The sequence below is a fragment of the Heteronotia binoei genome, chromosome 15, assembly GCF_032191835.1.
Source record: "Heteronotia binoei isolate CCM8104 ecotype False Entrance Well chromosome 15, APGP_CSIRO_Hbin_v1, whole genome shotgun sequence".
Classification (NCBI taxonomy): Eukaryota; Metazoa; Chordata; class Lepidosauria; order Squamata; family Gekkonidae; genus Heteronotia; species Heteronotia binoei.
Window position 1 is genome coordinate 37788794 of NC_083237.1, and position 60948 is coordinate 37849741.

At 43.9% G+C, this 60948-nt stretch overlaps 4 protein-coding genes across 4 annotated transcripts; all 4 read right to left on the reverse strand.

Annotated features, from left to right (window-relative positions):
- Positions 1-5763: 5763 nt before the first annotated feature.
- Positions 5764-6729, reverse strand: LOC132583431 (olfactory receptor 14A16-like). Its single transcript, XM_060255067.1, has one exon. It carries the CDS (start codon positions 6727-6729, stop codon positions 5764-5766), a length of 966 nt encoding a protein of 321 aa, XP_060111050.1.
- Positions 6730-34461: 27732 nt separating this feature from the next.
- On the reverse strand, positions 34462-35427 carry LOC132583432 (olfactory receptor 14A16-like). Its single transcript, XM_060255069.1, has one exon. It carries the CDS (start codon positions 35425-35427, stop codon positions 34462-34464), a length of 966 nt encoding a protein of 321 aa, XP_060111052.1.
- Positions 35428-46009: 10582 nt separating this feature from the next.
- On the reverse strand, positions 46010-46975 carry LOC132583433 (olfactory receptor 14A16-like). The gene has a single exon (XM_060255070.1). The coding sequence runs from the start codon at positions 46973-46975 to the stop codon at positions 46010-46012; it is 966 nt and encodes a 321-aa protein (XP_060111053.1).
- An 11269-nt stretch (positions 46976-58244) lies between these two features.
- On the reverse strand, positions 58245-59189 carry LOC132584230 (olfactory receptor 14A16-like). Its single transcript, XM_060256046.1, has one exon. The coding sequence runs from the start codon at positions 59178-59180 to the stop codon at positions 58245-58247; it is 936 nt and encodes a 311-aa protein (XP_060112029.1). The 5' UTR covers positions 59181-59189.
- Between the last annotated feature and the right edge of the window lie 1759 nt (positions 59190-60948).

The following is a 60948-nucleotide window of genomic DNA, read 5'->3' on the forward strand; positions in this document are numbered from 1 at the left end:
GAAATTGGCAATGAATTGTGGACCGCGGTCGCTAATTACCTTGTCTGGGATTGAGTGCAGTTTGGCTACATGGCTGAAGAATAAGTAAGCCAGTTTCTTGGCGGTAGAGAGCTGAGCACAGGGAATGAAATGGGCTTGTTTAGAAAAAGTGTCCGCTACCACCAATATTGCTGTTTTACCATGAGAGGGCGGTAGTTCCACAATGAAATCCATGGAGACTATCGACCATGGTCTAGAGGCGGTCTCCAGTGGTTTGAGTAGCCTGGGGGGCTTTCCCCCCCTTCTTTTGGCCATTATACAAATGGGGCATGTAGACACGAACTCGAATATATCCTTTTTCATGGATGGCCACCAAAATTGCCTGTTGACAAGATGCAGGGTCTTGTCGTACCCAAAGTGCCCTGCCAGTTTGTTGGAGTGACAGAACTGTAACACCTCTGACTTCATGGTCTTGGGAACGTATAGCTTTTCTCTTTTGTACCATAACCCATCTTCCCGTTTTTTAATTTCTCCCGGCTGTTCTTCCCCCTCCTTTTCGATTTCCGCTGCCATTCTTTCTGTTCCCCACCCCTGCAATTGGCATTTCTTCTGTGACTGGGTGGTTACAACCGTGGCCACCTGGGAGGGTGGAATCAAAGAGTCCACTATTTCTTCCCTCTGGCTATTGTGCTGGGGCAGTCGGGATAGAGTGTCGGCCAAAATGTTTTTCGTGCCTGGGATGTGCTTAAGCACAAAGTCGAATATAGAGAAGAACCCCGCCCACCTGATCTGTTTTTCGCTCAATTTCCTCTTCCCTGTGAGGGCTTCGAGGTTTTTATGGTCGGTCCATATCTCAAATGGCACTTTTGCCCCCTCTAACCAAGACCACCATGTTTTTAGAGCAAACATTACTGCGAAAGTCTCCTTGTCCCACATCGACCAATTTCTTTGTTCTGCAGAGAATTTTTTTGAGATGTAAGCACAAGGCCTCAGTTTCCCTTTCTCATCTTTCTGCATGAGGATGGCTCCGATGGCTACATCGGAGGCATCGCATTGCACAACGAAGGGTTTGAACTTGTTAGGGTGACTCAGGACCAGCTCACTTGTGAACAGCTGCTTCAATTTATCAAACGCTGACTGGCAGTTGGGTGTCCAATTCAAACATGCTCTCGGCCATTTGGCATCCGGGCCTTTCCCCTTGGTTTTTAACAACTCAGTTAGAGGAAGCATGTTTTGGGCAAACCCCGGTATTAACGTCCTGTAAAAATTTGCGAACCCGAGGAATGATTGGAATTGTCTATGTGTCATCGGAGGAGCCCAATCTAATATGGCTTGCACTTTTGCCGGGTCCATTGCCAACCCGCTGGCGGTTACTCGGAAGCCCAAGTAATCCAACTCGGTTTTATGGAACTCGCATTTTGACAGTTTAGCATACAGCTTGTGACTTAACAGGGTACTTAACACCTCCTGCACCAATTTCACATATGACTTCTTGGCTTGCAAGTAAATAATGATGTCATCCAGGTAGACCACCAACCCCTTGAACAAAAACGTTCTTAACACACTGTTTATAACATTCATGAACACCCCGGGAGGCCCCTGTAGTCCAAATGGCATCACCAGGTATTCAAACTGTCCCAGTGGTGTGTTGAACGCCGTTTTCCACTCACCCCCTCCTTAATGCGCACTCTAAAGTATGCATCTCTCAAGTCCAGCTTTGTAAAGATTTTCCCCTCCGACACTGTACTTAACAAGTCTTTAATGAGGGGGATGGGGTAGGCGTTTGAAGTTGAAATTGCGTTTATCCCTTGAAAATTTGTGCAAAGTCTAAGCGAGCTGTCCTTCTTTTTCCAGAACAAGACTGGAGCAGCGTGGGGGGCTGTGGCCGGCCGAATGAACCCCTGCTTTAGGTTCTTGTCCAGAAATTTGCGCAGCTCTGCTTTTTCCGCCCATCCCATCAGGTATAGGTTGGCTTTTGGAAGTGATTGCCCTGGTATTAACTCAATGGCACAGTCAGTGTCCCTGTGGGGCAGCAGCTCATTGGCACCCTGCTCACTAAATGCCCCCATCAAATCCTGATATGCCCGGGGGATCCCCGGGACTTCTTCCACTGTTAAATACACCCTCTCGGTAGAGGGCATGGGGCAAGGACCCCACTCTAAGTTCCATAGGTGGTCTTTGCACAAATTTTATGGTCTGCTTTCCCCATCGAATGTCCGGCGCATGTCTGGCCAACCACCCTACCCCCAACACTACCAGTTAGGATCACGAAAGACTCTTGCTCCCAATGTTCCTCGATTCCCATGGGCAAAAATTGGGTCTCTAAAGTACAGGGTTCCCCCCACATTACTGTGTCAGTATATGCTAGCAGTTTCTATGCACATGCTGGGAAAGTGAAAGTAACAGAACTGCCAGGTAGATCATCTAAGTGACAGAAGGTGGCTGGTTGCCAGATTGCATCAGCCTGGGCAATGTCAGCATGACTCAGCAGCAAGCTGATTGGTTACCTGGGTGGACCTTATGTACAAAGACACTTTACTGTGTGTGGGATATGTATGGTGGAGGAGCAGCGGAGCATTCTGTCAGTTTGGAGAGTGAAGGTGTAAATAAATTGTATATAGTGGTTTTAACACTACTGTGTGCAAGCCTTCATTCTTAGCGTCACTAAAGGACCACCCTCACTAAGCACAGGCGCATCAACATACTGACCCGTCCATCTGTTCAATTTGTATGGGGCAGGGGAGGGCAGTGGTAGTCAGGCCCAAGGCCTCCATTATTTTGGGCATGATTAGCTCTTGATTGCACCCAGAGTCAATTAAGGCCCTCACTTGCATGAACCTCTTGAGCTTGGGGTTCAGCAGTCTCACTGGTACAAAGTATAGGGATCCAGTCACTCTCACCCTCACTAGTGCCGGCTCCTCCTCGACCTGCTGGTGGGCACCTCTCAGAGCAGGTCGTTCTCGTTTCCCGAAGGCTCCTCCATCCACACCAGCTCGCTCAGCTCGTCTGCCAGGATCGTGTCTTCTTCTGCCTCTTCAATGGCTGCCACATTGCCTTTTGCTGCTTCCTTAGGGTGGCCTGGTGCCTTCTTCGGGATAGGGGTGCTCTGCTTCGGGGCGCTCGGTGGTGCCCGTGGGGGCTTCGGGCAATTGCTCGCTAGGTGCCCCGGGTCCCCGCACCGAAAGCACTTGCGGGGTTTGGCGGGTTTCCCACCACTGGCCCTTCCTGTCGGCTTCTTCGTCTCTGTTTTCGGGGTTGTCTTTGGGTCCCGTCCCCCTTTCCCACTCTGCTGCTGGCGTTACATGGTGACACGCTTCATATTAGTCTCCACCTCACCCGCTAGCTGGATCCAACCTACCAACGTGGTAGGTCGGGCTTGGGTGAGGACCTGATCTAGTATGCTTGAATTCAGACCCCGGGTGAAGTGCTCGATTTTCATCAGCTCACTCAATCCCCGAACCTTAGCCGCGTTGGCCCGGAAGTCTTCTGCATATTCCCGGATCGACTTCTGGCCCTGCTGCATGTCTCGAAGGGCCACCAATGCTCAGGTCTCCTGGAGGGGGTCCTTGTACTGGGCCAACAGAGCCTCTAGAAACATTGCTACATAGTCCAGTTCTGGGCTCATGGCTTCATACAGGCTCACGTACCATCTTTTAGCCGCCCCCTTCAGCTTCGACCCCAGGTAGTCCACTCGACTGAACTCATCAGGGAATGTATTCCCCCAGTAATCCATGTACCTCTTCTCCTGGATCGTGAAGTACTCCACTTCATCCGGGTCCCCGTCAAAGGTAGCATCGAGCTCCCTTCCTCACCCTCCATCTTGAGGGGCTGGAGGGGGAACCGCTGGCTGGGGCGCTGCAGGTGCGGCTGGTGGCACTGCTGGTGTGGCTGGAGCTGGACCCACTGGCGCCGGCTGCTGCCGGATCAGGGCGGGGTTGAGGGACCCTTCTGGGCCCCGGCAACCCCAGAGAATGGGAGATTTCTCGAGTAATCTCCCCCGTCATGTGGTTGGTCATGGTCTGCATCTCATCCTTCAGTCCCTTGACCACGCTCTCTACTTCCTTGCGAACCATTGCTTGGAATTCCCTAGCCGTCTTGTCCTCCTCTTTTGGAGCCGCAGCCTCTGGATCTCTCTCATCTGACTCTGGACACCCCTCGTGCACCGGGATGACCATGATGGTGTCGATCTTCTCTGGCTCCATAGGCCCCAGATTGGGCCCCTTCGCATGTGCCGGGTCAGGATGGCTTCCCACCTGGCTGGGGCCTCATCCATCGTGCTGGTGGAGGTCCGGGGTTGCCACTGCCGAGGGGTGATGAGGAGTTGCTGGATCTGCGGAGGAGAGGCTGCTACTCTTCAGGCATCCAGGACGGAATAGATGGCCCTTCTTCAGCGTCGGGAAGCTCACCGCCTTCTGGTATCTTTTCAGCCATTAGGCTACAAAGTGGCCAGGGTGGTTAAGCTTCAAAAGGATCCTTAGCAAAATGTCAAGTCGATGGATTCAAGAATGAGTCAAAGTTGTTACTAAGACTACATTTATTGATAACCGGTACTCTGGCACAAGCCTCTAGCTTGCTAAGAATGAAACCAATACATTGATACATGGGTTTTAAGATACACTTCAAAAACATTCCTATGGGGGGGGGTTCCAAGAGGAAACATTCACACATAACTACAAGATACTTTCTCAGGTGGTTATCTAGCCACTTGTCCTTGCATTATCATGCAAGGCTTCCTCCCACCTCAAGCCCTGAGAAGGTGCCGACTATTTCTTTCACACCAGTTGCAAATCAAAATGAGAAAAGGGGGGAAGGGAATAACTAAGGGTAAAACATTAGCAGCAGTGGATCCATTTTTTAACCGAGCCTGATAAAACAGGCCAACATCCCCTCTCGTCTCTAGTCAGAATCAGTTGATCTTGACACTCTGTTCAACTGGCATGATAATTCCCTTCTTCTTCCTATGGCACTCTACTTCTGTTTGTAGATTTTGGTATTTCATGGTCTTCTTTCATTTCTATTCTGCTGCCTTCTGGGACTGTAGTCTCAATGATCCAAACCGTATTTCTCATTTTTTTTCTTTGTTCCAGCCCTAATGACCTCATTTCCCTATCATCAAAAGGCAAAGAATACCATGATCAGACTTTCAAAAACTAACAAAATTTGGGAAGGTTCTCAGCATAAACAACTAAGCCTTTCCTAGGTTGATGTGAAATATGGCAGTGGTGATTTTGTGGCCATTAAAACTTAAAGCTTTAAGGATCATGGTGAGCTAATTTCTGGAGTAATTACATTTTATCAGGGCTTTTTTTGAGTAGGAATGCATAGGAAGGCAGTTCCGGTTGGCTTGGTGTCAGGGGGCATGGCCTAATGTGTTAATAAAATCCTGCTGGGCTTTTTCTACAAAAAGCCCTATGTTGAACAATGGTGACATCAAGGGGTGTGGCCTAATATACAAATGAGTTCCTGCTGGGCTTTTTCTACCAAAAAAAAGCCCTGCATTTTGTTAACACCATTCATTCTTATGAAACAGATGAACAAAACAGCAATCAAGGTATATGCAATGAGCTTTTTTGTTGTACTTGGTTTTTATCAAGCCTACATAAGGTCAAGTGTTTTAACTTTTACACTAGTTAATTTGTTTAAAAAGTATGTTTATTATAGGCATAAGGTTCCAAGCTTACAAGCAGTAGATTTCATAGTATTCTTGGCTGACTCTACATAGACACAAAAATACATATGGAGAGCTGGGGTTAATGGTAGGTGGTTCTGCTAGATAGGAAGGCATCAATGTTTCCAATCCATTTCTTTAAAGCCCACCTTGGAAGTGCAAGAAAAAATAGTCATGGCTCTGCCCAGAGCCAACTGGATATCTTTGTTTCTCAAGCTATAGATGATAGGATTCATGACTGGGGGCAAAGCTGTATACAGAACAGCAGCCAACAAATCCACAGTTGGAGATGACAAGGCTTTGGGCCTCACATATGAAAAAGAACCAGTGAAGAAAAACAAACAAAAGACTGTCAAGTGGGGAGTGCAGGTAGAGAAAGCTTTTTGTCTGCCTTGGGCTGACTGAATCTTGAACACAGCAGAGAAGATGTAAACATAGGAAACAAATATGATTGTAAAGCAAAATGAACCTATGCTAAGGATACCGGCAAAAATTAGGCTTTGAAAAGGCACTGTATCTGTACAAGATATCTTTAATAACTGAGGGATATCACAGAAATATTGTTCAATGACGTTGGACTGACAGAAATCTAATGAAAATGTGTCCACTGTATAAACTACTGCAATGGTGACAGAGGTGATCCAAGAAGCAGCTGCCATTTGGAAGCAAACATTCCAGTTCATGATCAGCTGGTATCGTAGAGGGTGGCAGATGGCTGCATAGCGGTCATAAGCCATGACAGTGAGAAGAAACAGCTCAGCACTAGAGAACATAATCACCAGGAAAACCTGAGTGATGCATCCGGAGAATGAAATCTGCTTGCTGTCCATCAAAGAATTGACCATGGATTTGGGAATTGTAGTTGAAATGTAGCAGGCATCAACCATGGAAAGGTTGACCAAGAAGAAATGCATGGGGCTGTGAAGGTGGTGACTATGGGCTACGGCTGCAATTAGGAGGACGTTTCCCATCAAAGCCACTAAATAAATTGAAAGAAAGAGAACAAAATGTAGAATCTGTAGTTCTCGAAGATTGGCAAATCCCAGAAGGACAAATTCTGCCATGATTGTTTTGTTTATCATTTGTTTACTTAGGCAAACTCTGTGAAGATGAAAGAAAATGTACTATCAAAATGATGATTTCAGTAGAGATACCATTTGAGGATATATATCTAGGCCCTTTCAGAAACCAAGGGTGTTTTTACATTTACAGTTTGTGACTATCACTGCATCCGAAATTCACCTTTTACATTATCTAACATTCTCACTACTGTTTTGCATCATTGCTGCCCGAAGCATCTACATTTGTTTTGGTGAGATGGGTTCTAGAGCTGCTGCTGCAATGTTTTTCTTGAAACTAGTTTTGATCTGGTCATTCTCAATAGGCATTTCAAACTTGTATTGTAGAAGTTTTCATGTGTTTTAAAAGACTCCTCCAAAAGCCACAAGGTGCGGTGAGAACTGCATGAGAACTGACAGCACTTGAAATTTTTATATATCATTGCTTGTCTCATCCTGTAATTTAAATTTGTATTGTTTTTGCAATGTTAACACAATTTCCAAGCAATCGTATACATTTAACTAAGCACTGGTATTCTGGCTGCCCTCTGATCAGAGACCGCCCCCCCTCCATTGAAATGCTTTCAGCAGGCAATATAAAAAATTGGCTATGCAAAATGAACAGCTTAAGTCCACAAATGTAAAAGGAAAATAATTAAAGTGGAACAGTGGCAGGCGATTTGAAGACTCTAAAACTTTGTATCAAACTGAATGTAAAAACACCCCAAGACAAATAATATGTCTCCTGTTTCAACCTCCCCCCCCCCAAGTCACAGTTGGTATATGTGAACGCAACGAGGTTTTCAGATAAAGAGACATTCAGAGATAGTTTGCCATTGCCTGCCTCTACATCACAACTCTCGTATTCCTTGGTGTTCTCCCATCCAAACACTAACCAAGGCCAATCGTACTTAGCTTGGTGACCCAAGAAGCAGCTGCCATTTGGAAGCAAACATTTGACTTCATGATCAGCTGGTTTCATAGAGGGTGCTGCTTGAAGGGCACTTGATGTAATTAGTAGACTGATCAAAGCCACCAAGTAGTACACCATCTTTTAGTATGCAAAAATATATTACAAGGATTGTGTATAACACATAATAAACAATACCATAATAGTGGCCGGCAGTGATAGGGCCTTTTACAGTAACAGAAATCCCAAGGGTGCCAAAAAAACCCCATCCCCAAATGAATACATATAAATCCAAACTTGGAAATAGTCCAACTGAAATTCACAAGGTGGGTGCTCCTGAGGAATGTAGCTTCAATGCAGCCACTTTCTTAAAAGATGTCTCTCTAGTTTTTGATGACGTTTCAATGCCTTCTTCAGTTTAACAGCATAATTATTCAGGAACCCCGTCCTTCATTCTCTAATCACAGCATTAAGCTTCTCATTTCTGTGTGAACATCATATTCTTTCCTGTCATAGAGGGAGGTTGATGGCTGCATAGCAGTCATAAGCTTTGGCAGTGAGAAAGAACAGTTCAGCACATGCTTAACTTGGCATCAGGCAAACCTTGACTATCCCAATTTTTTTTTAAAAAACATGACATTTTGATTTACCTGACTTTCCTAACACTTTATCTACTTTCTTACATTGCTTTTTATTTCTTGAAACGTGCAGTACTTTGCTGAAGAAAGTTACACACTTCTACATCCACTGATTTTAAGGTACATAAAATCCCTCTGCTTGGGATTCCACTGTAAATTTTTAATTTTCATTTCCTATTAAAAACATATATGTACAATCATCTTTCACAAAAGAGAATATTACTTGGTGTCAGGAATGGATTAGTACCATGAACTGTAGAAGAATTATAATTTCATGAATCACTAATGAAATTATTTTCTAACCAACTGATCCTTGGCATATTGTTTTGCGATTTCCACAGGGATCAATTGAGTTTATTTTCAGTAAGTAGGATTTCCAGATGTATCATGTGCCATGTAGGACAAATTCACATGAACTTTTCTTCTCTCTTTAGAAGATCTATCCCCTTTCCTTGGGCTGAATAGGAGTCTTTGCCTACTTCCCAAAATTCCTTGACAACTTTTCCCCAGTTCTCCTTTTGTTTGAAACTGCTCTTAGCTAAGGCTGAAATCAGACTGAATTCGCATCAGCATTTAGTTCAGAAGTCTTTCTCTGTTCAGGTGCTAACCAATCAGATCTCTTGGAACAACCTGTCATTCAAGGATCTCTGACTGGGTGAAGAATTAACCCTTCATTGTCCTTTATTTGTTTATACAACACTTCAAACTGTGTGTGTTTATACAACACTTCTAAAACTGTGGTCCGTGACAGTGCCATTGTTGTTAATAACTGTGCAGTCCTCTGCATGTTCACAACGAAAATAATCTTATGTTGATTATGTCTTACATTGAGATAAGGGTACATAAGATTGCAACCTCACGAATAACTATTTTTGTTATATTGGGGTCAATTGTAACTTCCTCTCAGTTATAATTGTGACACGGTTCTAATAATGGATTGGTTGTACATACTGACAAAGTAATAGCTGGTAAAAAAAAAGACTGAAGATTAATTCTTACTCCATTTTCCATCCTTCTTTCACCTGACTTTAACCCCTCTAAAGTTCTAACTTTTAGTTGCAGAAGAGATGTTAAATACATTTTAAAGCAAAAACCAGTAACCACAAAAACCTCACAAAGCCTCTCTCAGCACCTGTCAATATTTGGGGAACTTACAGGGGAAATGTCTTAAGAAATAAAAGTAACTTTCCTAGATATTTTTTTAAAAAAACCCTCAAGAGTGACTTGTCATTTGGTAAATATTGAAGTCTACTTCCAGAACAAAAGGTCTTCATCCATCAAGGATAAAATTTCAAAATATCTTAGGGGGTGATGCTCTACATTCACCCATGCAATGTTTTCTGACCATGCAATTCTAAACAGAGTTATACCTGACTAAGCACCGACTTAAATAGACTTAGTGGTTTGTAGTTCTGCTTCAAATTGCACTGTAAGATGGTGAAACTTGGACCTTGGTAAGGAAGAGACTGTACACTGCACGGACTTTCTCACCTTCATACTTTTGTGGAATTCAGCAAAGATTCAAAAGTTCTTCTGAAGAATCCTCCTTATTACTCATGTTGTATATCTTAAATATCCAACATTAGTTTCCTAATGACATTGATCCTATCTCCTTCCTTTCATCCAATTAAAAAATAAACTTCCTTGAAAATCTAAATTCCATGTGGTATCATACTGTAATTATCTACTTGCATCTAATGGTACATCTAGCAAGATTGCTTCTTATACAAATACAAACCCACACATTCAAAGATCTCATTTTACTGAAGGAAATCAGAACACTCCTTAGCAATGCGTGTGCACAAGTGCTTTCATTCACCTACATGGATGAAAAGAAGAATTCTGCTGCTGTGGGAGAATCTATAATGTTTCTATATTTCCCACATGTGCCATTTTAACTTTACCAAAAAACAGGAATAGTTCTAAGATATTTTCATCTGCTTTTATGGTATGCCACATAAATACTATTTCAAGATCAGACACTACATGTTCTACAGTTCTTCAAAATAGCATCTGAATATTGGCAGTGTTGTAAGATCAATGAGGATAATGCTCACCTCTGTAGCTGCTTGTCACAAATGATGATTCTGTTTGAGCCTCAGTTTGCTGTTTACAATTAAAAACCCACTATAAAGAACGTAAGAAATCATTTGTGGTTTGGATGGGTCTCTAAGGGATGTCAGGGATTTGCATTATAGAAATGCACCTTGAGGAACAATTTACCAAAATGACATAACAAGTATTTTTCTCTCAGTTCTTTTTCTGTCCTACCTTGGAAACTTTGCTTTAAGTACCTGCTACCCCAAAGAGAATGGATAATCATTCATGCATGCATGGAAGATGTAGTCTATAGAATAATTTGATACCTGTCCATATCTGGTCCTTCTGCTGGCCTCAAAAGTGGAGAAAAATGGATGGATGGTGCAGTGCTTAACTGACTCTCAGTCTCTGTCAGGGGGCCAGGTTGTCCCCATTAACCAAGTCCCTACTGCTGCTCAGTGGAACTATGAAAGGGAAAATGGAGGCAATGCAAAGATGCTGCTTCTGGTTGAGTACTCAGAAATAATGTTATGGTGTCACACAATGCTCAAGGAAATTCCCAGATCTCTATGGTTAAGATTATAGTGATTGAGAAACTTTATATAATGTTGTGCAACAGTATGATGTCATTTCCATCTATGCAACTAGAAATGATACCATGGTGGGCGCATTAAGTCTTTATTTCAAGTCTCTGCTCCTCTGAAGCTTCTGGGTTACATTGTTTACTAGCTTTGGTGAAGAAACCTAGAGCTGAGGTGGGTCTTGGGCAAAACCCAAAGCAGGGTGAAGAAAATGGAAAACTTGGAATAGGAATAGGGTTGCCAAGTCCAAGTCAAGAAATATCTGGAGATTTAGGGGGTGGAGCCAGGAGACTTTGGGGGGCAGGAGAAGGTTCTGACAAGCATAATTGAGCTCCAAAGGGAGTTCTGGCCATCACATTTAAAGGGACTGCACACCTTTTAAATGCCTTCCCTCCTTTGGAAATAATGAAGGATAGGGGCAGTTATTTTTGGGGTTCATAGAATTGGACCCCGTGGTCCAATCCTTTTGAAACTTGGAGAGCAGTTTGGGGAGAAGCAATGGATGCTGTGCTAAATATTTGGTGCATCTACCTCAAAAAAACAGCCCCCCAGATTTCCAGATGCCCCAGTATCAGTTCTCCAATATATCCCATAAGAATTGGTCTTCATAGAGAATAATGGTGTACCTAGCAGACATCCCCCCTTGCTTTCTGATGACCCTGAAGTGGGGGGAGGGCCTCCCTACCTGGGGATTGGCAACCCTAAATAGGAATGACAAAAGCTTCAATTTAAGTTTGCTTTCAATTGCACAAGCCCATGAAAATGAAGAAAAATTATAGAAACTAATGCAATAGCTTGTTCTTAAGAAGGTTTATGCAAACTTGCACATACGTTATCATTGCCTATAGAGGGTGGGTGTCCATATCTTACGAGATATGATAAATCTAATCAGATGCAGCATTATCAGGCTGGAAGAACTTACAGTCTGATTCTTCCTCTATAACAACATGGAGTGTGCAAGCTTGGCAGTCTTTGTCTGCAGCTATTCTGTAGATCACTTGCTGTGGATCACCACCTTCCTACCATGCTGGTAAATGTTACAATTGAAAATGGTAATGTCCCAACCCCAAGCAGGCCCCTCTCCAGCTCCCCTGATGATAAGCCATGAAAGGCTTCTTTTCAAAGCTTCCCCTATCTTGAGATAATGCCTCAGTTTTTACATTCAAAGATTCCCAACTTCAGCAAAAAAGAAAAAAATAACATAATTCCAGCTCAACCAGTCTTAATAAAGGCCTAATTACAGAAAAAGTAGCAGAGGAAAGATGGTTTCAAACAAAACTCTTGGCCTACTAGCATGGATCCAAATGATCCGGCTTAGTCCTAAAGTGGACACATGAATCTGCTTTATACTGAATCTTTAGGCCAATAAAAGTATGAAATTGAAATTATACTGAATCAAACCCTCGTTCCACTGTGATCTGTATTGTCTACTCACCCTGGCAGCTGTTCTCGAAGGTCTGAGGTTGAGGTCTTCCAGATCATCTACTGTCTGGTTCTTCTTGTTGGGGATGCCTGGGATCAAACCTAGGACCTTCTGTATGCCAGGCAGCTGCACTATCACTGAGACACAACCCCTGTAGTGGCTGATAAGTGTATAGCTCAGTCTCCCGGCATACTCACCCAGATGTTTGCCTTTTTCCTTTTGCGGAATGTGTGCGGGTCAAAGGGAGATCCCAAACCACAAGTGGTGCAAACTGTGGTTATGTACTTAGCACATATATTTGGAATCCTTTTAGGCCACTTAAGCATGGGGGCACAGTACTACATAGCACACTTCACAAAGTACTTGTCACCTGCTGGGAACAAGGCAAACTACCACAGGACTTTTGTGATGCAATCATCATCACTCTACACAAGAACAAAGGGGAAAAGTTAGACTGCTCCAACTACCGGGGGATAACCCTGCTCTCCATCGCAGGCAAAATCCTTGCCAGAATACTCCTGAACAGACTGGTGCCCACCATTGCAGAAGAACTCCTCCCAGAGAGCCAGTGCGGCTTCAGAGCTAACAGGAGCACCACCGACATGATATTTGTTCTCAGGCAGCTCCAAGAGAAATGCAGGGAACAGAACAAGGGTCTATATGTGACTTTTGTCGACCTTACCAAAGCTTTCGATACCGTTAGCAGGAAAGGCCTGTGGCAAATCTTGGAACGTTTAGGATGTCCCCCAAGGTTCCTCAGCATGATCATCCAGCTACACGAAGACCAGCGAGGCCAAGTCAGACACTGCAACGACCTCTCGGAGCCCTTCCCAATAGGCACAGGTGTAAAGCAAGGCTGCGTTCTCGCACCAACTCTCTTTACGATCTTCTTTAGCATGATGCTTCAAAGAGCCGCAGTAGATCTAGATGATGACGATGGTGTCTACATCCGCTATCGCACCGATGGCAGCCTGTTCAACCTGAGGCGACTAAAGGCTTACTCCAAGACAATGGAAAAACTTATCCGAGAGCTACTGTTTGCTGATGACGCTGCACTTGTCTCCCATTCGGTATCAGCTCTGCAGCATATGATGTCCTGCTTTGCAGAGGCTGCCAAGCTATTCGGCCTAGAAGTTAGTCTGAAGAAGACAGAAGTTTTCCACCAGCCTGCACCCCAGGAAGATTATCACCCTCCTTGCATCACTGTGGGTGAATCAGTTCTGAAGACAGTCCAGCAGTTCAGCTACCTGGGGTGCATCATCTCCTCAGATGCCAAGATCGACAAGGAGATTGACAACAGGCTGGCAAAGGTAAACCATGCATTTGGCCAACTGCACAAAAGAGTGTGGAGCAACAAGCATCTGAAAAAAAGGCACAAAGATCAATGTTTACAAAGCGGTTGTGATGACAACCCTCATCTACGGCTCCGAATCGTGGGTTTTATACCGTCATCACCTGTGTCTCCTTGAGCGCTTTCATCAGCGCTGCCTTCGCACCATCCTCAACATCCACTGGAGTGACTTTGTGATCAACACTGAAGTCCTCAAGAGGGCGGAGGTTACAAGCATCGAGGCACTGCTGTTGAAGATGCAGCTGCGCTGGGCAGGGCATATTTCTAGGATGGAAAACCACCGCCTTCCCAAGATTGCTCTGTATGGTGAACTTTCCACTGGCCATCGAAATAGAGGGGCACCAAAGAAGAGGTACAAGGACTCCTTGAAGAAATCCCTTGGCACCTGTCGCATCAACCATCACCAGTGGTCTGACCTAGCCTCAGATCGCAAAGCATGGAGGCACACCATCCACCAGGCTGCCTCTTCCTTTGAGAACGCACGCATAGCTGGTCTTGAGGACAAAAGGAGATTGAGGAAGAATCGCACTGCTACAGCACCAACCCCAAATCAGACTTTTCCCTGCAGCCACTGTGGCCGGATCTGCCTGTCCCGCATTGGTCTTGTCAGCCACCAGCGAGCCTGCAGCAGACGTGGACTACTGCACCCTTCTTAAATCTTCGTTCACGAAGTCAAGCCGAGAGAGAGAGAGGCCACTTAAAGACAGCATGCCTTAAAATCTGTATGAAAAGGGGGAAAGTGTTGGATGGGAAAATAATCAGAAGGAATAAAGGAGATATTAAAGTATGGGAAAACATTTAAAAATGTGTTATCCTTAAGGGGAAAAGTCAAAAACATCACTTTGAATTAGGAGAGATACTCTAGATCTAATCTTCTGGCGAAGGTACTTCCCTATAGCAAAACTAACCTTCCCCTTACACATGATGCTTGTATTCACTGGCTGGATCTATCCAACTGTTTCATTTAATTCTACCCTCTCCCCTTACTACTATCCCCATTCCACAGGACTTTTGCTCTTGCAGGACCCAACATATCCTTTTATTGAGTGGTCAAAGTACCATAACAAACTCACGCATTTGCCCCCCCCCCCCCATTGATATTTGTTGAACATTTCTGGAACAAGCGGGAGCTGTACAAAAGAGACGGTCTCCACTTGTCCCGAGATGGAACCAGGCTGTTGGCGCTTAAAATCAAAAAGACGGCAGAGCAGTTTTTAAACTAAATCTTGGGGGAAAGCTGACAGGAGATGAAATGTCTCTGGTTCAGGAGGACTCAAAGAAATGAAGGGTTAGCTGTTACTTTTCTACCGGGTAATGGATCAGAGTTGTCCACTGAGATGGTGACAAACAGTATGGACTGTCTGCCAAAGTCTCGAGGCGGCAGGAGGAAGGTTGCAGGCCTAGCTTGCCTGGGAAATTATTGATGTTTGTATACAAATGCTAGAAGTGTTGGAAGTCAAATTGGTGAGTTGGAATGTTTAGTGTTGGGGGAAAACATAGGCATTGTGGGAATTTCAGAAACTTGGTGGAATGAGGAGAATCAGTGGGACACGGTGATTCCTGGATATAAGTTATATCGGAAGGATAGGGAGGGAAGGGTTGGAGGTGGGGTGGCTCTGTATGTCATAGAGGGTGTACGGTCCAGTAAGACTGAGGTCAGATTCCCTTCTAGAAATGCTTTGGGTTGAAATAGAGTGCCCAAAAGGAAATTTAACTATGGGAGTTTGTCGCCCACCAAATCAAAAGATAGAGGACGATTATAATATGATGGAAGGATTAAAGATAGTGGCTAAACGAAAAAAAACTGTGTCATAATAGGTGATTTTAACTACCCGCAGATTGATTGGGTCAATATGTGTTCTGGTCAAGAGAAAGAGATTGAGTTTCTTGATGCTCTCAATGACTGTGCTATGGAGCAGATGGTCTCAGAATTTACCAGGGGTGGGGCGATCCTGGTTTTGGTCCTAAGTAATGCCGAAGACTTGTTGAGAGATGTAAAAGTGATCATACTGCTTAGGAGTAGTGACCATAACGTTATTGATTTCATCATTTGTATAAATAGGGAGTTGCCCCAAAAGACCGGCACAAGCACATTTAACTTTAAAAGGGGTAAATTCTCTGAGATGAGGAGGCATGTGAAGAGGAAACTGAAAGGAAAGGTAAATACAGTCAAAACCCTTGGGGAAGCTTGGAGGCTATTTAAAACTACAATCCTAGAAATGCAAATAAAATATATACCACAAGTTAGGAAAGGCACAAACAGGTATAAGAAGAGGCCTGCATGGTTAACAAACAAAGTAATGGAAGCTTTAAAAGGAAAGAAGAACTCCTTTAAGTGGTGGAAAGCTAGTCCAAGTGAGATTAATAAAAGGGAACACAAGCTGTGGCAAATCAAATGTAAGACTGTGATCAGGCAGGCAAAAAGGGACTATGAGGAGCATATTGCAAAAAACATAAAGACCAACAATAAAAATTTCTTCAAATATATTAGAAGCAGGAAACCAGCCAGGGAGGCAGTGGGGCCCTTGGATGACCAAGGGGTCAAAGGATTACTGAAGTAGGATAGGGAAATGGCTGAGAAGCTGAATGCATTTTTTGCTTCCATCTTCACTGTGGAAGACGAGAAGTGTTTGCCCACTCCAGAACCACTTATTTTGGAAGGGGTGTTGAAAGAACTGAGTCAGATTGAGGTGAGAAGAGAGGAGGTCCAACAACTGATTGACGAATTAAAAACTAATAGGTCACCCGGTCCAGATGACATACATTCAAGAGTTCTGAAAGAACTCAAAGTTGAACTTGTGGCTCTCCTGACAAAATCTTTCATTGAAATCTGCCTCCGTTCCTGAGGACTGAAAGGTAGCAAATGTCACCCCATCTTTTAAAAGGGTTCCAGAGGAGATCCGGGAAACTACAGGCCAGTCAGTCTGACTTCAATACCGGGAAAGTTGGTAGAAACCATTATCAAGGACAGAATGAGTAGGCACATTGATGAGCTCAGCATGGGTTCTGTAAGGGAAGATTTTGCCTCACTAACCTGTTACATTTCTTTGAGGGGGTAAACAAACATGTGGACAAAGGAGACCCAATAGATGTTGTTTACCTTGACTTCCAGAAAGCTTTTGATAAAGTTCCTCATCAAAGGCTCCTTAGGAAGCTTGAGAGTCATGGAGTAAAAGGACAGGTCCTCTTGTAGATGAAAAACTGGCTAATTAATAGGAAGCAAAAGTGAGTATAAATGGGCAGTCTTGGCAGTGGAGGATGGTAAGCAATGGGGTGCTGCAGGGCTCAGTACTGGGTCCCATGCTCTTTAACTTGTTCATAAATGATTTGGAGTTGGGAGTGAGCAGTGAAGTGGCCAAGTTTGCAGATGATACTAAATTGTTCAGGGTGGTGAGAACCAGAGAGGATTGTGAGGCAAAGGGATTTGTTGAGGCTGGGATCTGTTGAAACTGGGTGAGTGGGCGTCAACGTGGCATATGAGGTTCAATGTGGCCAAGTGCAAAGTAATGCACATTGGGTCCAAGAATCCCAGCTACAAATACAAGTTGATGGGGTGTGAACTGGCAGAGACTGACCAAGAGAGAGATCTTGGGGTTGTGGTAGATAACTCACTGAAAATGTCAATACAGTGTGCGACTGCAGTCAAAAACGCCATGCTGGGAATTATTAGGAAGGGAATTGAAAACAAATCAGCCGGTATTATAATGCCTCTGTATAAATCGATGGTGAGGTCTCATTTGGAATTCTGTGTACAATTCTGGTCACTGCACCTCAAAAAGGATATTATAGCATTGGGGAAAAGTGCAGAAAAGGGCAAGTAGAATGATTAAAGGGTTGGAACACTTTCCCTATGAAGAAAGTTTGAAACGCTTGCGGCTCTTTAGCTTGGAGAAATGTCGACTGCGAGGTGACATGATAGAGGTTTACAAGATTATGCATGGGATGGAGAAGGTAGAGAAAGAAGTACTTTTTCTCCCTTTCTCACAATACAAGAACTTGTGGGCATTCGATGAAATTGCTGAGCAGTCGGGTTAAAACGGATAAAAGGAAGTACTTCTTCACCCAAAGGGTGATTAACATGTGGAATTCACTTCCACAGAAGGTGGTGGCGGCTGCAATAATAGACAGCTTCAAGAGGGGGTTAGATAAAAATATGGAGTATATGACCATCAGTTGCTATTAGCCACGGGGTGTGTGTGTATATACAATTTTTTTTTGGCCACTGTGTGACACAGAGTGTTGGACTGGATGGGCCATTGGCTTGATCCAATATGGCTTCTCTTATGTTCTTAAAATGTGTAGTAAAACTTCCCTTGGAGCAATTAGCAATGGTCATGAATCTATCATGGGGAAGTAAAAACTTGATGATTTTAAACAGTTATCTACCCCCTGTATATAAGAAATCTGAGATAGAGGAAAATTGCATGTACCTAGAAAGTTATGTCAGGGCCCTAATTCTGGAGCACCCTGAGCCCATGCTACTTCTAAGTGGTGATCTGAATGCGTGTTTGGGCCCAGATGATGCTTTTTTGATAGCTAAATTTAAGCTGCAAATTAGCATGTCAGGGGAATCTTTTGGATTTCTGAGCCAAGAAAGAGTGTTTGAAGACCAACAAGCAAACTATGTGGGGGCTTGTCTTTTAAAATTTGCTTTTAAATTAGGACTCTGCATTTTAAATGGGTCAAGTTGACAGTTTTAAATATTTGGATGTAGTTTTACAGGCCTCTGGCTCTAGGGTTAAGCACAGCAAATACGTCGCCTATCTAGGGGAAATATCAGCAAATGACATACTGAATTTTTTTTAACTAATGGCGGATACTTTGTTCCTGCAGCCCGGAAGTTATATAAGGCCAAATCATTAGTACACCTGCTCTATGGAATGTTTCTAGGACCACCCTCCTCATGCTTTGTCCCACAAGAAAAAGTTCAGTCCAAATTTCTAAGAACTGTTCTGCAAATTTCTAAGAGCTGTTCTGCAAGTTCCAAACTGTGTACCCAATGCATGGATACGATTGGAGTCTGGTAATCTCAGGTTTGAAGCTAGGGTCTGTATTTTATCCATCTATATGTGGCTGAAAGGTCATTTTAACCCACAAGGTCTGTTTCCTCCGATTTTTCAGGATGATTTCCAATCTAGTTGGTTCAAGGCAGTGTATAGTCATATTCATAGAATTGACTTTTCACTTCAGCCACTTTAATCTTACGGACTTGAACAAGCTAAAGGGCTAATTAAACATAGAACTGAGGACATAGAAAGACAGTCTGATATCTCCTGTGCATCAAAACTTGGGGTGTTGTTAAATATCAAAAGCACTACTGAGCCAGCATCATATCTGACCTCAGTGGAAAGAAGAAATCTTAGAAGGGCATTTACCTTAGCTAGATGTTCTGCCCTTCCATCTGCAGTTATGAAGGCAGGTACGCTAAAATTATCTACTCTGAAAGGCTATACAAATGCCCTTTAAACGAGGTTGAATCTGTAGAATATGTTTTTCAGTTGCCCATATTATAGGGAGGTTCGTTTTAGAATTATCATTCCATTAATTGATAGGACACCTGGTCATATTAATACAAACAAAGCAAGACTTCATTGGCTCTTGTCAGATAAGAATTCAGAGATTACACATTCAGTCACTGAATTTTGTCCATTAATTCTTAGACTGCGGGATTTACATTTTGAAAGTGTCAAGCATGTGGGTTCCATGACGAGTTGAAGTTGATACAAAGACTATGTTTATCGATAGACCAATACTTTGGTATAGCAAGTTCTTGAGAGTAATGAAACTGATACATTGATACAATACTTTTAAGGCTTACTTCAAAAGGATTCCAAGGGATGGGGTTGCGGGGTAGCATTCACAGATAAACTATCATAAATGTCTACGTTCCCATAGCATTATCAGGACTTCATCCTTGCTTTCTCCAGGTGTCCCGTACTCCCTTAGTGGAACGTATGAGAAGGCACTGATTACTTGGTTTCAGTTCCCCCTACTTCTAATTACAAGCCATAAAGCAAGATGGGGGGGGGGAAGGGAAAGAATAACAGACTAACGAAGTTGGATCCTTCCTGACACTTCACAGATCAGGTTTAGGCAGAACCCTAAAACAATCAATTATCAATGGAATTTCACCATGCTTGACAGAAAGTTCTTAAATTCAGATCACAAGTTCTGTATACTATGTTTGCTTTTACTTTTTAAAATTATGTTTACACTGTATCCTGGTCTTGAGACTGTAATAAACTATGACATGACATGACCGACTATATAAAACATTAAATGTAAGGGAATTTTGCTAAATTACAAATTCTGTCACTTCATGTGACCTAGTTCAACATTCTAAACATTATGTCATATTGGTCCATTTAATGGAAAAGGAGGCTGTAGCCAGACAGTGGAATGAAAATGCATGTCAAGTCACAGACAGACATCAAATAAAGCTTTAGAATGAATAAGAAGAGAAAATTGCATTCCTAGGTGTGCATGATCTCTGGAAGCCAAGTGTCACCATAAGGCTCTGTTGTAAGAAAAAAAATATTGAACAATAAAACAATAAGAGGACTATCTCTGCTGAAACATTAGCCTAAATATCTACATTTTCCAGTCTCCAAAAGATATTGTCTTGGGCCCTATAAATGAACTCTATATGTACTAGATAGCCTCTGCTACACAACCCAGTTCCTTTTCTGCTAGCATTCTGTGTGTGTGCTGAGAGGGATGTCAGTATTAAAAATGAGCTGAAACAGACCAAATGTATTTTATAGTTCAGTGAAAATAAACAAGGGCCTAAGAATGGTAAAGAACCACCTTAGTAGGAAGTGAGAGAAATGTCAGTATTAAAAATAAGCTGAAACAGACAATATACTTTACAAGGAAAAGAAACAGGTGCCTTAGTAGAGCCACCCTGGTATCAAAGAAACAGATGCTCATAAATTATAAAGAGATGCCTTAGTAATGGTAAAAAGGCAAGAAGCGGAACCACCCTAGTAGAAAGGAATGACCACTGCTGGACAGGTCATAGTCACATTAGAGATTAGTAGGTTATTTATTTATTTCTGTAGATTTATAGTCCGCCCTTTCCCATAATGGGCTCAGGTTTGATTCTAACATGATAAAACCATTAAAACCAACAACAAAACAATCAGAACAGTTAAAACAATTTAACAATAAATCAGAAATAATTTAAGGCAGCATGGATTGTGTGAGCATGTAAGGTAGTACGCAGGCATAATCAAGTAATGAATATTAACCAACACACCCCACCTAGCTAATAAGGACATTTAAATGCACATGCAATCTCTGTATCAAGGAGGGGTACATATCAAGGAGGGAGTATGAAGTAGGCAGTCGTGGAGGCTGAAACCCCTGAAAACCTCAGTCTATGGAGAAAGGGGGAGGTACCTTTGGCCAGGACTTAGGGAATAAAAGAGCATGGATGGAAGTGTTCAGGGAGCTCTTGCAAAGTGACTTCCCTCTTTCTTGATATCAATAAAGTTGTATATTCTAAAGGAGACTCCTGACTGACAGCTGTTTTTATTTTCATCTCCTGGAGGGCCTGGGAGAGTCAGACACTTTTCTCTGACAGTGTATGCAAAATATCATTGAATATGATTGACCTACAAAAATGGAAGTGCTAAAGCATGTTCTAGGATAGAGGCTGTTTGCTACATGCAGAATTTGTTCAAGGGAACAAAGTCTTTATGTTGTCCTACTCTTCCTCTTCTTCCTCCTCCTCCTTCTCCTTTTCCACCTCCAGCTACTCATAATTCATTTAATTTACAGTTAACATACCAGAGAGAAAGGTAAATTCAATCAGTAAATAAAGCTGATTTACAAAGTTCCATAGAGGTAAAATAAACATTTTATTATATATTTTATTATTCCAAGGCAGAATAAACATTTTGTAAAAAGATCAGCGTCTCATAGATTATTCCTTTTTGCTCTCAGATGATGTATTAGCCTTATTAAAAGTGCAACTGACCATATTCTGTAGAAAAAATTGTTTGCAGACGTTCTATCTGTTTTCCTTCAGTCTGCTGGCAAAACATCTTTGCAGCTGTAAATTTGCCCCCCAAGGTCGGAATAAAAAGTCGGACACAATGCATTGGAATAAAATTGGGCCACTTTATTAACTAACAGCATAAACAGCAAGAAACCTGCCAATTAAAGTGACCACCTATTTAAAGGCACCTTCTCCAAGCCAATTCCACAATCCACTGTACTGCTATGCAGGGTAGGCAAAAAAAACACCCCCGCTACAGCCAAACAGCCAGGGCGTAAAAAATTCCTACCTGGCTCCTCAAATGAGGCAACCAGCAAAGCCTACATAACATACAGGGCAGGCAGGAGGGCTGACCAATGCCGAAGTGTCAAGGAGGAATGGGGACCTAGCTGTTAACCCGGCTAGCCCCGCCCCCAGCATCGCGCACCCAAACAGGCAAACTCCGACTCCTCCCTCCCAGGGAGGCAAACAGAGCAACGACAGCCTAGCAGCTATGCTGCAGGCTGCGTGCTCCAGATTGCCCCCCAAGGTCGGAATAAAGAGTCGGACACAATGCATTGAAATAAAATTGGGCCACTTTATTAACTAACAGCATAAACAGCAAGGGCACCCCACCAGCGGCCTGGCCAGGGCTAGGAGTCACCGCGACTGCTCCCCTGCCATTAACGGGCAAGAGACTCAGACCCCCAGCCGGAGCTGAGCGACTCAGCTCCCTCCAGGCAGGCCCAGCAGGGAGACCTGCACCAGAGGGCCCAAACCCAGATTCACATCTCAACGGAAAGGCACCCTCTAGCCGAGCCTCCTGGACAGTCTGCATTCTCCAAACCCGGGTCTCCAAACCCAAGGTTGATCATGCCAGACCCTAAATTCCCCAAAAGGGGGATGCTTCGCAGTCCTCCCCTAGCTGCATAGTGTCCTAAACTCCAGAAACCTGCCACCACTAAGGCCAAGTCTCTACTTAGGGCTTAGCACCCACCGGGAGGCCCAAAGCCACCCGCAACCCTTGCTGCAAATCTCTCAGGAAAAGCATATTACCCTTTTCCGAGAGATGGACCCCATCCCCCCTGTAGAGGTCAGGAAATTTCACCGAAATGTCCAGATGGGGCAAAAAGTGGCCCAAACCCCTCTCCAGCACCTTTTTAATCTCCTTGTTAGCCTTATACCTGGCCCTTTCCATAGCTGCAGGGTCCAGAGCACAATGCCACACTAGGCGGGGCAGCATGGCTGACCACACAATGATGGTTCCTGGCCAACGCTCCTGAATGTGCTGGAAATCATCATGGGGCTGCCAAACTAAGGCCTTGCCCTTCAATAACCCCAAATCGTTACCTCCCAGGTGAATAATTAAAACCTGTGGAGGAGGACCCACACTATCATTAAACAATAAAGGCAGCAAGCCCGGTCACTGAAGGCCCCGGCATCCCTGCCATTCAATAACAGCATGCTGGCTGAGTCCCAGCTGAGACCCCACCACAGTTCTCCGTGCCTGAAGAGTGGCCCAAAACATGTGACTATGGCCGCAGATGAGAACTCGGCTCCAGCTCCTCTGGCCAGGAACAACAGCATCTAAAGAGAAAAAACAGTTAAACACAAACAGAACCAATAACATTCCAACCACCCAAATAACTCATGGCCTGAGAAAAGGTCACACATAAGCCTTATAGGCCGATGAATGCCACTGACCCAACCTTTGAATAGAGGTGGAAGGATACCCCATGGTGGCTGCTGTAGAAGCCGCCCCAACTCTAAAGGAGTGGGTCCCAAACAGCACTCCTGACAACCCCAGCTTACCCAAAGCCCAGGACATCACAGCCCAAAACTGGTGTCTTGTCAATGGGTAACCATCCAAATGTATTAACAGAAACCCATCCCTGGGCCCTCTGACTGCCAAATAAGCAGCCAATGCGGTAACTGGACACAGCTCAAGCTCCGAACAACTACCCAGCTCGAGCACAGTACCACGCTGCAACTGATCCGTCTTAGAACGACAGACAGTAACAACTGCCTTATCCCCAACCAGCTGCAAATCCCCCAACCACAGAGCCCTACCAGAACCATTGTTTCTGGATTGAGCCACCAGCTCACTCACCTAAGGGCCCCGAAAAAGGCTAACAGGAACACGGTGTGAAACAAGCGTGATTCAAAAGACGAAGCACACACCATGTCCCATACCCTCATCAAACCACGCAGCATCGACAGAGACACAGGATTCCACGTATCAGCCCTGGGACCGGCCTCTCTAGACCACCTTTCCAACATCTTTCACAGACAAAAGTTTGCTGTATCCTCCCTATAACCCAGCGCCTTGCTGGCAAAAGCCAATGCAGACAGGTGCCCCCTAATTGATTGCACAGCCAACCCCTTACCTCGCAGCAACACACAGTAATGGAGCAATTCCTCCACCAGTAGGGGCCAAACCCTGCGATACCCTACCTCAGCCCTAAAGTCTTCAAACTGCTGCACAGCCCATTTGTAAGACTTCTGCATGCTAGACGCAATGGCTAGACCTATCGCTCTGCAGGCCTCGGCTCTCCAATCAGCCATAGTTCCTGGGGCATTGGCACTGGCTCTCCATTTGCCTCTGAGGCCAGCTGATGAAACCTCTCCATCTGTTTACGAGATAGAGCATCAGCCACCCATTACTTACCCCAGACACATGTTTGGCTAAAAACAGAATATTAAGCTGCAAACAAAGCAGAGTGAAGGCCCTCACCAATCTCATAACCCGCCCAGATTTGGATGAGAGGGAATTAATGACGTGGACCACCGCCATATTATCACACCAAAAATGAATGGTGTGATTGGCCACATCCTTCCCCCACAGCCAAACTGCAACTAAGATGGGAAAGAACTCGAGAAACATGAGATCTCGGTTCAGCCCTACCCTTGCCCTTGAATCAGGCCAGCTATCCGCGCACCAATGCCCATGGAAATAAACCCCCAAACCCAAGGAACCAGCAGCATCAGACATGACATGGAGCTCAGCCTCAAGCCTCAAGTCCTCCCTCCAAAAGGAGACTCCATTAAAAGACTCCAAAAATTCCTGCCAAACCCTCAAATCATCCCTCATGCTGCAGGTAACCCTAGTTCTATGCTGAGGCAGGCGCAGCCCTGCCATAGCATCATATAGTCTCCTAAGAAAAGCCCTTCCAGGAGCGACAACTTTGCAGGCAAAGTTGAGGTGCCCCACAAGCTGCTGCAATTCCAACAAAGTAACCTTCTTCTTAAGAAGAAGGGTACAAATCCTAGCCCTCAACTCCTCTATCTTCTGATGCGGCACTCTAGACAACTGTGCAATAGTATCGATCTCTATCCCCAAAAGGGTCAACCTTTGGGTCGGACCTTCCGTCTTCTCAGGAGCTAAGGGCACCCCAAGCTCAGCTGCCAGCTCAGCAAAACCAGCCAGCAGCTGCCCACAATGCCCCGTCCCTCGGGAACCCACAAACAGGTAGTCATCCAAGTAATGAACGACCTCCTGCAGACCTACTTTCTCCCGCATAGCCCATTCCAAAAATGTGCTGAAACGCTCAAAAGCGGAACATGACACAGAGCAACCCATTGCAATGCTCTATCCATGTAAAATTGGCCCTCAAAAGAAAACCCTAAGAGCTCAAAATCATCGGGGTGAACAGGCAAAAGGCGAAACGCAGACTTAATATCGCATTTTGCCAACTCTGCCCCGACCCCACAACTCCTAACCACGGCAATAGCCTGGTCAAAACTCGTGTACCTAACAGAGCATAATGACAGTATCCTATAGCTTTAAGGCCTATTGGAACTGTTATAATGATTGTTATAACTCTTGCATACAGGTGTTTGAATGTAAGCATGTGAGAATCATGTGAATGCCATTAACCAATGAAAAATGTGATTGGTTAAGGAGGATATAAAAGCAGTAGCCCAATGTCTATCTAGTGTGGAGTTGATCAGACGGAGATAGAGCGTGGCGTGCTGTTGGACTGTTGGAGTGATAAGGATTGATGTTAACGGACTGTGACTTGACTATTCTATTTGGACTGTGTATCTGTACCTTTGCCTGGCTGTAGTGATTGTAAGTGAATGATTCTTGGACTGTGACTTGACTATGATATATGCCTAATCCCAATACAACTTTGTTGAACCGGCTGTCTTTGTGTCTTCATTAGAGCAACAGCTGAGACTGGTCTGACCAGAGTGGCCCTGAAGGAGGCTTCCACTACTACTCTGTCACATAAGTGCTCTGGAATCCCATCATTCACAGACCCACCCCTCGGAAAAGACAAATGGTGAATCAAATGAAATTCACCAGGCGTCTTTTTAGGCACCACACCCAAAGGAGATAATCTAAGAGTACTCACTGGAGGATGTAAAAAGGGGCCCAAAATACTTCCCTCAGCCAGCTCCTTAGCAATCTTGTTCCTAATGACCTGTTCCAAACCTTGAACTGACTTAAGGTTTCCAGACATAAACTGAACTCGAGACCCCTGAAAAGGGATCCTAAAACCGAACTTAAACAAATACAAACTATCAGCCCTCCGAGGATACCTTGCAAGCCACCGCTCAAGAGGTCCCACCCTTATCGAGCTTCCTCCACTCCCCGCAGGCTTCTTTGCATTTCTACCCCCCCAGGCTTTAGGGCAGTCATCAAAAGAGTGGGATCCCCTACACATGGGGCACTCGTGCTTAAACTGGCACGCTTTCCTATTGCATACCCCAAGGGCTCCGAATTCCCAGCAGAGCAAGCGGGGTTGAACCGCCTGCCCTGCTGTACCGCAGGGAGAGTTTGATGCAGCAGAGGCAGAGGTGGACGACCTATTTACAAAGTGACCGCTAGCTGAGCAATCACCCAGATTAGGCCTAGCTGGGAACATCACCTGCAGCCAAAGCTGCTGATGGATCCAATCCCATTGAAGAGATGGATACAGGGCAGCCCTCATCTGAAATTCCTGGTCATATTGCAACCAGGCTGGTCTGCTAAAGGCCGTATAGCCTTTGTAGATTATATCCAGGTACTGGAAAAAGGACGCAGCCCACAACGGCTGTGCCCTGGCAATCACCCCAGCATAAATACAGAACCCAGGAAGCCAATTTGCCCAGGTCCTGTCCACCTTTTGCTTCTTTAACTTCTCCTTCTCATCTAATTCTTCCTTATCCTTTTTCTCTAACTCACGATAGAGAAGAGAAAAAATGTTCACATATTCCCCTTTTAAAATTTTTTCCCTGGTGGCAGGAAGCAGATGATCCCCAAGCGGCAAAGCAACCTCCCCAAAGGGCAGGGCTGCAAAAGGCACCATCCCATAAGGAGAAGGTGCCCCCATAACGGGTCTTGCCAAGTTCATCTGCCCTGCACCTGGACCCAACCAAGGTATGCCCTGCATACTTGTCCACGCCCAATTTTGCGGTACTCCCGCCCCAGAAGAAGCAGGCACCCCCGCATTCACTCCTGAAGTACCCTGCCCAGCCACCGAAGCAGGCCCCCATACACCCCATGGCTAAAACTGCTCAGACCCCACCTGTAAGTTATCACAACACCTACCTCCAAAGCCAGGAGGAACCACTGGCAAACTAACACCGGATGTCTCCACTGCACCTGCATCAGGACCACTGAGACCGACATCCCTGCCAGGCACAACTCCACCAGACCTGCCCTCAAGGATAGACAGCCTGGTGAGAATATTAGCCTGCCTTGCCCTCTTGGATTGCCTTATCCCCTCCCCCCCACTTGGAGAAGGGACACCCGATGCCTGCTCAAGTGCCCTCAGCCTGTTCAGTATACTAGATTCTACTGCTGCTCCACCCTCATCCTCTGAAGAAGATGACAGGGGTGGTGGCCTCCTAGCAGGCACTCTAGACGGCCTGGGTGCAGGCTTCTTGCCTTTAGGCTTGCCTGAGCCCTTACCCCCAGCCATATTGCCACAGAATTATCTGTGCAAACAATTTCCTCAGCAGTCCTAAAATGGCCGCCGCACACCCCACAAGAAAGGGGACTTAAAATGGCCACTCAACTGTCTCCCTAAGGAATCAAAATGGCTGCTCCCCCTTTCCCCAGGGAAGAGACTCAAAATGGCTGCCACTAGTCTTTTGAATGCCCTACCTCCCTCCAAGAAAGGGCATAAAATGGCCGCCTAATCTTCACCCCAGCAACAGGACTAAAATGACCACCAAAGGTCCCCTTCAATCTGCCAAGGCAATCTATTCCTTTAAATAGTTGGGGGGGGGGAAGCAGACCAGAGCCTCAAAATGGCACCACAATGGCCCCCTTTCAACCCACGACTACTGGCAGCAGCTCTTCAGGGTCTCAGGCTGAGGTTTTTCACGCCTATCTGCCTGTACCCTTTATAATTGGAGATGCTGGGGATTGAACCTGGGACGTTCTACCTGCTGAGCAAATGGTCTACCACCAAGCCCCTGTCCCTCCTGGCCATCTTTCCCCCCCAAAAAGGGGGGGGGGGAGGCAGACCACCCCACCTCCCAAGAAAGCCCCCCGCTCAGAGACCCCTCAGAGACCCCTGAAGACACATGACTCAGCTCAAAACACTAATGGCCCCCTCAATGAAAGAACGACCACACCCAGCCCAACACAGCTCCGACTCCTTGGGACTCAGCCAGACGCCACCATCGCCACCGTAAAAACCGCCACCTGCATGCTCCTCAATGCAGACGAGGTCAAGAGAAGCTCCAACTTCAACCCGATCATCGCTGAAGTGTCAAGGAGGAGCGGGGAGCTAGCCGTTAACTCGGCTAGCCCCGCCCCCAGCATTGTGCGCCCAAACGGGTGACTCCAACTCCTCCCTCCCAGGGAGGCAAACAGAGTGATGGCAGCCTAGCAGCTATGCTGCAGGCTGCGTGCTCCAGAAAACCTCAAACCAATATTTAATAAAATTTATATGCAAGAATATTCAGAAAGTCTAGTATGGTTAGTTTACATTCACAGGGCACATTCTTACCAAATGTTTCATTCACACATTTTAGCAAAGGTGTACAGAACATATACATTTTAGAATATAACTCAAAAATATGGAATATATGCGTCCCCTTGCCCAGATTGTCCAGAGATACGGGCTGCAATGTCATCAATATGCAAATGGCGCCCAGCTTTATCTATTGATGGGTGGCCAGTCTGGCTATGCCCCAGAAAATCTGGACCTGGTGCTGCAAGCTGTGATGAAATGGCTCAGGCAGAGTCGACTGAAATTGAATCCATCGAAGACAGAGGTCCTGTGCCTAGGCTGTGGTGGTTTAGGAAGAGAGATCCCTTTGCCAAACTTTGATGGGGTGCCTTTAGACCAGCTTCTAGGGTTAATAGCTTAGGGCAGTTGACAATGGAGGCCCAGGTAGCAGCCACTGCCAAATCTGCATTTTTTCATCTTAGGCGGATAAGGCAGCTGGTTCCATACCTGGAGCACAGCCACCTGGCAACAGTGATCTATGCAACCGTCACCTCAAGATTAGAATACTGTAATGTCCTCTACATAGGGCTGCCATGATGCAAACCTGGAAGCTGCAACTGGTGCAAAACACAGCAGCCAGGGTGTTATTGGAGCTTCCTTTATGGGAGCACATTCAACCTGCACTGGTGATGCTGCACTGGTTGCCTATAGAGTTCCGGGTTCACTTTAAGGTGCTGGTTATGACTTTTAAAGCCCTATATAGTCAGGGACCTGGGACCACCTTTCCCCATATGAGCCCCAGAGAGCACTAAGATCAAGTATTCAAAATTTTGCAATCCCTGGGCCAAGAGACACTCAACTGCCCACCACCAGAACAAGAGCTTTTTTGGTAACTGTCCCTGCCCTCTGGAATGCTCTCCCTGGAAATATCAGGACCCTGCTGGACTTGCCACAGTTCTGCAGGGCCTGCAAAACAGAATTGTTTAAATTAGCTTTTATTGGAGTCTTTAAGAAATAATAACAAAATAAAAGGTTTAGAGATTAAGGATGAAACATATAAAGTGCTGGCTTATGCTGATGACCTGGTCTTAATAGTACAAGATCCTTTAGAATCAATTGATGAAATATTGGAAGAGTTAAATTAATATGGACAAGTTGCAGGATTAAAGGTAAATTATAAAAAGTCAAAGATTATAACAAAAAACATCTCTAGTTCTGATATTCAGGTTATAGAAGAGAGAACAGGTTTTCAGAGGGAAATGAAAGTAAGATATTTGGGAATAATGTTAAGTAACAAATGCAATAAGATATATGAACTTAATTATGTACTTCTCTTAAAGGAACTTGAACTCAAGCTAAAGAAATGGCATACATTGCAACTTTCTTTCATGGGCAGAATAGCTGTGGTTAAGATGTATGTTTTACCCAAGGTGTTATTTTTATTTCAAATGGTTAATTTTGCATCTAGAAAAACTTTTATTGTAAGGATGGAACAGATGGTTAGATCTTTTATTTGGTTAGACAGAAAACCGAGAATTAAGTGGAAAATTTTGACTGACACTAAGGAAAATGGAGGGTTAGGTCTGCCAGATTGGGAAAATTACCATTTGGCATATGGTGTGATCTGGCTACATGACTGGGTAGGTCTTGAAAATAAAAGAACACTAACATTAGAAGGGTTTGATCTCCAAAACGGTTGGCATTTTAATTTATGGTACGCAGAGAAAACACAGAAATATTTTATTAATCATCTGATCCATAAAGGAATAAACAATGTCTGGTTGAAAATTAAAAAGAAAATATATAACAGAGTCCCAAGATGGATATCACCTAGTGAAGCTTCAATCCAGCCACAGTTAAGGGATTGCTCAAATATAATTAGACATCAAGACCTTTTAGATGAAAAGGATAGAATCAACGGGAAAGAAGAACTAGAAGTGAAAGGTATAAAACCAGATTGGTGGACTATGACCCTGATTTTGGCTAAATTCAATAGGGATAAATTAATTGGATTCACTAAAACCAATTTTGATTTTGACAAAATTTTAGTAAATAAGGTGGAGAAAACAATTAAAAAACTTATAACTATATGCAGCAGTTGAAATTAGAGGATGAAGTTGTCAAGGAAGTGATGTTGAAATGGTCTAAAAATTTGTCAAAAAATATAGATCTAGAGACATGGTCATCTTTTTGGAAAATGAATTATAAAACTATTAAGCCGATTAATTTTAGAGAATTTTTTTTTAAATTATTTCACAGGTGGTACATTACTCCTGTTCAAATAAGCAAGATTAGCTCCAATACCTCTCCAAAATGTTGGAAATGTGGGACGATGACAGGCTCCTTTTTCCACCTGTGGTGGACGTGCAAACTAGCAAAGAAATTTTAGGTTAATATTTATGAGATGGTGAGAACGATGTTAAATATAAACTGGCAGTTCAAACCCGAAGTTATGTTACTCTCTATGGTGAGGAAGGAAGTCCCTAAAGAGGATGAATACCTGATAATATATGTTTTGACAGCGGCAAGAATTGTATATGCCAGCCACTGGAGACAAAAAGAGTGCCCAGAACTAGGAGAGGTGATAGAAAAAAATTTACAGGCGGCTGAGATGGACATTCTGTCTAAGATGTTAAAAGGAACACCCAAAGCTGAAGCAATGGAAAAATGGGGAAAGTTTTACAACTGGTTACAAAAAAAGTAAAGAAGTAAGATAATCATATATATAGGTAAAAAGTAATATGAAAGTGAATATAACTATGGATATAAGGTTATTAAGATTTAATATATGGTAATGCTATGATAACAGTATGATACTGCATTCAGCTCTTTTTGGAAGAATAAGGATAGGTTATATTCTTTTTTTAAGGTTTATTTTGAATATGTGTTTATGTGTGTGTAAACCTATCTAAATGCGAACTGTCACGGATAATTGTTTATGGAAAATAATTTTGAAGTTGAAATAAATTTAAGTTAAAACCGAAAAAAAAAAGATTAGAATACTGTAATGTCCTCTACATAGGGCTGCCATGATGCAAACCTGGAAGCTGCAACTGGTGCAAAACACAGCAGCCAGGGTGTTATTGGAGCTTCCTTTATGGGAGCACATTCAACCTGCACTGGTGATGCTGCACTGGTTGCCTATAGAGTTCCGGGTTCACTTTAAGGTGCTGGTTATGACTTTTAAAGCCCTATATAGTCAGGGACCTGGGACCACCTTTCCCCATATGAGCCCCAGAGAGCACTAAGATCAAGTATTCAAAATTTTGCAATCCCTGGGCCAAGAGACACTCAACTGCCCACCACCAGAACAAGAGCTTTTTTGGTAACTGTCCCTGCCCTCTGGAATGCTCTCCCTGGAAATATCAGGACCCTGCTGGACTTGCCACAGTTCTGCAGGGCCTGCAAAACAGAATTGTTTAAATTAGCTTTTAACAACTAACGGGGAATGTAACCACTATACCCAGGGATCACTTTGTAGAAAAATAGGCTGTGGAACTCATCCAGGGATTGTTATCCAGCTGCACCTACTATTCAATGGACAAGGTTGGAAAGAAGAGGGGGAACCCTCAGAAAGGTTCAGGAACTGTGCTCCTATGAGCTTCTGCTGAATCCAAGGCCTGACTATACCACAGCATTGAACAACACTACAGTATGCAGCGTCAAATATGAATTAATAATACTGATGCCATCTTGGACTTTAGAACTGAAACTGTAAATGTATTATATGTATTCTATTGCATTGTATGTATATAACAAATTTTAATTATTTTATTTTAATTTATTTTAATAGTATGTATCTCAATCTGTCGTGAGCCACCCTGAGCCCAACAGGGAAGGGCAGGATATAAATAAAATAAAATAAAAAGTTTGCATGAGGGGAGTTATACTTCCAACATTATTCCAAATTATGCAGTAATGTGAAAGAGGAATTCAGTCCTGGTTTTTCCACTTTTTACAGCAACCAGCCAATCAACCAAACAAAAACCAAATTGCAGAGGAAGCCAGAGCTAAGCCAAGCTCCGAATGAGTAAAGTAGCTAGCTAAACAATTGGCAATCCTCCCATCACAACCAGCAGCAAAGCTGTTTCACGATCACAAACACATAATCTCTGCCAAAGCTGAAAATGGAATGTATACTCATCCTACACTTATATAGATTATCCCCTCCCATTATGACAAATGGAAAAGGAATATTTAATTTACTGATATTCTGGAATATCCAAATCTAATTTCAGTTTCCCAGGTAAATAATATCTGGGTTGGTTTTTTTTGAATGAGAGAGAGAGCACTAGAAACGTATGACATTTTGTAATATTTGCTTTACTTAGAAGCAGACACATACAACACAAATGAAAGCAAAGAAGTACTCCTAAAAGGAAGCAGATCTGCCGCCAAACATAATTGAGAGGGTTCCTGTATCCTGATGTGCTTCATTACATTCTCAGAAGTCTGCTTCTCTGCTTCTTTTCTCCAAACCCTACATTCCCCCCCCCCCCTCCACAGATATAGGAATTTAGGGTGGGATGCAATCAACTTTTCCAGTAGTGAAAAATGCAGGATGGAATCCCCTTTGAGATCCCAGTATACTGGGATCCTGTGACCTGCCTGTGCAAAAACATGTTGGATGGAGGACTGAGTAAGTATGAGATCTGGGTATGATTTATTGAAAGGGCTGGCTGGATCCAGCCCATACAGCTGCTTCCTCCCTTCAGTGAGACCTTCAACTACTGTTGGTTCATTAGACACAGCCATTTTCTAACAATTAAAGCCCATCAAGAAGATATCAACAATAATTTAAAAATCACTTTTTTAATTTTCAAGAAAACCTTTATTGAACCATTCAATAACTAAGTACAAAATTTCATGTTACATCCAGATTGATACTTGTAACAAGAAAGTTTACATATACTTAAAATATAAATAACAAACATAAAAAACAAATAAGATAAACCTGCACAGTGTCTAAATAAAAAAAAAATTACAACAGATCTCTGTCCATTTTATTACAGAATCTGGTACCCTCTAAGCAGGCCACTGTAGGCCAAGTCTATATAATATGTTTGTTCAATTAGCCAGATTCCAAACTCACAAGAGTATTATTTGCAGTGTTTTGATCTGGCACATGTTAATGCTCATTATGGAGTACCATGGAGAAAATTATACCCGCTGTTCCCCAGCAGTGATTAGGGACAATCTGACAACTATATCTTATTGCCTTTTGTCATCATCAAGACCGATTTCACACTCGCCTTACCCGGCTCTCCCATTCGTCTTCTCTGTGTGGCGTCCGTCAGATTTCCCACTATCTGTGCCGGAGTTACAGGAAGTGTTGTGGCTTTCGCGTAGCAAACAGAAACTGGTTTTTAGCGGTTTCCATTTGCTGCACGAAAGCCGCAATGCTTCCTGTAACTCTGGTGCAGATAGTGGGAAATCCGACGGATGCCGCACAGAGAAGGCTAATGGGAGAGTGGGGTAAGGTGAGTGTAAAATCGGTCCAAGTTTCAATATGAAAATATACTGGCAATGTTCTCAGCATAGAGTACCAAACCTTTCCGGCTTGATGTGAAATGTGGGAGTGATGATTTCATGGCAATGGAAACTTCAGGCTCTAAGGATCATGGTGAGGATGACCTAGTCTCTGGAGTCATTATATTTCATTAAAGCCATTAATTCTTATGAAATAGACAAACAAAACAGCAGTCAAGGCATATGCAACAATATATTTTTTGTTCTACTTGATTTTCATGGAGCCTACATAAATCCATGTGTTTTAACTTTTCCACTCATTAAATTGTTTAAAGAATGTGTTTATTATAATTGTAAAGTTCCAAATTTTATAAACAATAGATCTCACAGTATTCTTGGCTGACTCTACATAGACACTAAAATACATATGGACAGCTGGGGTTGAAGACAGGATTCTGTTAGACAGGAAGGCATCAACGTTTCCAATCCATTTCTTCCAAGCCCATCCAGGAAATGCAAGGAAAATTAGTCAAGGATCTGCCCAGAGCCAACTGGATATCTTTGTTTCTCAAGCTATAGATGACGGGATTCATGACTGGGGGCAAAGCTGTATAAAGAACAGCAGCCAACAAATCTACCATTGGAGATGACAAGGCTTTGGGCCTTATGTATGAAAAGGAAGCAGTAAAGAAAAACAAACAAAAGACTGTCAAGTGGGGGGTGCAGGTAGAGAAAGCTTTTTGCCTGCCCTGAACTGACTGAATCTTGAACACAGCAGAGAAGATGTAAACATAGGAAACAAATATGATTGTAAAGCAAAATGAGCCTAAGCTAAGTGTACTGGCAAAAATGAGGCTCTGAAAAGTCACTGTATCTGTGCAAGATATCTTTAATAACTGAGGGACATCACAGAAATATTGTTCAATAACGTTGGACTGACAGAAATGTAATGAAAATGTGTCCACTGTATATACTACTGCAATGGTGACAGAGGTGATCCAAGAAGCACCTGCCATTTGAAAGCAAACATTCCACTTCATGATCAGCTGATATTGTAGAGGGTGGCAGATGGCTGCATAGCGGTCATAAGCCATGGCAGTGAGAAGAAACAGCTCAGCACTTGCGAACATAATCACCAGGAAAACCTGAGTGATGCATCCGGAGAATGAAATCTGCTTGCTGTCCATCAAAGAATTGACTATCGATTTGGGAACTGTAGTTGAAATGTAGCAGGCATCAACAATGGAAAGGTTGACCAAGAAGAAATACATGGGGCTATGAAGGTGGCGATTGTGGGCTACAGCTGCAATTAGGAGGAAGTTTCCCATCAAGGCCACTAAATAAATGAAAAGGAAGACCACAGCAGGTAGAATCTGCAGTTCTCGAAGACTGGCAAATCCCAGAAGGACAAATTCTGCCACAAATGTTTTGTTTACCATTTGATTACTTAGACAAACTCTGTGAAGATGAAAGAAAATGTGCTATCAAAATGATGATCTCAGTAGAGATAGCATTTGGGGACAGGTATCTAAGCCTTTTCAGAAACCAAGAAAAATAATTTGTCTGCTTATTCTTTCTTTTTTTTTTTTGCTTTCAAGTCACACCATATATATGGGAACTCTATGAAATTTTCAAATAAAGACACATTCGGAGGTAGTTTGCCATTGCCTGCCTCTACATCACAACTCCCATATTCCTTGGTGGTCTCCCATCCTAACACTAACCAAGGCTGATCTTACTTAGCTTGGTGACTCAAGAAGCAACAGCCATTTGGAAGCCAACATTTCAGTTCATAATCAGCTGGTATCATAGAGAATGGCAGATGGCTGCATAGTGGTCATAAGCTTTGGCAGTGAGAAAGAACAGTTCAGCACATTCTAAGCTTGGTATCAGGCAAACCTAGACTATCCCAATTTTTTTTAAAAGTGACATTTTGATTTACCTGACTTTCCTAATACTTTCTCTACTTTCTTACATTGCTGACTATTTCTTTAAATGCTAACAGTACCGTCCTAAACAGAGTTACATCCCTCTACACCAACTGATGTTAAGGTACATAAAAGGGTGTATCTCTGCCTGGGATTCCACTGTAAATTTTTAATGTTCACTTCCTATTAAAAACATGTATATACAATCCTCTTTCACAAAAGAGAGTATAACATATTACATAGTTTCAGGACTGAAGAATAATAATTATGATTTCATGAATTACTAATTTTTCTCTAACCAACTGATCCTAGGCACATTATTTTGTGATTTCCACAGAGTTCAATTGAGTTTCTTTTCAGTAAGTATGCATAGAATTGCCAGATGTATCATGTGCCATGCAGGACAAATTCACATGAGCTTTTCTTCTTTGCATCCCAAATCCCACCAGCTATATGTGGCTCTGCTTACTGAACCACAGGGGCTACCAATGGTAGCTATCCAGATGTTTTTGCCTACAACTTCCATCAGCCCCAACCAGCATGGCCAATGGCAGGGGCTGATGGGAGTTGTAGGCAAAAACATCTGGAGAGCTACCGTTGGCAACCCTTGCTGTACCTCATTCCTCATCTGAAGAAGTGTGCATGCACACAAAAGCTTACGTCGTGAATAAAATTAAGTTGGTCTTAAAGGTGCAACTGACTCCTATTTTGTTCTTTTCTTCTCACTGTAGAAGATCTAGCCCCTTTTCTCAGGCTAAATAAGGGTCTTTGCCTACTCCCCAAACTTCCTGGCCAACTTTTCCCCAGATCTCCATCTTTTTGAAACTGCTCCCAGCCAAAGCTGAAATCAGACTGAATTCTCATTGGCATTTAGTTCAGAAGTCTTTCTCTTTTCAGATGCTAACCAATCAAATCTCTTGGAACAACCTGTCACTCAAGGATCTCTGACGCTGTGAAGAATTAACCCTTTACAGTCCTATATCTGTTTATATAACATTTCAATGCTTTTAAAACTGTGGCCTGTGACAGTGCCATTGTTGTTAATAACTGTGCAGCCCTCTGCATGTTCACTGAGAAAATAATCTTATGTTCATTATGTCTTGCATTGAGATAAGGGTACATAAGATTACAGCCTCACTAATAACTATTTTTGTTATAAATATGAAACAGTTCTAATAATGGATTGTTGTGTTCAATATGTCTTGCATAGAGGTAAGATTACATAAGATTGCAGCCTTACCATAAAAGTGACACAGTTCCAATAATTGATTGATTGTACATACTGACAAAGTATCATTTTTCATCCTTCTGTCACCTGATTTTAACTCCTCTAAAGTTCTAATCTTTTGGCTACAGAAGAGATGTTAATAACATTTTAAAGCAAAAAAACAATAACCACAAAAACCTCACAAAGCCTCTCTCAGCACCTCAATATTTGGAAAACTTACAGTGAAAATAACTTAAGAAATAAAATTAACTTTCTTAGATTTAAAAAAAACAAAAACCCTCAGGAGTGGCTTGTAACCTGTCTTGTCATTCAGTAAATATTGATTCCTATTTCCAGAACAAAAAACCTTCCTCTGTCAAGGATAAAATTTCAAAATATCTTAGGGGGTGATGCTCTACATTCACCCATGCAATGTTTTCTGACCATGCAATTCTTAACAGAGCTATACCAGTCTAAGCACTGGCTTAAATGGACTTAGTGGTTTGTAGTTCTGCTTCAAATTGCACTGTAAGATGGTGAAACCTGGACCTTGGTAAGGAAGGGACTGTACACTATGTTGACTTTCTCCCCTTCATGTTTTAGTGGAATTTAGCAAAGATTGAAAAGTTCTTCTGATGTATCCTCATTATTACTCATGTTGCATATCTTAAATATGCAACATTAGTTTCCTAATGATATTGATCCTATCTCCTCCCTTTAATCCAATTAAAAAACTTGCTTGAAAATCTACTCAATTGCACGTAGTATCATACTGTAATTATCTGCTTGCATCTAATGTTTGGTTCAGTGCGCGGACTCTTATGTTGGATAACCAAGTTTGATTCCCGACTCCTTCACTTGCACCTGCTAGAATGGCCTTGGTTCAGTCATAGCTTTCATAGGAGTTGTCCTTGAAAGGGCAGCTGCTGTAAGAGCTCTCTTAGTCTAACCTACCTCACTGGGTGTCTGTTGTGGGGGGGGGGGAAGGTAGAGGACATTGTGACCACTCTCTGAGTATAGGATATAAATCCAATATCTTCTAATGTTACATCTAGCAAGATTGCTTCTTATACAGATACAAACTCACACATTTAAAGATCCCATTCTACTGAGGGAAACCAGAACATTCCTTAGCACAAGTGCCTTCATTCACCTACATGGATGAAAGGAAGAAATTTCCTTCTGTGGAATAATTTTTTTGTAGTATTTTTTTGTATACCCCACTTGTGCATTTGTTCAACTCCACCAAAAACTAAGAATAGTTTCAAGATCTTTTCATCTGCTCTTATGGAATGCCACACAAATGCTATTTCAAGATCAGGCACTACATGCTTTACAGCTTTTCAAAATAGCACCTGAAAACTGGCAGTGTTTTATGATCAATGAGGATAATGCTCACCTCTAGCTGCTTGTCACAAATGATGATTCTGTTTGAACTTCAGTTTGTGGTTTACTGGGAAAAGCCCATAATGAAGAACATAAGAAATCATTTGTGGTTTTGATGGTCTCTCAGGGAATTGTATTATGGAAATGTACCTTGAGGAACAATTTACCAAAATGATGTCACAGAAGTATTTTTTCTCTTAGTTCTTTTCTGTTCTGCCTCAGAAACTTTGCCTTTAAATACCTGCTACCAAAAACAGAGAGTATAATCACTCATGCATGAACAGAATGTGTACTCTATAGAATAATTTTATATCAGTCAATATCTAGTCCCTGTACTGGCCTCAAAAGTGGAGAAAAATGAATGGATGGCTGCAGTGCTTATCTGATTCTTAGTCTCTATCAGGGGAATGTTCAGTGGAACTGTGGGGGCAAAATGGAGAGGGGTAAGTGTAGAGCAATGCAAGATGCTGGTTCTGGTTGAGTACTCAGAAATAATGTCATGGTGTCATACAATGCTCTAGGAAGTTTCCAGATTTCTGTGGTTAAGATTATAGTGATTTAGGAACTTTATATATTGCCCCACCAAGTTGGAATAAAGAGACGGACACAATTAGATTGGTGAAACTATGGGCCACTTTATTAAATAACACAGCAACGGCAAGTGCCTGGTGTTCAGGAGGGAATTGATCATGGATTTGGGGACAATGACTGAAATTTGACCAATGTCCTGCATGGCCAAGTTCATCAGTAAGAAGTACATGGGGGTGTGCAGGTGATGGTCTAAGGCTATTGAAAAGATGATCAAGAGGTTCCCTGTGACCGTGGCCAAGTACACCGTCAGAAAAGGAATGAAGTGTAGAAACTGCAGTCCCGAACCTCTGAGAATTCCAGGAGCAGAAAATCAGACACAGTGGATTTGTTGGACATGTTTGACTGAGTAGCATGTTGTATAACCCATGAAAGGGGGGGGGGGGAGCACATAAGAAAAATGAAGAATTAGCACCTTGTCCTTTTTGCCAAGTCCTGAAAGCTTGCAAACTGTTTTGATTGCTTAGCAGTGACCACTAGTGGCATGACTGAGTAGCATGTTGTACAATCCTTGAAGAAGGAAAACTATCAAAATCACGGTCTCTTATAGTATATACTTTAATTGGTGTGAGAGAATTGGAGTTTGATTAACATATTCCAGCCCCAACACCTAGTTCCTGTATTCAGTGTACAGTAACCATCTCATGAACACTGAACTCCACAGCAGCACCTCTATCCCATTAGCTCTCCCTCCAGGTGGTCCTGGTTTAGGTATAACTGCAGAACACATAAGGAGCCTGCCCTGTTTGATAAATCATTTTTCCCCATCTGGGGTGTTGGATGAAGTATGCATAGTATCTCTTAATGTAGCATTGCTGTGAGAGATGTGATTAATTTTAAAATGTTAGAGAGGGGAAGAAGAAATGGGGAAAAACTGATAAACTGTTTTTAACTGTGGTTGGGTGGGAGATGGAACAAGCAATGAATTGTTATAAATTCATACAAATGGCATATATCAAACTGCATTTTAATCCAAATTATTGCTCTATGAACATATGAAGCTGCCTTCTACTGAATCAGACCCTCCTTGGTCCATCAAAGTCAGTATTGTCTACTCAGACTGGCAGCAGCTCTCCAGGGTCTCAAGCTGAGGTTTTTCACACCTATTGCCTGGATCCTTTTTAATTAGAGATGCCAAGGATTGAACCTGGGACTTTCTGCTTACCAAGCAGATGCTCTACCACTGAGCCACCATCCCTCCTAATCTAATCTAATTTAAGGCTCTAATCTAATTTAAGGCTAGTTCTAACCTACTTATTCATCTTTCCCTCCATGTTGAAGCCTGGAATTTTGAATGGTTAGGCCATAATTAGATATAGAATGAAAAGTTTCTATTTTCCTCAATTTTGTCATTACAAGCTGTGAGGTAGGTAAGGTTCAGTCAGAGTAACTGGCCCAAGATCACCCAGGGAGTTTCCTTGGCAAAGCAGGGATTCAAACTTGCATGTCTCAGATCCTAGTCTGACTCTCTAACCACCACACCTTACTGGTTTTCCATAATGGTAGAATCTAGCACTTTATACATAACCACTGCATGTATTACTGGGTCACTATAATGGTGCAAACATGCGGGGGAACTGTCCACATGTGCACTCTTTCTCCATAATTGGAGACACTGCTTTCCAAATGTCACCGAGATGATAGGAAGATATTTTAGGTGCAGACAATTCCTCTCTACTTGGGTGCTGTGCTCATGAGCTCATTATCATACAGATGGTGAGGAGGGGTCAGTGCCCTCCTGACTGCTCTCCTTCTTTGTGCATTCAAGCATTGCATGGAGGAGTCATATGTGTACAGGACTTCTGTGACTAATAGAATTAAATGTAACGGGCAAAGGAAAGAACCTGAAACATACTGTAAAAGATCACCATTAGAAACACATGACTAAAAGGCATGCCTTTGAATGCTGCATGTGCCCCAGTACAGAAACTAATTCAGATCATGCATAGCAACATGGAGATGTGCTCATTTTTTTTTCTTCCCCAACGAATCAAATTAAAACTGGTGTGAGTAAAAAAATAAAATAAAATAATTCACTGGATATATTGGGAAAGAAATAAAGGAAACTTTCCTATGAAAATTATGTGGATGTCAAAACAACAATCATTGTCATAGGAGAATTCCTTGAGTTAGACATGGAGAGAGAGAGAGAGAGAGAGAGAACACACCCTATACGAGGAATGAGCTATTTTGAATAGGCCTGAATAGGATTCAGAGTACACCTGCTAAGCACTTCTGAGGGTCAATGGACAGATAGTGGACAGCTCGCACAGATTTTGAAAAGGTTGAGGTAGGTTTGGCACAAGTCCTGCCACTTACTTATCACAACAGGGTCCTGAATAAATCCTGCAATGTTAAATAAATAAAATAACTTACCATTTTTCTTTATGCATTCAATTTTTTATATCCAGATGTAAGCTTTTCTCTGTCCCTTCTGAACCGTGTGTTTCTTTCTGTCATCCACTTGGTTTAACTTGTCTTTTCACCCTATTCTTTTTGAGGCAAACCTGTCAATAGTACCCTGAATAAGCCATTGTCTATAGGCAGCAGTTCACCTATATGCTTTGTGTGCTCAGAGACTTATTTCCCAGACCCTTATGCTAACTTAATTGGCAGAGGTGAGTTCAGTGAAGATGTGACTTGACTAAAAACACTCCTGAAAGACAAATCCTTCTATTCGTTGTTAAGAATCAGTGTTTAGTTTAAATTTTAACTCCTCCATATGACACACAGACACGCATTCTATGTCTTGCTGTGCAGAAAATTAAATTGTATAAATCTTCCCAATCATTTTTTTAAAGCAAAAATTATATGATCTGGCACTCCAGGGCATCCATGACCAGCACTCACATTCCATAGTGTGTTATGACTGTGATGGACTGAGGTGCACCTTCCCCCTAAGAATCCTACTTCTAGTCCAGATAATAGTCTGAAATCAGCCAGAACAACCTCAGGTTGAACCCAAAGTTTTAGTTCTAATGATAGGTACAGCCTTCATCTGGTTCAAGGTGTCTTCCATTTGTGGAAGTGGTATGTTCCACTAGTGCAAAGCTCCTTGTGCCAGAGGATACAGCAATACAAAGAATATGCAAAAAGGCTGTTGTGAAAGGGATGAACTGTTGCGAAAGGGATGGGGCGTTTTCGCACTGACCTTCAAGTGGTGCGACCACCCTCCTCACGCCGGCGGATCTGCAGGGATTTCGCACCAGAAGCGCCGGCGCACCCAAAAGAGCCGGCGACTTCCGTCGCGAAACCAGCTCAAACGGAAACCGCCAAGAAGCAGGAAAACGTTTGAGCTGGTTTCGCGACGGAAGTCGCCGGCTCTTTTGGGTGCGCCGGCGCTTCTGGTGCGAAATCCCTGCAGATCCGCCGGCGTGAGGAGGGTGGTCGCACCACTTGAAGATGAGTGCGAAAACGCCCATGGAGTACAGCAGCACCATTGAAAGGTGCAGATCAGCAAAATAGTCCTTCTGGTTATTCTCGCTGTTAGATTTATATAAGCAACTTACTCTTTTTCTTTATGGAGCTCTTTGAGGTCCAGATACAATATCTTCTATGCCACTGTAACAGCAGTCTGTACTATGCAGTCATTCATATGTCTTAGTCCATCACTGGCATTGCAACCCTTACTTTTTGAGTCAAAAATATGCCTCACTACCTGTCAGTAAGCTATTGTCCCCATGGGGCAAAATTTAATTAATGCATATATGGTTTGTGTTCTGGGAGCCTTACTCTCATGCATCCAACACAATTGGGAAGTATAAGCATACAGAGAACAGTTGACTTTATTTCTTTTCACATTAGAGATTTTCATTAGCTCCTCTGTTCTTCTGATATCTGGTGGCTGTAAGCAATACGGTTAGAGAATTTTAGAATCTGGAATTAATGTTGTTATGCAGGATTCCCTTAGATAGGAATGCATACTTTAAGATTAAGTCCACCACCTGTATTTCAGTAATATTTGAGCAAGTCCATGCACATCTCGAAGTATGGCCCTCTCAGCACCACTGCCAGGAAAAGGAAAGAGGATATGGGAGTGTTAAGGGTTGGGGGAGTAACAGAGAAATGAAAATGCAAAATGCAAAGAACTGCCCACTGCAAACGGTGCTATATTTTGTTGGGAATGGGGGGGGGAAATGCATTTGGACACCTCTGGATAGTTTTTTACAACCACATCCCCTGTGGCCTTTATCCCCATGAAGTTCCATTATCTGTAGCCTTTTTTAGTCCCAGGGAACTACTCTGCACCAAACCATGGCTACCTTCCATTCAGAAACAAGTGTAATTCCTTTGTTGCAACAAATGACAGCTTATTCCATCATGTTTTTCATGATTTTTTTCTTTTGGTGAACAGATGTCATTATTCAACAGTATTACGATGTTTCACATCATTCAACACTTCTAGAATTATTAGTCAGTGTAGTGAAGCAAGAAAGTAATATGGTAAAAAGAACTAAAGTGAAGGAATTAAACTGAAAACGTACTATAACTTAATTTAGACATCATAATAAGATTTATTGATACATGTACAGAGTAAATAGTGGTTCCTAAGGGTGTTTGTGGTTGAGAAAACAATGTAGGGGAGGCTGGAGCTACTTTCCCACTATGCTGTGCTGCTAACCTAAATCTGGGCCCTATGTGCTTAGGAAATGCAGTCTCTTGCACTTGACATCAGTCTCAATAAAAGGCAGGTTGGAGTAAGCCAGATGCCAATATTACAAATCAGGATATGAATTCTGACCCTCTGAGATGTTCCTGGACGCAGATCCATCTTCAATGTTTAATCCGTGTTTAGAACCCTACAATCCATAGTTTTCACAGTAGACTGCAGTAGTACTTCATGTAGAACCAGTCTGGAACAGATTTCCAATAGGCAAAATTAAAGAGGAGTCCAGTAACACCTAAATATGATTCCTTCCAGCATAAGCATTTTGAAGTTAGAGGTTTTTTTTCTCTTTGGGTTTCAAATTACTGAACAGGTTCTCCTCATGATGGAAAGGAATGGGGTAAAGTGAAGTGATTTCTGTGCCAATCAAGGCTTAACTGGACTTGACTGGATTATGAAAGTTATGCATTGGAGTGGAATGGACAAGCTTACAAGAATCTTAAAAGAATATAATGTAGAGAAGTTTATAAACGAATGGGGAAAATTTCAAAAATATGTTGAAAAACAATGGAAGATTAAAAGACATTTGGTGATTTTTGACAATAGTTGAATGCTAGGGAAAGAGTAAACGGACTTTAGTCACCTTTTTTTCTTAACTTATTTTGATAAGGATTATAGTTTAAAATGAGGCTATGGGAATATATATCTCTTCATCTTATTTTTATGATAAGGACTAAGGACTAAAGGATTATAATGAAGATGGATGATAATCAGTAAAAAAAATTCTTTATTTTTATTTTAATATAGTTATAAGATTTTATGAAGATTCTTGAAATGTTAAAATTACCTTTTTTCTCTTTTTGGAATTTTAATTAAAATGCACCAGTGGAAGTCACGAAAAGGAGGGGAGGGAGGTGGAAATGTAATGTATTGGTACTAAACTTTACATAATGGATAAGTATTATTACAATATGTTGCAGAATAATAAAATTGTTTTCACAAGAAGGCTTAACTGGTTGTTTTTGTGTAATTTAAATGCAGCCTAGATGTCTCAATAAACACCTGGACATTCTGGGCATGAGCAGGTAAAATAAGCTCAGCTTCATAAGACAGTGTTGCTTGGAACTGCAAGAATCCTGTGAAGACACTTCTGCACTTCCCAAGAACTTGACTAGATCATTAATTGCAGAATACCAGCTATAAATCAAATATATAAGAATATAAGAAAATACACGTTGGATGAGACCAATGCCCATACAGTCCACTCTGTGTCACACAGTGGCCAAAAACCAGGTGTGTCAATTCTTCTTCTTCTTCCTCCTCCTCCTCTTCTTCTTTCTTCTTCATCACTTCCTCTGGGGAAAATGGATGCTTTGGAGTGTGGACTCTATTGCATTGCATCCCAAAAAGGTCTTTCCTAGGCTCCATCCCCAAATTTATAGGAATTTCACAACCTGGGCCCAGCAACCCTACCCCCTGTCCCCCAACAGTGACTAGGGGGGACCTGGCAACTGTATCCTATTGCCTTTTGTCATCATCAAGTTTCAGTATGATAAAGCTGGCAAGGTTCTCAGCATATAGTACCAAACCTTTCCTCTTGATGTGAAATATAGGAGTGGTGATTTCATGGACATGGAAATTTCAGGTTCTAAGGATTGTGGTGAGGATGATTCAGTTTCTGGGTTCATTGCATGTTATTAACACCATTATTTCTTATGAAATAGACACCATTAACACCATTATTAACACCATTATTTCTTATGAAATAGACAAAACAGCAATCAAGGTGTATGCAACGATCTTTTTTGTTGCACTTGATTTTCATGATGCCTATGTAAATCCATGTATTTTAACTTTTCCATTCATTAATTTGTTTAAAGAGTGAATTTATTATAATTGTAAAGTTCCAAATTTATAAACAAAAGAGAGCCAGTTTGGTGTAGTGGTTAAGTGTGCGGACTCTTATCTGGGAGAACCGGGTTTGATTCCCCACTCCTCCACTTGCACCTGCTGGAATGGCTTTGGGTTAGCCATAGCTCTGGCAGAGGTTGTCCTTGAAAGGGCAGCTGCTGTGAGAGCCCTCTCAGCCCCACCCACCTCACAGGGTCTCTGTTGTGGGGGAAGAAGATAAAGGAGATTGTAAGCCACTCTGAGTTTCTGATTCAGAGAGAAGGGCGGGGTATAAATCTGCAATTCTTCTTCTTCTTCTTCTAGATCTCACAGTATTCTCAGCTGACTTTCTATAGACAATAAAATACATATAGACAGCAGGGGGTTGAAGACAGGATTCTGTTAGATAGGAAGGATCAATGTTTCCAGTCCATTTCTTCCAAGCTCACACAGGAAATGCAAGGAAAATTAGTCAAAGCTCTGGCCAGAGCCAACTGAATGTCTTTGTTTCTCAAGCCATAGATAATGGGATTCATGATTGGGGGCAAAACTGTGTATAGAACAGCAGCCAACAAATCCACAATTGGAGATAACAACGTTTTGGGCCTCAGGTATGAAAAGGAAGCAGTGAATATAAACAAACAAAAGATTGTCAAGTGGGGAGTGCAGGTAGAGAAAGCTTTTTGCTGGGCCTGAGCTGACTGAATCTTGAACACAGCAGAGAAGATGTAAACATAGGAAACAAATATGATTATAGAGCAAAATGAGCCTAAGCTAAGAGTACTGGCAAAAACAAAGATCTGAGCAGTTGCTGTATCAGTGCAAGGTATCTTCAACAACTGAGGGATGTCACAGAAATATTGTTCAATAACATTGGACTGACAGAAATGTAATGAAAATGTGTTCAATGTATACGCCATTGCCATGGTGACAGAAGTGACCCAACAAGCGGCTGCTGTTTGGAAACAAACATTCCAGTTCATGATCAGCTGGTATCGTAAAGGGTGGCAGATGGCTGCATAGTGGTTATAAGCCATGGCAGTGAGAAAATACAGCTCACCACCTGCACACAGATTCACCAAGAAAACCTGAGTGACACATCCAGAGAATGAAATCTGCTTGCTGTCCATCAAAGAATTGACTATGGATTTGGGAACTGTAGTTGAAATGTAGCAGGCATCAACAATGGAAAGATTGACAAATAAGAAATACATGGGACTGTGAAGGTGGAGATTGTGGGCTACAGCTAAAATTAGGAGTAAGTTTCCCATCAAGACCACTAAATAAATTGAGAGAAAAACCACAGTGAGTAGAATCTGTAGTTCTCGAAGACTGGCAAATCCCAGAAGGACAAATCCAGTCACAGTTGTTTTGTTTACCATTTGATTACTTAGAAAAACACTGTGAAGAGAAAAGAAAACGTGCTGTTAAAATGATGGTCTCAGTAGAGATTGTATTTGAGGTCTGGTGTCTAAGGATTTTTTTAGATTTGTTATTTTTTTTTAATTCTCCCGTTTCAACTTTTTTTTTTTTGCTTTCAAGTCATAGCTTATGTCTGAGAACTATGTGGGGTTTTCAAAGAAAGAGACATTCGGAGGTAGTTTGCCATTGCCTGCCTCTACATCACAACTCTTGTATTCCTTGGTGGTCTCCCATCCAAGTACTAACCAAGGCAAACCCTACTTAACTTCTGAGATGTGATGGTATTGGGCAAGCCTAGGCTGTCCCAGTTTTTTATATGTGATATTTTGATTTAATAGAAGATTGTAGATTTATACCCCACCCTTCTCTCTGAATCAGAGTCTCAGAGTAGCTTACAATCTCCTTTATCTTCTTCCCTATCAACAGACACCCTGTGAGGTAGTTGAAGCTGAGAGAGCTCTCACAGAAGCTGCGCTTTCAAGGATAACTCTTGCAAGAGTTATGGCTGACCCAAGGCCATTCCAGTAGCTGCAAGTGGATGAGTGGGGAATGAAACCCAATTCTCCCAGATAAAAGTCCACACAATTAACCACTACACCAAATTGGCTGTCTGTAGTTGACTTCCCCCAATACTTCCTTCTTTTTTTAAAAAAAATTAACCATACAGATCTAATTAGTTACACCCTTCTATATCAACTGATTTTAAAGGACATAAAATGGTGTACCTCTGCTTGGGATTTCACTTTAAGTTTTTTAGATTTCACTTCCTATTAGAAGTATATATGCACAATCCTCTTTCACAAAAGAGAGTAAAACATACCATCCCCCCCCCCCCCAGTTGGAATGAAGAAGCAGACACAAGTGTTGGGTTTAAAACCGGGCCACTTTATTAAAACATTAAATAACTGTAACTGGCAGAGGGGGTGAAAACCTAACCAGACAAGCCCTGGGGTCAACCCTGGACCCCGCCTTGTCCAAAGGGCAAGCCATCCTGCCCCCAGCACAAGCCCGCCATATTCGGGTTGTAGCTGAGCGGCCAGGCCTCGAGCCACCACCATCCGGGCCGGCATCAATCCCCATGGAAAGATCCGCCCAGGTGAGGCTCCCTGTGATCTGCAATCCCCGCACTGAGCCGTGTAGCCCATCTACGGTTCATACAGACCACCGCACCGACGATGCTAGGCCATAGGTGCTCCCCTGGAAAACCCTGTGGCCAACCTCCTCTAGCCACCGCCAATGCCAAGCCTCTGCTTTGGCATTAGCGCCCCAACAGTTGGCCCAGAGCCAACCGCACCCCCTGCCGAATCTCGTCTAAAAAGGCCCGGTTACCCAAATCAGATAGGTGAACACCATCCGGCCGATACAGGTCAGCTTGCTCGACCCGTATGGCCGGATGCAGGAGAAAGATTCCCAATCCCCCTTCCATAGCCTTCTGAATGGCCCGATTGGCCTTACGCCTGGCACGTTCAACACCGCCCGGCGAAATGGCATGCCTCCACACTCTATGCGGGAAAATTGCCGACCAAACCAAGATAACCCAAGGCCACCTCCGCCGAATTTCCCGGAGGTCAGCCAAGGCCTGCTGGGAGAGAGCTTTCCCACGCAGCAGCCCCAAGTCGTTCCCACCCAAATGGATGACAAGAATGTGTGGAGGTGGTGCCTTCCATTCCCTGAACAGCAGGGGCATGATCCCGGGCCAGCGGAGCCCCCGACGACCCAGCCAATCCACAGTGGCCCGCGCACTGAGGCCAAGCTGGGTGCCCACTGAAGACCGTCTGGCGAAATGGGCAGCCCAGAAAACCATGCTGTGCCCGCAGATGAGAACGCGACGTCTCTCACCACGAGCACCAGCACCTGAAAAGACAAACAACTGTTAACATACGATAACAACAATACAACCCACCAGGCCCCCACCTACACCTAGGTGACCAAAGGGCGAACATACGTTTTGTAAGCCGACGACCGCCATCGGCCTATATGCCGAATGGCAGAGGGCGTGTAACCCATAGAAGCGGCTGTGGAGGCCGCCCCAATCCTAAAGGAATGCGTCCCAAATTTGACGCCTTGTAAACCCAACCTGGCCAGGGCCCTGCTTGTGACCTTCCAAAATTGATATTTGGTGAGAGGGGAGCCGTCAGCATGTCTTAGAAAGGGACCGGCGAATTGTCAGAACAAGCTGACTATTAGTAATTTTGACGTCCTCGGACTGGAGCGCCCTCCCAGAAGTATCAGCCTTGGACTGTACTACCAGCTCACTTACATGCAAGGCCCCAAAAAAGGCCAACAGTGAGGCAGCATGAAACAATGCTGCTTCAAAGGGTGAGTAACGAACGCAGGGCCAACCCCCAAACAACCCACGAAGGACAGACGGGGATATGGGTTGCCTGTCGTCAACTCGCTGGGCCCGTTCCCGGGCCCAGCCCTCGAGCATTTTCCTGACCCTAAAATCACCCATGTACTCAGGAAAACCATGGGCCTTGCTAACAAAGGCCAATGCTGCAAGTTGGCCCCGAATGGATTTCAGCTCCAGGCCTCTTTCCGTTTGGTGCACACAGAATTGCATAATGTGCTCCACTGGAAAAGGCCAACAGTCCGGCAGTGCAGCCGCACTTCTGAAATCCCGAAATTGAATAGATGCTCTGTCGTACGCCTTCCTGGTGCTAGGAGCTAGTGCCAACTGAATGGCCCTACCGGCTTCCTTTTCCCAGGACGCCAAAGTTCCGATGGCATTTTAGCCGGCCAAGGATCTGCTTCTGGGGCCAGTTCCCGAAAACGCTCCATCTGTTGGTGAGACAGAGCATCCGCCACCCCGTTGCATACACCCGGTACGTGCCTTGCCAGGAATAAAATATTCAACTGGAGGCAACGCAGGGTGAAAGACCTAACCAAATTCATGACCAACACTGATTTAGAAGTCAAAGAATTGATAACATGGACAACCGCCAAGTTATCGCACCAGAAGTGGACCGAATGGTTGGCTAGCTGCTCACCCCAAAGCCAAACGGCCACCAGGATAGGAAAAAATTCCAAAAACGTCAGGTCCCTACAGAGCCCGCTGTCCAACCATTCCGCGGGCCATTGCTCCGCGCACCAATGTCCTCTGAAGAACACACCAAAACCGTTGGCACTGGAGGCATCAGAGGAAATCTGAAGCTCTGCTTCAACCTTCAGGTCCTCCCTCCAAAAAGAAACACCATTGAAAGATTCCAAAAACTCCTCCCAGACCTCCAAGTCTGCACGCATTCCAGCAGTAACGCGAGCCCTGTGATGAGGGAGGTGCAACCGGCCCAATAGCGTCACAAAGGCGCCTCAAAAAGGCCCTACCTGGGGCCACCACTTTGCAGGCAAAGTTAAGGTGGCCCACAACCTGCTGCTGTTCCAGCAGGGAAACCTTCCGCTGTCCCTTCAAAGTGGCCAGCCGGACCTTCAGGTCGGCAACCTTGCCCTCCGGCAAACGTGACGTTTGCTGCAGAGTATCAAGCTCAATGCCCAAAAAAGTGAGGACTGTACTGGGCCCCTCGGTCTTCTCGTGTGCCAATGGCACCCCGAGTTCGAGGGCCAATTCCTGAAAGGCATTCAGCAACCTGGCGCATTGCTCAGACCCCGCTGGACCGACAAAAAGTTAGTCGTCCAGGTAATGCGCCGTAGCACTGACCCCGGTCTTGTGCCTGAGTGCCCATTCCAAGAAGGAGCTAAAGCGCTCAAAAGCCACACAGGAAATTGAGCAACCCATCGGCAATGCTCGGTCCATGTAAAATTTTTCCTCAAAGGAAAAACCCAGTAGCTCAAAGTCCCCGGGGTGAACAGACAAGAGGCGAAAAGCTGACTTAATGTCACACTTTGCCATCTCGGCCCCAATCCCGCAAGACCGAACCACTTTGACCGCCTGGTCAAAGGAGGTATAACGCACCGAGCACAGTTCCTCGGGGATGGCATTGTTTACCGATGCTCCCCTTGGGTAAGACAGGTGGTGAATAATGCGATATTCACCAGCAACCTTCTTGGGGACCAACCCCAGGGGGGATACCCTCAACGTGGGAACCGGTGGTGCATCAAAAGGTCCAAGGACCCTTCCTTCCAGACATTCCTTGGCTATTTTTTCCCGGACCACGTGCTCAAGCCCAACAACAGAACGTAGATTAGGCGCCAAAAAGGGGGCCCTAGGCCCCTGATAGGGAATCCGAAACCCCAAGCTAAACCCGTCCTGCAAGTATCGGGCATCCGCCTTGCACGGGTACATGAGTAACCATTTATTGAGTGCCATCAGGCGGATGGGGCTGGGCCCCTTTTCCAGGGGGGTGCTGACCACCCCCGCCGCTCCCAGGGCACTTACTGCCTGGCCTAGACTTAGATCTGCTGCAGGCCAAAAGTGCATGGGCCCCGCTGCAGAGCGGGCACTCATGTCGGAATTTACAGGGCTTCCTGGGACACACACCCTTAGATGAGAACTCCCAGCGGAGCAGCCGGGTTTGAATCGGCTGGCCCGCGGTAACGCGGGCCCCTGTAGAAGACTGTTGTTGTTGTTGTACCCTCTGAACTAGATGGCCGCTGTCAGACCTATCCCCGGCGTTTGGTTTTGCTGGGGACATCGGCTGCAGCCACAGCTGCTGATTTATCTGGTCCCACGGCATTCCAGGGTTGACTGTGGCCCTCATACGGAAAGCCTCGTTGTATTGCAGCCAGGCTGCACCGGCGAAGTCCGTATACGCCCAATAAACAATGTCGATATACTGAAAGAGGGCCGTCACCCGAGCCGGCTGTGCCCTCGCAATAACTCCAGCATACCAATTTGCCCAGGACCTATCAACTTTTCTCCGTTTCAGCTTCTCCTTCTCCTTGTCATCGAGCTCGTCTTTACTTTTCTTTTCGAGCTCTCTGAATAGGAGACTGAACACGTCCACGTATTCACCACGGAGAATTTTCTCACGTGTAGAAGCTGTCAAGTGGTCATCCAAGGGCAAAGAGGTGTCACCATAAGGGAGAACGTGGAAAGGGATATTGGCGTAAGGGTTGGGGGGGTAAAACCACCCACTGCCCTGAGCCACCGGCCAAGCCCCCTGGAGCTGAGCAAACTGCTGACCACCCCACGGCAAAATACCAGGGGTGGACGGAGGGGTAGAAACAGCAGGCGGCGCAATAGCGCCCGCCTGCTGACCAACCGGAGCAAAGACCGTACTGGGCAGGGGGCTTGGTGTATGAAAACCCCAAGCCCACAGCTGAACCGAACCCAACTGCTCGCTAACTCCTGGCTGCCCAACACCCCAAACTACCCCAACCGGCGTTGCTGGGGGAGGAAGTTGAATGGGGCCCCACGGCCACCCTTGACTTGGCTGAAGAAGGGGCTTACCACCGTCACTCGGGAAGACGCCGATGCCACCAGGGGTCTGCAGCCCACTGCCACCAGATGCGCCGCCACTCGATGCCGCACCCGATGGGCCTTCCTCAGGATCCTCCTCCTGGTCTGGTTCCAGTGGTGATTCTGGCTCAGCTGGCCCACCCTGCAAGGCAGAAAGATGTGCGAGCACTTCCGCTTCAAAAGTCAGCCGTGCCAAGCGGCCAGAGGCACGGCGACGACCCTCCCAAATGGGAGCGCCCCTAGCAACTCTTTCCTGCTCCAGGGCGTCCAGCTGACCCATAATGGCCAGCCGCACACGCTCACTTTGCCCAGGCTCTTCCACTGGGGCCCCCTGCTGGCCCCGCCCACAGGGTGGGTGGGCGGGCTGCTTGCCCTTTGATTTGCCCTGCCCTTTTTTAGGTGCCATCCTACTTGCCACTATAGGCACGGGCCAAAAATCAGGAGAAGCTGCCCACTGACACAAAGAGTTTCCCTACTACACCCCCACCCCAAATTGGTTTGGTGGTATAGCAGTTAAAGTCAAGTAGGTGTCACCCAGACTCTGCTAAACAAGCTAGAAGCCCAGTCCAAACCCAAAGTTCCCCCAGACTATGGACTCCCCAGTCCAAAGGGGAGGAGGGGTGGTGGGAGGGGGTGCCTGGAGGAACAAGCCAAGCACACGTCACCCCAGTAGCTGGTGCAGGCAGGCCCAGGCCGACCCGGCCAAAAAGAGGGGGAGGATGGGGTTGCAGGTACCACCAAGCCTAATTTCCCTGCAGAAAGCCCAGCGTCTAATGGTCCCTGGGTAATAACAAGACCCACTCCGACTGAGCACCCAAAGAAAGGCTACTGCCTAATGGCCGGCCAGGAGCCTGCGAAACAAACCCCACTAACAGGGGCCGCTGCGCGCCTCCCCCGAGCGGCGGGGAAAGAAGAGAGTCAGAGCCTCGTCGCCCCTAGGGCCGTCGCCCTGAATCGGCCGCTAGGCCCTGGGGCTGGTAAATAGCGAAGTGCCGCGCTAACCTCCCCCCGATACCCGGACCGCTAACGGCCCCCGCCGCGCTGAACAGCTGAGCCTCGCAAGCGCTGCTTTGCCGGCCGCGTGCGCTCCTCACAGCCGGAGGGGCTGGGAAATAACGAGGCCGCTGCGCTCGACTCCTGGCTCAGGCCGACCAGGCCGCCAACCCCACACGCGCTCCGAGGCTACTTAGACCATGCAGCGCCGACACGCCGGCTGCACGCGACGCCGCCGCACAAGGAGAAGGTAAGCACAGCCACACCACTCCAGGAATCCCGGTCCTGTCCCTCGTCAGCTCGACGCGCCGCGCACGTGGCTCTCCTACCCAGAGAGCCAAAACAAACTGCGTAGCAGGAGGGCGGGAGCCGGGGCTTATAAAGCCCCAACTCCCCGCCCCAGCAAACACCCGTATGTCGGGTGATGCTGCTCCTCCCTCCTTCCGGGAGGGGCAAAGACGGCCCCCAGCCTATATTCCTGCGAGCAGGCTCGGCTGGGTAGGGGCCGGACCATAGTGTCAGGAATGAACTAGTGCTATGAGCACTGAAGAAAAATAATTTTTATTTCATGATGAACTACAAATAAAACTATTCTCAAACCAACTGATCCTGGGCAAATTATTTAGTGATTTCTACAGAGTTCAATTGGGTTTATTTTCTGTATGTAAGCATAGGATTTCCAGGGTTGCAATCCCACATGCTAAATATTGTAGTTTCAATTGCCTATCAAGGCACTTTCAAACTGGGTTTTGCCAGTTCACATGGTAAAATCCATTTGGAAAGTGCCCTGGAAGTGGATTAAAATTGCATTATTTAGCATTTGTGATCACAGCCCAGATGCATGATGTGCCAAGCAGAGCAAATTCATGTGAACTTCAACAAGCATAACACTCTGTATGTCAGATAGTAAAGAGTCCAGCAACACCTTTAAGACTAATAAATTTTACTGTAGCATAAGCTTTCAAGAGCTGTGTTTCTCAAAAGCTTATACTACAATACAATTCGTTAGTCTTAAAGGTGCTACTGAGCCCTATTATTTCACAGCAATTAACTAACATGATTAACTCCTCTAGATCTCTGTATGTCTTAACAGCAATGATTATTTACAGATAATTTATAAAATTATGATTTCTTATGATGCCCTTGCTGAATTATTTATTTCAAGGTGTTAACAATACCTGAAGATGCCTTCAGGGCTGGCTCTGTCACTAGGCAAACTAGGCAATTGCCTAGGGCACCACCTTTCTGAGGGCACCAGATTGGGCAAACCCCCCATGTGACTCAGTGATGTTATCAATGCAGGGAGGTTTGCCAGAAGGTTGCCTTGCTTAGAGTGCCAGATAGTCTAGGGCTGGCCCTGGATATCTTATGTCTGTAAGCAAAATACAGTTTTCTCATCTGTGATCCACTGCGCTGAACCCCCCCTCCCCCCCCACTATTGCATACTATTAGTCAAAGGCTGTTTGAACTCATCTTCATACATCTGCATGTACAGATTTATATGCATTTTTTCTTTTCTCTTTCCAAGATGAATATAAGAACACCTCTCTTGGATCATTCCAAAGGTCTATCTAGGCAGTATCTTGTTTCCCACAGTGGTTAACCAAAGGGTCCAGAATGCCCACAAAAAGAGTATAGACTGCTGCTGTACATCACCAATTGGCTTTCAGAAGAACTGCCTCCTGCATGGAGATCTCATGGTGCTTTCATCTCAATTCATATCGTAAAGTTTTTGGTTATTTTGTGGGGGGGAGGGATCTGCTGGTCTACTCACCTAACTTGGGCTTCACTATTATGGGTATCTGATAAAATAAACAGCTATCTTGTCTCACCACAAAGGCTAACACATTTTTTGTCCTAGTATAAGCTGTGCCCTATGGATATTTGTTGATTCACAATTGTTTCCCAACATGCAGCTCTGTGTTCATCACTATCCAGTTCCATCCACCTTTTGTCCCTTTTTTTTCTTTCACTAAAGCTCTGTTGTACTGTTGAAAATTCAAAACTCAAACTTAACTGTCAAAACATTTGAGAGTGCTGTTGTATTAGGATATTATTCATCTCTTCCCTTCCTTCAGATGTTCTGTTAGGTCAGTAAGAAGATGGGGCTATATTTTGGAGATGCATTCTGCTGTACTGTTGTGGGTATTTAAAGTAATTTTCAGCAATGTTACATATGTTTGAATCTGGGTCATGGGAAATGCATAATGAATCTCCTGTTTTCCCCCCCTCCTATATGTTATAAACCCATGCCCTGCAGCAGCGGGGGTTAACCATTTCCCTACAGGCTACTTGTAAAACACAAACATCCATTAAGCTGCTTTTTCTAACTTTGGAAATACATAGAAGCCAGTTGCTGCTGCTATTGTTTTGTTTTCTGCCCTCTGCTGGGAACAAATTGTTTGTAGTGTAGCAGCCATTCTTATCAAGCTTTCTGGGCCATGAGAAAATGTCCATGCTGAACTTTGAAATTGATAACAAACAAAACAACTGTGTTAAACAACAGTAACTTGGTAGATTTCTATTTTTTTTATTATAAATATTATACTTTTATCACTAAATTTGTGTTGCCAAAGAACTACTGAAGACACCAGTATATCTTATTTCTTCTTGAAGTGTCTAAGCTTTATGGAATATTCAGTGAGTCCACAGTTCAAATTGTGTTCTCTTTTCTCTCTCCATAGGGATATAGTCTCACATAGGCTGTGAAGGACAATGGAATGTTGTCCTTCACAGCCTATGATGTTTCCCCAATGGGATGTTGAAATTATTTTATGTTTCCAAATGCGTTAGCCAGCTATTTTCATTAGAGTGTATCAAGCAGGGCTTTTTTTGAAGACAAAACCTAACAGGAACTCATTTGCATATTAGGCCACACCTTCTGATACCAAGCCAGCTGGAACGGCGTTTCTGTGCATTCCTGATCAAAAAAGTCCTGGTTTTGATGCTGCCACATGCAGCTAGAAGGCTTTATCAAGAGCTTTCAATTATACAATCTCTGAATTACATTCCTGCAGTTCCAGTTTCAAAAATTGGCAACAGTTCAATTTTTTCCAGAGTGATTTCTTCCAAATGTAGTCACAGTCTCTGTGGAGAAACGCCATCTTAGTTAATGGTGGTGCTTGGTTGGGAGGGAACATGAAACTGCTAAGGCAGGCTTTGGGGCCTAGCCTTCCCTTCATTCCCTCCTCCCTTCCGGAGTTAAACCATCACCTCTAGGGGGAAAGCCTCCTAGAGGGGCAGGAAGTTCTTTTTTTTATTGGAGTGAGGCAGGAAAAGGTCAGTTCTTGGCTGGCACTCAAGGAGAGAGGTTGTCAGTCTGTGGGCTCCTGACTGTGGGAGAGGCCTTCTCCTGGGGGAGAGGAGGAGTGGACTCCAGGCAGTCAGACCGAGGAAGTCATCCACAAGGCAGGGCAAGTTTAGACCAGGGATGGGAGGATGCGTTTAAATCCACCTTTTATTTGTCCTTCTGGTTGCTGTTCAGGTGCTGTGCTAAACTTTTACATGCAACTGCTTTTGTTATTTTTTTTTGTTTTTTCTTTCCTCTTTTTCTCTTCTAATTAAATAGTTTTACTGTTTTGAATGCTGGCAGTCAAACTTTGTACCACATAGATCTCCAACCGCTTCAGATCACGCTGCTTTATGAAGGGGGACCCGGGGAAAGGGGGAAGGCATGTAGTTGGATAAGGTGCCAATCCTCCAGGGGTTCCCCGAAGAAGTGCTGTGCCCTCTGTGATACCCAAGTACAGGGTGGCAGAGGACCTTGAGGCCTGGCCTCAGAGCTGGAGATGGGGATTGGGAGTCCTGTTCCTCTCAATCTGAACCCCTGGGCTGAGCAGGTGGTGGCAGCGAGCTCAAGTGGCCGGAGGAGAAATAGCTCCCTCCAAAAAGGGGGGGGGGCTTGGAAAACGGGGTCTGGTAGGCAGACCGGGGCTGTTCCGTCACAGTCTCTGAATACCATTTCCACAGTTTCTTTCAGGTTCAAAAGTTGACAACAATTCTACCTCCCACTGTGACATGCAGATGTTCCCAAATAAACAGAGGATTGTCTAGATAATCTCTGGGATAAAGGGTTGCATAGCGTCTGGTGCTGGTGGCACCTCCCTGACCCAGCACTCCAGCATATGATGTATGATCTTCTAAGCCCCTGGCTTTCAATTGAAAAGCTAGCACTGCAAGATGCCCTTTAATGGTTTGGACAGTCAGGCCCCTGCTCTGCAAAGCTACTTCAAACTGTAGAAAATGTTCAACCAGTGCTAGCCACCGCAGACCAAGCTCCTGGCTGCTACAGGCTGAAAGGTGCCCAGGTACACTTGTATGTCACCCTCATACCTGGGGATAGTGATGCCATGACTGCCTGTTTGACTTCACCCTGTAAAGACTCCATAATTCCTCCAGCATTGAGTCTGGGCTCTGGTTTGCATTTGGGGCCAGCTGACTGAACCATTCCCCCGGAAAGCAAGAAAAGGCATTCACAATGTAGTTGTAGCCATGAACATAATATAAAAACCACAGACAGCATACTACAAATGCTGCTATCAGTCTCATGACCAAGGGAGACCTCGAAGTGAGCTTGTTAACCACCTGTACTACTGCCTGGTTAGCACACCAGAACCTAACCATCTTGTTCTGGAGCTGTGTGTGCCACCAGTGTACCACCACCATGGGGAAGAATTAGAGAAAAGTGAAAACCCTTGTAAGGCCAGAAACTGCTCAGTCCTGTGGTCAGTGCTGTGCACACCAACTTCCTTGGGAAAAGACCCTGAACCCCAAGCTACTTGTAGCATTGTACATTGACTACACACTGGCTATGCATTTCAGTGTGAGCTTTATTGTGAAAGCAAAAAAACCCAAGTTGTACCGTGCAGTAGCAAATTGGGTCATGTGTTCATTGAAAAGTATCTAAAACCTAAAACTTTTGCCATGCCTTTTTTGATCTCCTTGTTTCTTATACTGTAAATCACTGGATTCAACATGGGTGGAATCAGGGAATAGATTACAGCAAATATCAAATCCAGTGATGATGGAGTGTTAGAGACAGGTTTCAGATAGATAAAGCAGGCAGTGAATAAAAATGTGGAGCAGACAATGATATGAGGAATGCAGGTGGAGAAAGCTTTTTGCCGTCCCTTTGTAGATGGCAGTTTTAACACAGTGGTGAAAATGTGCATGTAAGTTACAAGGATATAGACAAAACAGCCCAGTCCAAGGACAATTCCAATTCCAATAGTAGTCATTTCAATTATATTAAAGTCAGAACAAGTTAATCTTATTAGTTGAGGGATATCACAAAAAAACTGATTGACTATGTTAGAGCAGAAATGGGTTGCAAAAGTCCCAGTTGTGTGCATTCCTGCATACAGAATACCAGCAATCCATACACCAACAATCATGTCCCTGCACACATTCCTATTTATTACCATCTCATAATGTAATGGATTGCAAATGGCCACATACCGGTCATATGCCATGACTGTCAGGATGCAGAAATCAGATGCTGCAAAGGAATGAAAGAAGAAGACTTGAGCAACACACCCTGAATGTGAAATGTGCCTGGTGTTCAGGAGGGAATTGATCATGGATTTGGGGACAATGACTGAAATTTGACCAATGTCCTGCATGGCCAAGTTCATCAGTAAAAAGTACATGGGGGTGTGCAAGTGATGGTCTAAGGCTATTGAAAAGATGATCAGGAGGTTCCCTGTGACCGTGGCCAAGTACACCATCAGAAAAGCAATGAAGTGTAGAAACTGCAGTTCCCGAACCTCTGAGAATTCCAGGAGCTGAAAATCAGACACAGTGGATTTGTTGGACATGTTTGACTGAGTAGCATGTTCTTCTATAATCCTTGAAGGGGGGAAAAAAGCACATAAGGAAAACTAAGAATTAGCACCTTGTCCCTCTTGCCAAGTTCTGAAAGCTTGCATGCTACTTTGATTGCTTTGCAGTGACCATTAGTGGCATGACTAATATGTTGCTTAATCCTTGAAGAAGGAAAACTGTCAAAATCACAGTCTCTTATAGCAGGTATTTAAACTGGTGTCATAGAATTGGATTTAAGTGAACAATAGCACTCTAATCCAAATTGTTGACTTGTTCTAACTTATTTATTCATCTTTCCTCCATGTTTAAGCCCCATCTTTTGACTGGTTAGGCCATAACTAGGTACAGAAAAGAAAGTTTATATTCTTCCCTCCTCCATTTTATCCTCACAACCACAACCCTATGAGGTAGGTAAGGCTCATTTAGAGTGACTGGTCCCAGATCACCCAGGGAGTTTCCTTGGTAGAGCAGGGATTCAGACTTGGATGTCCCAGATCCTAGTCTGACATTCTAACCCCTACATCAAACTGGCTCTCTACTTCTAGTCCAGGTAATAGTCTGAAACCAGCCAGAACAACCTAAGGTTGAACCCACAGTTTGAGTTCTAATGATAGGTGCAGCCTTCTTCTGGTTCAAGGTATCTTCCATTGGTGGAAGTGATATATTTCACTAGCACAAAGCTCCTTGTGCTAGAAAATACAGCAATACAAATAATATGCAGAAAGGTTGATACAAAAGGAATAAACTGCCCAAATGTAGCAGTGCTATAGTAAGGTCCAGGTCAGCAAAATAGTCCTTGTTATTCTTGCTGTTAGATTTATATAAGGAACTTACTCTCTTTCTTTATGGAATTCTTTGAGGTCCAGATGCAACCAATGCCACAGTATACCATTATGTACCTTGCAGATGTCTTAGTTCATCACTGGCACTGCACCTCTTTTTGAATAAAAAAATATGCCTCACTAACTGCCAGTAAGAAGTTGTCCCTATTGGGCAGAATTTAATTAATACATATATGGTTTGTGTTCCTGGAGCCTTACTCCCATGCATCCAACACCCCTGGGAAGTATAAGCATATAGAGAACAGTTGACTTTGCTTGCACATTAGAGACTTTCTTTGTTTTAAACAATTTTATTGATAACATATGGTAACAATATCCATTTATATTGTCTCTAACTCTAACCCATATGATATGTTCTAATCCCCCTCCCTCCATTACTAGACTCCCACCGAAGTTATATACTTAAAGTTAACTTATAAAAGTACTTTTAACTATAAAAATCAAAATTCATATTCTTTTTCTAATACTTAATCATTACTAAAAAATTGTCTGGTGTCTTTTTACATTCCATTCTTTCTCTACATAACATCTAAATTTCTTCCACTCCCTTTTAAAAACTTCCAAATCATAGTCTCTTAGGATTCTTGTTAGTTTATCCATCTCACTCCATGATAAACTTTCACAATCCAATCCCATTTCTCTGGTATTTTTTCTTGCTTCCACAACTGCGCATACAATGTCCTAGCAGCTGAGAGCAAGTATCAAATTAAAATTGTATCTTCTTTTAGAAATTTTTCCATTTGTAATCCCAACAAAAAAGTCTCTGCTACTTTCTTGAAGTCATATCCCAAAATTTTAGATATTTCTTGTTGTATCATCTACCAGAACTTTTTCGCTCTTCCACAAGTCCACCACATATGATAAAAAGAACCTTCATGTTTTTTACATTTCCAACATCTATCTGACATTTTTTTACTCA

Excerpts from the sequence above, each read along its gene's own strand:
- LOC132584230 (XM_060256046.1), bottom strand. The coding sequence starts at position 59,180 with ATGTCCAACAAATCCACTGTGTCTGATTTTCAGCTCCTGGAATTCTCA.
- LOC132583431 (XM_060255067.1), bottom strand. The coding sequence starts at position 6,729 with ATGATAAACAAAACAATCATGGCAGAATTTGTCCTTCTGGGATTTGCC.
- LOC132583432 (XM_060255069.1), bottom strand. The coding sequence starts at position 35,427 with ATGGTAAACAAAACATTTGTGGCAGAATTTGTCCTTCTGGGATTTGCC.
- LOC132583433 (XM_060255070.1), bottom strand. The coding sequence starts at position 46,975 with ATGGTAAACAAAACAACTGTGACTGGATTTGTCCTTCTGGGATTTGCC.